General features: G+C 37.6%; 1 protein-coding gene and 2 long non-coding RNA genes across 3 annotated transcripts; 1 reads left to right on the forward strand and 2 right to left on the reverse strand.

Annotated features, from left to right (window-relative positions):
* Positions 1-5,182: 5,182 nt before the first annotated feature.
* On the reverse strand, positions 5,183-7,600 carry six2a (SIX homeobox 2a). The gene is made up of 2 exons (XM_056265520.1): positions 6,955-7,600; positions 5,183-5,541 (listed from the first exon to the last, which is right to left on the reverse strand). Exons 1-2 carry the CDS (start codon positions 7,512-7,514, stop codon positions 5,232-5,234), a joined length of 870 nt encoding a protein of 289 aa, XP_056121495.1. The 5' UTR covers positions 7,515-7,600; the 3' UTR covers positions 5,183-5,231.
* A 993-nt stretch (positions 7,601-8,593) lies between these two features.
* Positions 8,594-42,769, forward strand: LOC130099720 (uncharacterized). Its single transcript, XR_008808441.1, has 3 exons — positions 8,594-8,697; positions 35,717-35,793; positions 42,088-42,769. It is a non-coding gene; the product is annotated as an uncharacterized LOC130099720 (long non-coding RNA).
* On the reverse strand, positions 27,501-35,775 carry LOC130099721 (uncharacterized). Its single transcript, XR_008808442.1, has 5 exons — positions 35,668-35,775; positions 31,951-32,036; positions 28,951-29,019; positions 27,661-27,730; positions 27,501-27,569 (listed from the first exon to the last, which is right to left on the reverse strand). It is a non-coding gene; the product is annotated as an uncharacterized LOC130099721 (long non-coding RNA).
* Positions 42,770-60,948: the final 18,179 nt, after the last annotated feature.

The raw sequence follows: 60,948 nt of genomic DNA on the forward strand, positions 1-60,948 counted from the left end.
AGCAGCCATATTTCAATAGCCTGATATTATAAGTCTTCTTATAAATATGAAATTAGCTCAAATGGATCCTAAAGTTAAGTTTGTGTAGCCTCTTTTCTAGTCTGAAAACAGACTCTATTCTCCCCAAAGGTTTTAGACTGCTCGTATTCAGACAAGGCTTGTGTTGGTCAGTCAGTCCCTCTCCGGATGCTTAACACTTATTTGAGTGAATGGAAATAACCATATTATCTCCCCCTTTCCCTCACAATGTTTGCTTGGCACTTTGTGGTTGTAGAAGAATCCCTTTTATATATATGTTTTACTTGTATATTCACTCTTCTGTTTTATGTGTGTCATTATATTCTCACATATTCTCAACAGTCTTTTCGTTTTTATTATAGCAATTACTCGTTTTGCTGTAACCTAACCCTAAAACAACTAGCCTATGTTTCAGTCCCTCTCTACAACTACTCATTCGTTCACTAGATGGCGTCAATGACTATTGGGTGCACTACACTACACTAAGAGTTGTATGCACAATTGAAGAGTTTCATTCATGCTCTCACACAGTCGTTATTATTTTTTATGTTGTTTAGGTTGTAGCAAAGCAACCAACCAGCACACACAAAAACACACACACACACCATAACTTCCTAAATTTCAGGTTTTATCATTCTGGTTTATTCCCCACAACGTATGCCTATAGGGAACAAGCCTACCCGGACCACACACACGCGCGCGTTTACTACATCTAAATGCGGACATAGACCTCTATGGTTTTTTATAGCTAGCTAAATATAAAAGTAATAGATTCTATACAGTAGCTCTAGCTTAGGCTAATAACCGTAACCGTTCTGCAGTTTTACAAATTTCTTTACTTTATTTCTTTTTTATATCGTTTTTACAAATGATGACGTTCCCAAAAGGATGTTTTGTCAGATTTAGCTCAATTCTGGGTACATTTGTCCCCCCCCAATTTATGGTTAAGTATTACACACATAGGCCTACATCTTTCTAATGCGTCGCAAGGCCACCTTGTGTCTTTTAGCATAGCCTACATTGATTCTGGAACAACCTCGGCTTAAACCTTCTCTTCAGTTGTTGCGACCAGGGCTGGGGAATGAATGCGTGCAATTTCTACGTTAGAAGCTCAGTTCACCTTTTAGCTCTACTATATTTCTATGCGTCATGTGGAGTAGGCTACAATGAGGTATGCAGCACGAGTTTAGTTAAAATTGTGTTCAGCCTCCTAAGTTTTAAAAGTAGGCTACTTAACGAACACATTCCTCGTGGATAAAAGTAACAGTGTCCCAAACTATAGTGAAGATGTTTCATAGCCCATGTCTTATGTGTGAAAATATATCTAGCTACACTGTAAAAAAAAAAACGTTAAATTTACAGGAAAACCCCATAGCAGCTGTGGTTACCAGAGTTTTCCTGTTAAAAATACGGTAGCAACGTTTTAGGTTTTACAGACTTTTAACTGTTTATAATTTTACAGCAATAAACTGTATTTCATTATCTGATATAATGTTAATTTACTGACCTTTTGAAGTATTAATATCTGTTTTTTTCCATTGTAATACACTGACAGCCAACAATCACAGTAGTGATGACAGTCAAATGGTCAACCAAAGCTCATCATAAGCAGCTCTTCCACAAGAAATTTAATACTAATATATAGAAGCTGCACAGTCTCATTCACACAAACATTAAACACCATCATGGTAAAATGTTGAAATTTAAAAAATGCAATAAGCATTAATTTAAAAACATTAAATGTAACATAAAACCCTGATGTACATAACTGATTAAAAAAAACTAAGAAAATTATGAAGAAACAGTTATTTAAAATACATCAAATGTGAAGTGTCATGGAGGGAATTGTGGGAATGTCAATTTACATTTTTTCACTGTAAATTATACAATGACTTGTTCTTTTTCACTTCCAAAAACTGTAAATTTAACGGTATTTTACAGTAAAATTACATTAAATGTACCATTATATATATCACAGTTATTTACCGTATATAGTAAGGAAACTTTCTGTTAACCAATTAACAGTTTTTCACTGTAGCATTTTTACAGTCTTTTACCGTTAAAATCACGATCATTTTTTACAGTGTACTCTTCGTGCACAAGGCAATACGCCCTGGTTGCGACCTGATTTGTCATTGAAGAAACCTTGTCAACCAGGAATGTGTCAGTGAAGATAGCCTATATTAAAAGGAAAAAAAGTATTTTGCCATTAGAGGAACTCCTTCTCTCGAACATTTTATAAAGGGATACATAACGCCGAGTAGACAGGCCTATGTATTTCCGATTAATATTCTAGGATTGCATATGGAATTTAATAATGTGTCAACTCTTAGTTAGACTCTCTGTAAACATCAAACAATAGGCCCATTCGCTTTTATTTAAATTAGCAGTCTGACATAAGTAGTTTAATTACTAGGCTATGCATAAAGTTCCATTAAAGTAACATTACAGTAAGGTGACTATTTTTTTTTTAAATGTATTTTTTATTAGGCTATGTGTTTTTTTTTCAGGGATGTTATTACAAACATCATAGGCTATTTGCAATGCGATTTGAATCTGGATTAGAGCTAGCCTATAAAAATATAAATCCCGTAGAACAACATAAAGGATAATCCAGTTCTGGTATTGCACCTGAAGGCCAAAATAAAAAATTTTTTGGCCGAATCATATTAACTGATAATATAAACAAATAGGCCTAGGCCTAGTATACATGTCGGTGTAGTGAAATCTACCGAATTGTAGGCTAATTGCTTAATTGTCTTCTTGAGTCAATTCTAAACAATGTAATTTTTAATATTAATAAAATGAAGAAAAAAAAACTTTTTTTAAGCTGTCTAAAATAAAAATAGATTTAAAGGTTAAAAACGACGAAGGAAAGTAGTTTGTCAGTCGACATTTAAAGCCAGTTATAGGCTATGTGACCAATACGCATTAATTATTGTGCCTGTGGTTTAGTGTAACATTTTCTTTTTTATTCATCTATGGCTATCCTATTTGAATTTTCCATGAGACCGAACTATTTTGACAGAACAAGCTAAAATAAAAAATGCAGCTCTGTGGAAAGTCAAAGTTAAAACTGTTGCCTTTAGGAGCAATTTTTTTTTTTTAAAGAAGAAAAAAAGAAAGAAAGAGATAAGAGCGATGAGAGAGGTGGTGAAGGAGACTGGTGATGGAATGCAACTAACGCAAAATTGCACGACTGTTAAACGTCATCTCCTCATAAACATGTTTTCCAGCATTAACTCAGCGTATAAGATTGCATTTATAGCGTATTAGCCTCACTACTGAGAAAGCTTTTCTTTACATCTTATGCCCGAATTTTTTACGACCTGTCCGCCTCTCCCAAAGCCTGCATAGACAACATACTGTAGCCTAAATGTAGCATTACAGGCACTTGTTGATTTCTAAAAAGGACTAGGACAATATTAGCCTATAGGCTATGCTACTTTAGCTATTCTATGGGGATACAAACCTTGTTTTTTGAGAATGCTATAATGCAACAAACGTGGTGTCTCCTAGGTTCATGGGGCTGCTCAAAATAATTACTACCATCTTGTTTGAAAGAAAGAAATAGCCTACTTTGCGTGTGAACAGAGTTGAAAACTAATGTGATCCCGTGGACACTAACGTATTAATTAATACCACATCAAAACCTGTAAAGATGTAGATTTATGAGAGTAAAATACAAGCTTTTACATATATGCATTTGGATCCTTTTATCCAAAGCGACTTACACCCTAACCCTGTGGGAAATAAAGAATGCAGCAAGCGATAGCCCATGAAACATCACATCAGCTCCTTTTTGGATGAGTGTGAACAGATTTGTCTATAACTGTTTGGCTATATATTAGACCTCAGAAGAACTGGTTAGAGTGTTAATATCATGATTGATATTACATCTACTAAATGTTGAGCAGTTCGTGTTATGGCATTGTTAATAAAAGAAGTTTCCTGAATCCAAGCTTTTGCAAAACATTTTGATGGCGTGAAAGTACGTCGATAAAAGTCATTAAACTGTATTTAGATTCACATTCAATTGAATGACTATTTCACGATATCACTTTCACAAACTGCAACTTATTCTTTCACTGTCTAAATCATATTATTAATAATAATAAAAACAATAAAATATATAATCTATCTATCTATATCTAAAAATATCTAAATAATAACTTTTTTACAGTGTAGGAATACAATTATCATAAAAAGAAGGAACATTCGGTGTAATTTGTGCAGCATTGGACTATTTATGTATTTGTAACATGGATAGCTACTATGGAGTACAGTGAAATAAGATCTGAATATCAGATTAGCTAGAAACACACTGAAGTTTCTGAACATTGAAAAAGTATTTAAAAATAATAATAATTCAGGCTGCGCTTGTATTTGTAGTCTGTCGAAAATTGGGCATAACAAACTAAGCATAAAGGATATAGGCCTATATCAAAGTTTGAAGTAATCTGTCAGTGCAGTGGTCAAATCCTTTGTCTTTATATTTTTTACCATCATCGCATTAACTGTTATAACGTCGAAAAACTATAACTTCCAAAAGATTAATCAAGAACACAATTTAAAACTATTTTTTTACTTTCGATACCACCACGTGACCAAATGCATGTCTTATAAACAGATCAAATCTGGACACCTGTCCAACAAACCATTGCACAGCATGTAGGCTAAAACAAAACCATTCAAACATTTGCTTTGCTCGGTGAATGAAACTATATGATGAGTTTGGAGTTTATTGTTTATTGATCCCAAAGGTTACATGCAGTCGCTTTCCAAAAGTAAAATACAAATAAAAACGAAGAGATGCCCCATAGTCGTTGGTATTAAAGCATTGCATTAAACGAAATCCCATTCAAATGAAACGATGAATGGCCTTTAAAACATTTTTAAAATGTAAACAAACGGAATATGCGACTGAGGATTCCTGGGTCAATTGCAATCTAAATTAATAACGATATCAAATAATGTTGATATCAACAATTAAGACGTTTTATCATGTTTATTAACAATAGATCATGGCATTACATTCTAGAAAAATACCTCTATCAAGGCCCTCCATATCAGCTTTGCAAGTAGGTCAGTCGACAAACATCCATAACTCTCTTTGTCCATCGCTTGTCTCTTTTGTTTTTGTTTTATACGTGTCTTGAGATGTTTACGCTAAACGTTCACGTACAAGCGTCCTTTTGAAAGGGTCCACATGTTTAAGAGCCAAGGTCGACCAAGTTTGATGACATAGGGTTCAGTATAGTGTCGTGTAATGAATGGTGGTGGTGATGCACGGAATCAGCACTAGGCACTGGGATGGCGCTGGGACCAGGTGGAGGTGCGAGGCCGTGGAGGGACTGAAGTCCGGAGTTTGACGTGAGGAGCAAGGCCGGGCTTGACGAGGTGTGATCTGGAGTACCAGACGGCGTTTTATCGTCGTCCGAGCTTCCTAAAATAGTCTTATTTCCATTCATGGAAGACGTTAATGGGTTGTGACTGTTTGTGTTCGAGTTCTCATTATTCTCCCTGTGAAAATGAAAGTGAAGAGTTAGGGTTAGAGCTTTAGTATTCAAAACTATACACTGTAAAAAAAATAATATGATCAATAAGTTATGAAACATGTGTTTTTTTTTTTTTTACATTGCTTTAATTCATCAAAATAAGTTAAGCAATGTTCAACTTTTTTATAAGTTATACAAGATTCAGCTAATTTTTCAAGTCAATTTAATGTAATTTAAGTTGAAATTACTTAAACATCCAAGTTAATTTTACTTAAATTAAGGCAGTAACTTTCCTTTTCTTTTACAGTGTATGAGGCTATAATTAACATTTATGTCTTTGACATTGCAGGAGCAACTAACAAACAAACAAACAAATATGAACATATGTGGTTAACATCGGTTTCTTCTTATAATAATAATAATAATAATAAATGTCATAGGCTAATTCATAAATTCGTTTAATTCTAAAACAACAATTAATATTAGTAAAAGTTGAAGACAGTTGGTTCTGTAGGTGTGAAATATTAGTGTAAATACTGTGTTAGGAAAAAGCATATTAAAATCAATAAAATAAAATAAAAGGACATTTTTAAAAAGTAGGCTATGTGCCCATGAATTAGGCTAGCCATAATATACCCCTTGACACAAATATAGGGCATAAACGATTTGTGTACATGTATGTGTCTTTATCAATCATTTGTTCTAATTCGTGTCGATATTAATAATTTACAATAAAAAACGTTCAAGCATATTAGCGAGCTAATGCAGGACAGGCCCTAATCATTTATTAATATGGGTAGGAAATAAATCGTCTAGGTTAAGAACCGTGCCCGCTACTGATTTTCAACCACAACTTGTCAAGTAAAGATTCTTTCATAAATTATTAATTAAGGATAAAGAATCGGGAAACGTACGAGATATTTTTAATGGTTTACACTGTGGTTTCAACTTGACTACCTCGCCTACGGGTGAAACAAGACACCCGTTAAGAAGGAGATTGCAACTGCACACATTCTAAACAAGAATCTACGTACAGATAAATCTCACAATCTGAAGAACATTCCAATTAATTAAAAATGGACGATTTCCCCTGAAGTTAATTACACCATAATACACACATTACGGTTTTTGTGCAATTTTTTAGAAAATGATATAGCCTAAAAATGTCGTTTAAGAAAAGTAAGCCTATATTGTCAAAAATAGTAGGCTATTGCTTAATAACTATATAAAGTGACATTAGAACTAGAGAACAAATGACATTTGACTGTGTGGCTATCAAAGGGAATTTTCTTTTATACAAGTTTCTTATATTATAGCTCACCTCTGGCTTAATTTCACGGCATGAATGAATGCATTCCACGTAAAGAATGCTTTCTAATTACGTTTAAACACATAGTAATAATAAACAGTTATTTAGCTGCAGACTATAGACCCGTACCTTTCTTTAGCCTCCGCTGCTCGGTCGCGTTGACGTCTGTTTTTAAACCAGTTACTGACTTGTGTTGTTGTTAGCCCCGTTGCCTCTGCTAGTTCCCTCTTCTCCCGCGGGGAAGGGTAGGGGTTATGAGTGTACCATTCCCGCAGCACACTCCTGCTCTTTTCTTTAAAGCAGTAACTTGTCTCCTCGCCGTCCCAGATGGAGCGAGGGAGCGGAAACTTTCTTCGGACGCGGTATTTCCCAACAGCCCCAAGAGGGCGGCCCCGGAGCTTCTCAGCCTCGACATAATGCGCTTTGAGCCACAGCTGCTGCAATTTCGGATGGTTGTGCGGAGAGAACTGGTGGCTCTCGAGAATCTTATAAAGCTCTCTGAAATTTCCCCTATGAAAAGCGACCACAGCTTTCGCTTTGAGCACACTCTCGTTCTTGTGGAGATGTTCGCAAGCCGGCAGAGACCACAAAAAGCGCCCGAGACGTTCAATGTTTCCACCCTGCTGAAGGACCTCGCAGACGCACGCCACTTGCTCTTGCGTAAAGCCGAATGTTGGAAGCATAGACATGGTTTGTCACGAATAAACGTCCACTTTTTCTGCTTATGTCTATTTTACCGATGACAGCGACAGTTCTTCAACAGATTTAAAGTAAAAATTTTAGGACGACTTCTCGAGTAGACGAAATCAAATCCCACTCCTGGCGAAGAGAGGCACAAAACTTTAGATCCGTTCAAGCAAGCATAATACACCGTATATCCATCTAAAGCACACGAAAGAAAGTTGTTCCTCCTGCGCGAGTCTCTCGCCACCTCTTCTATGTCGTTTCAGCATAACGCACTCCCGAAGAAAGACCTCGCTCTCTTGTTTTAATAATATTATTCTAAGCTGGCAAGAAAAGCGATTATGTGAACTGTGATTGGTTGGTTATCTGACCCGGGGATGATGAGGATAAGACAATAGTTTTAGTCAAATTATTTGCCATGGTTACGCTGTCATTCAAGGTAACCTGATATGCTTTGAGGTGGCTCCTTGGGCTGGCTGACAGATTATTCCCTTCATTTAGAGCCCGCCCACCGACATCGAAATATAGCCTCGACTTTCTCTGTATATTACTTTTTTTTTACCCGGGGGTTTGACAGACACTTCTAGCAACCAAAGAGCGCTGATCTGTGAGGTAGTGAGGTAGCAGCAGTTGAGATGAGAGTGCCAGAGCAGGATTGCGCTCCAGACGCTCTCCAAACCAAGGACCCGGAGTCCATAAGTGGGAGTCCATAAGTGAGTGACCATACGCAGAAAATCCACCCTGCCTATGCAAACCTTTCACTTTGTAACTGCATGGTCGATCACACCAAAACTATTTCAACGTTTGGGGAACTCTCAAAAATCATTCACAGGGTCTCTCTAACTCTTTTGCAGTATCATTACTGCAATCAAATAAAGAAAATCACAATATGACACAATATTTTTGCAAGAACGTCCAGCCTACATTTATCCATTTAGTTTATCTTTCTGTTCAATTCAGTATAGCTTAATCGGACTAGTTGTCCTGTGTTATGCATTATTTAGCAGTTGTTGAAGATAAAAAGGGGGGTATGTTTCTCCATGTGCACACGCGTGGATGCCAGGCATTATGGACTAGAGTGGAACAGTGTTGGAGGGCGTTTTTAAGTATAGAGCGGTTTTCAAGGATACACATTAGAATGAACAACGATCATAGGGATAGGAAACACTGCGAGGGACGATTGTGCGGGTAAGACAATTTAGATTTATTAAAAATGCTGTTGACGAAAGTTAATCGAAGTAGATGTTCATGTACATTATATGCATATTTATTATGAACCAAGGCTATAGAGCATTGTTTTTCTTAAAACATATTTAGCGAAAGTGTTACAGCTCCGAGAGGGAGAGGCGCATATTTTAATGATGCCTGTTACGCACACCATTATTGGCATATCATCTGTCCATGTCTGTTGACTGAACTTTAACTCACCGTGTACCGTGGCATAGAAACAAAGTTCTGCTTTCATCAGGAACACTCTGATTTCAACTCAATGATTCTTGAGGCCACAAGAAAGTTAAGCAAAATCATATATTACATGAAATAAAAAAGCTGACACTGTTGAGACATGCCAGTCTTGTTATAAGAGAGAGAAAATTGCTTCGTTTAAGGTCTACTGTGTTTGCAGTTTTATACTGCACTGGTGCAGTGAAGGCCTGTGATGTGGCTTGTGAGTGAAAAAGACTTCAGAACTTATTCAAAACACGTCAAAGCATGTAACATTCTATCGTGGAAAGATTACAATGCTAAAATTCCCATCCACCCTTTTAACTGGCAATTTTGCGTAATACAGTCGCAAGCTACACTGGTTCTAAATATCCATAGGCTAACTGCACGTTAGATGCAAGTTCTGACGAATAAATGATAAACAAGTAATCAATGTTTGTGACGCATTTTGAAGACATTCTTGTGATCTGATAAATCAAGAAAACTAGAATCTTTTGAATTCAATAGTTGATATTTTGTTAACAACAACAATTATTATTGTTATTATTACACAAAATATAAAATATAGAATTAGACATATAATTAACATAAACGACAACAATCCTACAGATTACAGGTAAAATGTTTAATGTTGAATGTAATTAGTGTAAATGACTGTGATAAGTAAATAAAAAAATAAATAAAAGCAAAGCTATTAATGCCAACCTCGGAGACAGCCACTGCCCTTGGAAATTGATATGAATGTATCATTGTTGCACTTTGCTGTGAGGAAACATTTCTTATGTTACTTTGATATCCTTACCTGATCTATGTGGATCATTCCCTGGACACTGAAACTATTACCAATATATATGGTTGATGACAGCGAATTTAAGACTATTGAACCAATTGATACTGATTTACATAAAATGATAATCTATAAAATACACTTTAACACCCAAGGCTATAGTGAGCTTATCCAGTGATATACACAAATTGAGGTATTTTACCAATCCTTTCCATTTGTGACATTTGTGGTTAAACTAAAACAGTACAGTGAAGCAATGGAAAACACACATTGAAAGGATTTTGGATGCTTTCTGTGTGTGTGTGTGTGGGGGGGGGGGTGTCACTGACAGGCCAAATCAAGGTACTCGTCTCGCCTTGACACTGTTTGTAAACGGCTTGTTTCCACGGATCATTTTGATCAGAACTTCGAAGGACCTGCGCTGCTCGTCTGCACGGTGATTATTACAATGCTGATGAATGGGGATCGCGTTTCGTCTAATAGCCGCCCCCTGTTTTGACAACCTCCCACAGCTAACCGGAGAGCGCGCAGCCGCGACCTCCACTAATTGGACTGATTATTGCAAGATGTTTTTTCCTCTCTGGAAAGCGCAGGGTGGCGGCAGTGCGCGGCTGCTCCGTGGCTTGCACCACAAGACCTGATGAGTAACATTCTTTCAGACATGTCATGTTAAGCGGGAATAGAAAGAATTAAACCCAGACGTGTGGTGTCAATGTGCGGTTCGGTGGAAGAAAAACAAGACACCCATCGTAATTAAATATTGAAATAACGTTTCAGCGCGGATAGATAAATTGCATTTAATAATAGCCTAATAATAATTAAAAAAAGTGTGCACAATGCAATAAATCATGAGATAGGAAGCCCTGTAACACTTTCCAATGTACTTCTAAACACACAAAGACTACAAAACGAGAGAATAGGCCTATTTGATATAGGGAGTGACTAAAACAAGTGCACACACAATGTCTGTTATGTTTTCAGAATTGTACTTGTTTTATATCTCTGATCCATTTTTTTGCTGTTTGTAAAGAAAAATATTTTCTATGTTTATCCTTTTAAATTATAATGCTTAAGGTTGTGTGTATGGAACATAATCATTTTAAACTTGCATTTGATGACCACATGCATTAATGCACAAAAAAACGATTGTGTAACTAGTTAAGACCTATCAGTACAGCACATTTTACTAATTAGTAATTTTCAGATTTAAAGATTTCGAAAATAGATAAATATTAGTATTTTATTATATCAAGGTTTGAGACATATAGCCCAAAACATAAATCGAAACATAAATGTATTACAACACACACCTCCTATTAAACATATTAAAACTCACACAATGAATGTACATTTGATTCGGTTGGTAACGAAATTTATTATATGATCTAGATAATTTTCTATTGTAGGCCGATGAGATCCTTACGATGATGTTGCCATATGCAACAAGTGCGTTTCTTCAAATGCGGGCTTGGACGCGTAACGGATTATTGGTGATGTATGCAACACATTTGACCATTTTTGGCTGTTCCTGTACACTTAACTAGCTTTTGTCTTGACTTGAAACTATTAGAAATGTGTCTGGTTTATTGGTGCACAACTTATTGTGACTGTGTTCTCCCAGGAGACTGTGTCGTGCGCGCGTCTTCTGAACGGTGGCATTGGTTGTCTCTCTGATTACTCTGAAACGCCAGTTGCGCCAGTCTCTCAACTCAAGAATGCAGAGATACAAATGTAAGATTAGCTCAAAATAATATCAAGCTTAATTCGTTATGAAAATAGCAGAAATGATACATGATGAAATAATGAGCACGGCAGCGGAGAAAAGTTTTTAATCATAATAAAATCCTCTGAATGTAAATTATAATTACTGGAGCATAGAAGTGAAATAAATGGCAAGGCAGATAATCTTTAGATGAGACAAAAACAACAAAAAGTCAAAACAGGTCAATTCAATGCTGGCATTTCTCTTGATATTGTAGGACAGTATTTAAGAAAGAATTGAAAAGAAAAAAGGACCCTTTAGTCAATAATTTGACATTTATAGTTTTATAAAGATGAATGAATAGAAAAGTATTTGAGGTATCTCACTGCTTGGGCTGTGTGTGTGCAAAAACATACGTTTTCTGAAGCTTTTTTTTAAAAAACATTGTGGTATGAAGTATGGTAATATTTAATACATCATAGGCTACCTGATATCAGTAATAATATTGCTGTTATGAAGTGTTAGAAGTGTGTATCGGTAACAGAGGTCCCTAAGGACTATGCTTACTGTAACATTACTGTGATTATAAAACAATCAGAAAGTTGTGCAGATACATTCTGCGATTTACAATGGATTACATGACTGAATTTATATATAAAAAACCCAGCTGAATGCATATAAAAGTAAGTTGTCTCATGAAGTGAAGAGGTAAGACAGAAGGTGACATACATTAATGTTGTACTGGATGGTGTGATCCTTATATCTTATGTGCAGGTGTATCATGTTTTTTCTAATGTAAGCTATTTTTCCAAATGCATTTATTTCGATTATAGCTTGTGCTTGATGAAATTACCCAGACATGGCATTTTAAAAGTATATATACATTTTCTGTAACTATAGATAAAAATAATTTAAGATAATTTAAGATAAAAACAGCTGTATTTGTAGAATTACTCTCAGGCGGCAATATGAAATCACATATTGTAAAGATCGCATGGCAATTGTTTGCATTTTGGTTAGATGTGTGTACAAACGTTTACATATTGTTGGCTCTCGGTACATGACTACGATTTAACAGACTTTCAGGTTAAGGAAACGCCTGTAAAATGAAAATCTTTGTCTCTGATAGAACATTTACAATGTGATTGAGGTTATTTGCATTTCACTACTGCCTCACTATTGCACAGTAGCAAGAATAATCACAGATTCAGCATATACACCATTTAAAGGAATGTTCATAATTGGTATAGTTATTTTTAACTTATACATCTCTGTCTTGGAAAATGTGATATAACAAATTACTGGAAAATATATTTAATCAAATGGTAAACTAATAGTGTAATCAGTAAGATGTATTAAACTGAGTTTTAACAGAACTGGCCCTTTGAAAAGTGGCTGTTGGTTGATGCTGAGAGAGGAGGCTTTTTCCAGGGATTGTTTTTCTTCAGTTTGAATATAACTGCTTTTGAAGAGTATGAACATATGTTCATATTACTTGCCTCAGTTTTCCATGTTTCACACTTCTCCAGGTCAGCATTAGTTTCTATCAACACCAAGGTCACTGAAAGAAAGGTCTGATGGCTGCTGTTTTGCACTTGTAGACAATAGGGGATATGCAAGTATTTCATGCATTTCTTGTGTGTTATGGCATTAACCTTGTATCACTTACTACTACCTGGTTGTTAATTAATATAAGAAATATAAATGAAAATATAAGAGAGACAAGAGCACAATAAAGCGCTCCGAGGCAATAAAGTAAATGAGACTATAATAATGACAAACTTACTTTTAAACATTCTTAATGTGCGTCTTTTATTTTCCATGACTTCAACGAGAAAAACAAAACAAGTTAGTTATCTCTCAGAAAATAATTTAGGGTTAAAAAAATTAAATATAACACTATTTGTTTATCAAAGCCACCTCTGAATATAGAACTAAATAAACTGTTGAAATACTCTATGCTTTTAAAAATATATGCCAATGTTAAAGTAAAGTGTGTCAGAATAAGCACACTTAGTTAAATCAATTCAATATCTCTGATTACATTGCATGAAAGACAACTTAATCTAATCTAATGAAAAATGTCTGATATTTTTAAACACATCATAACATTATATGCAACAACATGTATGCATGTTTTTATTCCTAAAAAAATATTAAATAGAACACACCTACTATTTTACACCTACTAAATATACAGTATATATTTTAAAAAGGATACATCCAGCCTGTCTAAATATACAAAACATACAAGCCTACTTTAGTGTTTGCATTTGCTTATAATAATATCAATCAGGTGTAGTTTTCACAAGTATGTCTTTTGGCTGTAGGTGTGTGTGTGGTCCTAGTAAACCTTACGTTCCGGGTTGTGTTATGTGAAATGTCCCCACAATACCAGGCATTTTTGACCTTGTGGGGAAATATTTTTTGGTCCCCTTGAGGAAAACCGCTTATAAAACTTACAGAATTATGTTTTCTGAAAATGTAAAAATGCAGAAAGTTCTATGTGAGGGTTGTGTTTAGGGGCAGGGTTATGGGAAACAATATACAGTTTGTACAGAATAAAAATCATTATGTCTATGGTAAATCCCCATAAAACATGGAAACCGTATGAGTGTGTGTGTATGTGTGCTGGAGAAGCGTCTCCTTGGGGACAGTGGAATTAATGTCAACTGATTACTATTTGCAACATTACCATCAGTCCAGGCCACCCACAGACTCATGCACATACATATTAAATACACAGAGCTGATGGATGGCTATATGTGTCCATTCCAAAGGAGAAAGTCATTCCGTAATGTTTCAGTCACGTACAGTTATAATTTTCCCCAAACTAGACCTAACTTGAACCTTGCCTGTAATCATAGATGTGATTACAACTTTACAAACTATTTTCTTGTGCAAAGGTTTTATCTTTATCAAAGGTTTTATTTATTTTTTTCATTTTAAATTTGAATTGTTTTTAATCTGAAAATGTAAAATCTTAAAACTGTATTTCACAAAACTGTATAGACATAAACTAAATACATAGCCTTAGTCTTTTACAGTCTTTTTAATCTCCATAATAAAGCAAAACTGGTACACGATAGACACAATGACTTGTTGGATTGTTTATATTGTTAATGTGATAAATATTACCATGGTTTATATGGTAACTGTTAATTTAATCTGTGTGCTAAAATTAAGACATTTGTTAGTGGTTGGTACACAGACTGCAACTATACTGCCCTCTTTGTTAGTTACTTTTTGCAAGCACAACCTGGAAAAAGATTTCACTGATGATTTCTATTTTGTTTTGTATTTGAGATCAAATTTAGAATAAATGTACATTTCAGACCAAGCACACTACACAACTGTGTTCCATGACAAAAATGCGCGGATAAATGTCAAACGTTGGTGACAGATTTCATAAAATGCCTGTTTTCCTCCATTTTGATCAGATGGCAACTTAATCCAACCAATTAAAACTGTTAATATCATAAAGAGGAAGCAGCTACATCGTTCATTGTACAATGCAGTCATGCATTACTAAGCACAGTAGCACAAATACTGTGCAGGACAGCAACAACTTTGTCATCATAATTCATGAGTGTATAAGTGGCAGCTTAAGCAGACGTTTGGACAAGTGTCCTCAGCAGTTACGCATTAAAGAGGACTTTACACCCACAGGTCAGGGCAGATAAAAGGCTTGATGGTTGTAAGATGGTGTCTTCAAGAAAGAAGTCTCTGTATATGCTATAGATGATTAAGAGAGAGTGAACAGCTGGCCTTACACATAATATTCTTCATTATAATTTATTTTAATGGTCCCTGTGTTCCCAACATTCTGTTGACAATAAGTAACTTTGCTACTATATGTCAACTAACTCAGCAGATATAAAGCACAGTCTACTCTAACTCTTTATTGTGATGATCCTCCAACAGACGTTCTACTGACTTTAAGTAACTTTGCAACATGTAAACTTATTCTAACCCTACCCTACTCTAATGAGAGTTAGTAGACATGTAGGTGTGTTACTTATAGTCAACAGAATGTGTCAAAGGGACCATCAAAATAAAGTGAAACCATTTTGATAATTTAACATAATTGTAATAATTTTGTGATCCTCCACTAAAGAAAGGCATTTGAGAAAGTTGTGAAAAAGAGCAACAAATGTCTAATTTGATTATGACATACCAAATTAATTTCAAGATTTAATAATGCCTGTACAATTTATCTCAAGTAAAATGATTTATTTTATCTATATAATTTATCTCCCACACATAAAAATCCTCACTGTGTGAAAAAAATCATAAATGATTAATTAAAGGGATAATTCACCCACAAAAAAAAAAAAAAAAAAAAAATCTGTCATCATTTACTCACCCTCAAGTTGTTCCAAACCTGTATTTAAACCTGTATGTAAAACCGGTATTTAAAATGTATTCAAACCTGTATGCCTATGTAAACTTTCTTTCTTTTACTGAACACAAAATATGAAATTTTGTAGAATGTTGGTAACCAAACAGTCGCTGAAAAAATACTATGGAAGTCAATGGGTCCCATGCATCAACAAAACATTTTTCTGTTTTTATGTTCAGCAGAAGAAAAAAATTCATACAAGTTTGGAACAACTTGAGGGTGGGTAAATTATGACGTTTTTCATTTTGGGGTGAACTAGGCCTTCAAGATGTAGCCTGTGGAGTTATTTATGTTCTTGTATGAAGCTATGACCGAGTATCAACTACAAGCATATAAAAAAAAAAAATGAAAGGAGAGCATTTGGATATTTATTGTTGCCCAGCATGCTTATGGCTTCCTGCAGACCCCTGCCTGAGCCTCACCTGAGGGAGAGGGGAACGGGGGTCATGATTCTGGTCTGCCGAACAGCCGTGGCCCACGCTGATATACGCCAAAGCCATATTTACATCAACTACAGTAATATTATCAATAAAAGCAGAAAGAAAGGCACCTTGCAGTAACTCAGTTCAGACAAGTGTCTAAGCAGCTGTTCAGAGGCTTCCTGGCATCTGGGGAAGGTTTGGTCTGCACTAGAGGAGATGTACAGTTACAGCACAGAGTTCAGAAGCCTAGGCTAAAGGGGTAGTTCACCCAAAAATATACATTCGGTCATCCTTTACGCACTCTCATGTCATTCAAAAACTGTACTTCAGTGACTTTCTTGTTTCTGTAGAACATAAAATTGGTCTATACAATGAAACTCAGTGGGGTCCAGTGTTGTTTTAAACCTCATTGACTTTTATTGTATGGACAAAAACAGTTAAAATGTTCCTTAAAATATCTGATTTTATTTTCCAAGGATGCACTGAACAACACAAGGGTGAGTAAATGATGAACGAATTTTCATTTTTGAGTGATCTATCCCTTTAACGGTATATGGCTTTTACACTTGTGTGGATACTAAATACAAAACATCAATATTGTCCTCTAGAGACACTATGGCTTTGATTGCAGTGCCTGTAGTAAGTTACACCTCACAGAACTGTTGAGTCGGCAGATTACAAGCTATAACCAATACTGGTATCGACATGTCTGTATTTGTTGCGATAACCTCACAGTCACGATGAGGTTGACCTCTAATGTGATACGAATAGATCAAATGGATGCCCAATGCTTCCTGATTAGGTTCTGAGAGGAACTTTAATATTCAAAGAGGGAAGTGAGTGGTACTGGGTAAATTTTAGGGCCTCTAATGGCCAATAAAGCTGGATGTTCCTCTCCCACCACTGCAGTAAAACACAAAGGTGAAATTATTGAGAGTTAGTACATTCTTGCGTCTTTTAGAGGGTCAAAGGGGTTCAGAGTCAACATGCCTATAGAACACGTCTTCATCTTAACCCTTGACAAAAATCACTTTTCGAAGAAAAAAGAACAAAAAAGTATGCAGACAGAGTGCAGGCCTGCACATTAAAACAATATATATACACCCAGCCGTGTATGTGGGACTGTGGCTTTCCCAGCTGACCTCTCGGTTACAGGCCAGATGCTTTCTGCATTCGTCCTGTTCTCCAGTTCCATCCTGATATTTCCTCTCCCCGTGTTTGAATAATAATCCTTAAGCAACCAGAAAATTAGCATTCGCTTTCCATCAAATGTCTTCCACAGTTTCCTTTATAAAAATGCACAGTCTAACTTTAGCAACACTTCAACAGTATGAGAGTGGGAGGGGGGCGTTGGGTTCATTAACGTTCCTCTGAGCGAGAGGGGTAACTGTCCTTCTAATGGTTTCCTTGGATGCCATATGTCCTTCACGTCAGCTAAGATTCTACAGTTACAGTTCAGGTTAGTGTGAAAGACAGACAAGTTGTATAATAGGAGGCCTTCGGGCTTTTTAAGCAGATCTCACCAGCTTGCATTACCATCAATAAATTCAACCCTGCAATAGTGCTGACATAAATTAGGGGCCTTGTTCTCCTGTAACTGTACTTCCAAAGGTGTCATTGGTCAGAGGCGCATTAGCAACCTTCTGCACAGCCTTGCAGTTCCGCAATTAAACAGCCACTTCTTCAACAAATGCCTCCTCTTCTTGGGTCACTGATAGCGAAAGGCCCTTAAACTTTATATTCCCTGATGGAGCGGAAAAGCAAACACAACATTGGAGTTTGACGCTTTGGCAAACTCATTAATGCTCGGTTCTTTTCAAGGGGCGTAAGAGTGTTTATTGCAGTCGTGGGCATTTGTAGCATCAAGGGTGTTATTTGCGTGGCCTGGTGCTGTTTTCGTGAGCTTGTAAATGCCTATAGATACAAGGGTACTAATTGGTGCTTTATATAAAACAACATTAATATGCCTTACATTTATTTTCCTTGAGATTACATCTTCAAAATACCAATTTGATTGCAGCAAGATAGGACTATCAATTATGTAAATAAAAAAAAAAAATCCTGAACTGCTTACAGTGTCAGTACCATCAATTAAACAATACATTTTTAGACTCAAGAACTGAGCCATTATCAAAAAAAATAATACAGAATCAAATTGTTAAATTACAGCCAAAAAAGTCAAACGGCAAACAATCAAATAGCATTTTTAATTTAAACAACAATAATGCACATTTATTATTATTGTTGTTGTTTTTAAATAAAGAATTGAGCAGTAAATAGTGTTTTCTTTGAAGTGTCCTTTCTGGAAATAAGCACTTAAAGTGCTTTTGGATCAGCAGATTTGTAGTTTTTGTCCGGTCTAATCTAGTCGCTAATTCAATCATTCAGGACTGCTTGGAACAGGAAAGGAAGACATTGACTTAGTTGAGAAAAGCGTAAATGGAGGGTTATGTATGTCAATACTAATTTAATGAAGACAGGCCTTCACCTGTTTTTCACCTTTTAAATTCGCCACAGCTTTCAATGCTGCATTTATTAAAGACAGGATCTATTTTGTTTCCTTGATTTGCACATTTTAAAAAGACAACATTTTGCAAGACTCTCTGCATACAGAAGGGCTTGTTCTGTCAGGGCTTGTTCTGTGAGCTGCGAAAGGCCTCGGTGCAGGTTAGACAGAGTGAGAACCAGCCTTTGAGTGAGGCATCCAAGAGAAATAAAAAAAACACCCGCTCCTCATGCTTTCGGTCAAACGTAGGTTCAGTGGAGAGGAGGCTGGCACCTTGCCCAGCAAAAAGCTCGAGCGACTCGCTCCGTCAGGTTATCAGAGGCGACCGCCACACCAAACAAGCCAGCACCGGGCACAGGAAGTACCAGATGGTGGAGGGTGGGAAGGCGAGTAACACAGAGCCGATCGCAGAAAAGGTCAGGAAGTGAATGAAGGAACAGGAAATGACACAGGATCTTCTTTTCGAGCATCTGTATTTTTTTCACTGGCTGCAACCGAAGCTTTGCGGCCTTTTCCGTTGAGTGGCAGGCAAGCGGAGGAAAGCTGACATTGTTGAAGTATGAGTTTCACCGTTTGTGTTTTTTGCAAAACACTAAGTCAGATCAGTCTCTCCTGATTGGCAAGAGGGGCTTGTCCTGCAGTCGACCTGACGGCAGAATAGGGGGGGTTTATTGGTGAGTCAAGTTCAATTTATGAAAGCTGTTCAACTCATTCCGAAAACATGTATTGGGATGAAGTTATACACTCTATGACCCATAATACTCAATATTGCAACTTACAACTTTCACACGTAAAAGATGATGCAAATTTGTCACAAAACGATTATTTTACTTAGAAAGCATCTAATATAGGAACAGACAAGCAGTACGAATGCCATTGCAATGTACATTTCATATGAACTGAGCAGAGGGAAAAGTGAGAGAGAGCTAAAGCGATGTTCTGTGTCTGGTCTTGATCCTGGCCTAAAGGAGTTCCTCCTCCTGCCCTCTCTCTGAGAAGGCTAAAGAGCTCAGAGCTGTTGTGACATCTCATTGATTGATAGGTAAAATGAGACCCATCCTGTAATAAAAGCAAAGTCCATGCAACAAAAGGCAGGATTTTAAAATCCTAAGTCAATACAGAACATTGATCCCACTAGAGGGACAGCAAAGGAAGAAGAGGATAAACCCTGGAAAAGAAAAAAAAAATCTGTCATGAAAGAAAGAATGAAGTATTACGTGAAAAGTCGGTTTATGGGAGTTGGTCATCTGGATAATAGACGGGGCACGGCAGAATCACGCTGACCAGATATTCTATAACCGTTGGACTATAAAATCCAGGTCTGGAATCAATCTGCGATTTATAGCCGCCCTGTTTCTGCTCTCTGTTGTTTTATCAGTGAAAGGATGATACATTTTTGAGCTCTACCTGCTCACATTCACTTTACCAGAGTGCTGAAATGCTACAGCGGTAATAAATAGCAGTCGTAGCTTTAGGGCCTGTCATCAGCATTCAGTCCGGTCTCTAGGAGTTCACTGGATCAAAAATAGTTTTGACCACCACAAAGACATTAAACAAGTTGGATTTTACCCATTCATCCATCCATCCATCCATCGATCTTTTACACAACGTACATATCTACTTCACATACACAGGAACTGCTGGCTATTATTTTCACATTCTTTCTCCGACTGTCTCGGCCTGTGAATTAAGAATTACGTCTCGACGACTCAGTTAAACAAGTATGGCAACACCTAGAATCTATGTAACAGCAACCTGTGATCACTGAAGCAGACCTGCTCCTGGTTGTGGTTTTTAACCGCAGAATCACAAAAGCACACACAAGCACACACACACAGATGTCTCATTGTTCCTTAGTCGCTCGTGCGGTTTGCTTAATTAAAGCTGAACTGTGGGAATGTCCACACAATGCTGAGAAAAAGCACTCTTCTCCCTTCTACTCGGCTGGTCTCTGTCTTTTATCAACCTGTTCAGAAAATCAAGCCTCTCCCCTCTCTAGTCTTTAATAGCACTTAACAAATAAATTGGAGATGAAGACCAGAACATATATCACGTTTTCAGAAACACAGCCTGATGTCCTCACGACTTTTTACCATATAAACTAAGTTAGCACTTTCATTTATTCTACTAACTATAAGTAATTTTGCAACTACATGCCCATTAGCAGTCATTAGAGTATTAGTAGACTAATAAGTAATAAGACTGTAAGTAACTTTACAAGTAGCCTACATGTCAACTTATTCTACTAACCCTAACTGTAACCTAACAGTCTAATAGTCGAATGAGAGTTAGTTGACATGCAAATTAATGAGTTAGTTGACATAGTTGCGAAGTTACTTAACTGTATAGTTAGTAGAATGTCTAAAGAGGACTGTTGAAATAAACTGTAACCCATACAACAAAAGTAAATGACAAAAGTAAAATAGAATATGAATTATGGCTCACAGTATTCAGCTCATCTCGATGTTCGAATGATGAAAACATTTTTCCACTCTCAATCTCTTTTTGGTCCCCCTCTATCTCTTTTTACCATTGCTGCTCTAGTTCATTCAACACAAGGGTCAACCTACAGCTTGTCTGGCGGTAAATGTTATCTTATCAGCTCATGTTCAGTTTGAGTGACCAACTCAGTGGGTGGACTGAAGTATTTGTAAAGTGATCAGAGCAACAGAGTTCTAGTTCACAGAGATAACAGGCCATCTGCTGCTCATCCAATGTCATCTAACACTTTGACACTACCGGTTTCATCCACAACAAAGAACAGCTTAACAAGGTATCAAACATGCTTGGCTCAGACAGGTGTGATGAGTCCACGTGTAGCACGCATCAGTAAATATTAGTTAGTTTTTCTCAACTGATAGGGACATTTCTCAAAAAAAATAAAAAAATAATGCAACTGTAAACCTTATTACCAACAGAATCCTTTTCAATATAGACTTATAACGGAACCAAATACTGGAGCGAACAACTGCCAGATTTGAGAAAAGAGATCTGTGTCTGGCTTGAAGTGTTAATTAATCACATTGCCCAAAACCTTTTACTACAATTAATCAACATAAATTACAGTAGGATGCCGGTAACAAATACATCAATTGAACACAATATTAATATTGTTCTGGGACAATGAAGAATCAATTGAGGAAATTTATTTTTACTACTGGAAAAGAAAACTGGATGTGAATAAGCACATCAAAACATCCTGAATGCACTGTAGTGTGTTTCACGCTGAATGAAAATTGTAAAAATAAACAACAAAAACAAAATTCTGTAATAATATTTTCATCACATGCAATGTTCTACTATAGACAGCAGCAACTATCTGGCTAGACAGCAGAAGTAGCCTATGCCTTATGAACTCCAGGAAAGCTCCACTCTTCTCAAAAGGCACCTCCACTGGCTGGAGAAGATTTTCCTGCTCATATGGATATTTGTCATATATCTTCAACGTTCCAAAGCAAAGTACATGTTCAACTACAGTAACTCAGATCTCAGCAGAGAACATTCTCATTGGCCTTTATCTTCCTCCTCTAATTTATAGTACTTGTACTCTTCATGTAATTTGAACATCGTTATGCAAACCCAATTAACTAAATGTGGCTATTTTGATACATCCAGAGGTTCTGAATGGAGTGTGAACAATTTTGAAATACTAGTCTTCACATGGTGTTAACTGTGCGCAGGTTGTGAACACATTATGATGGTTTCTGAATGGGACTTTTTACATGCATATATGGAATGCTGATTTTTAAAAAAGTTTTTGGGGGGAAAAGGTTTAACAGATTTGCAACTTGATTGAAACAAAAAGAGAGTTTTAGTGTATGCAAATGAAGTCGGCATGAAATGAAAATTAGCCAAATTGATTTTCTAATTGCATGTAATTGATCACATTCTGAACAATTCATTCATGCATTCAGACTTCTCTGTGGTGATGTGTGCCAAACATTTTTCAATCATTTAGTCCTCTCAAACACATCGACTGCAAGCTCACATTCAGATCAGCCTTCAACCAATCAACAACAGATGGATAAAACCAAGACTCCTCCCTTCATTTTTTCTTTTCCGATAATCTGTTTCACTTGGATGTACGTCACAATATGGGGGAAAAATATATGTCGCTACTTCTGTTACATCGTGACTGCAATCTTACTAATGTTCACTTAAATAAATGCATAAATCTGAAAATTGAAAAATTCTCAGTGCACAGGTCTTAAGTCACAGACATTATTTCACATTGCCTGTCTAATGTCTGTCTCTTCATAGCAGCTTGACCTGCTGGCCAGCATCTGTTCAAGCCCTGTGAGGCTGGTGCTACCGAAACACTTATTAAAGTGGACATTAACAAGGCGGTGTACCAGCCAAACTCCTTGTAACTTGGACGAGCAAGGTGTCGAGATCATTAATTTTAACAAGGAGAGCCGATAATAATCTCATTGGAGCTCTTATTTTACTGACATCGCTCGCTTGGGCTAGCCCATATGACTGGGATACAAGGATAAATCCCTCAGCTTATCAAGGCAACACAGCTTGTACTCATTACGTATGAGTATTAGTTTAAGCTCTATTACAGAATGCAGAATCCCAAACTCCTGAAAGTGGCTGTCATTGGAATTTTAATTGACTAACATGAAGGAGGTTGTAATTTTTCCCCAACCCATCTATCTCCCCCCTCACCCCTCACCTTCCTCGTATCTCCCCTTTTGCTTCTATGGAACGATAAAATCGTCTGGATTTAAGTTATGGTAAGTTTTTGAAGTGCTACAGGCGCCTGTAAATTTGGCGGGCACCTTTGGGAGCCACTGCAGCGGAGCTGGCTGTGCCACTATTTCATAGCCTGGATGATTCATGGCTCTCCGTGTCGTTCCCACAGAGGCCCTGTAAATCTAAACTCATGCTGCCGTCATTGGGGAACAGGGGGCTGGCGAGCAGAGGCCCAAGGGCCACTTCACATGGACTAACGCTTTCAGTCATTTCCCTGCTCTTTACATTTCATCAAGGTGATCCAACCCCAACCAGACAGACTTCAGGCTTTGGTGGACTGTGACCCTAGAGCTGTCACACCGACTTCGCCCACGCACACGTCTGGCCTCAGTTCTCCCTGGCTTGCGGCAGCTGTCCTACACGCTCGTAAAAATCATATTCCTATTAAGTTATAAAAAGGTTTTGCAACAAATGCACCATTTCATAGGCTTGAAAGAGAGGGAAATGTCAGTGGGAGAGTAAAACTGAGTTATTGCTTCCAGTTTCCAACAACTGATAGAATATAAGAAAAGAAGAATAAGAAGAAAGACAATATAGGAGGATAAGACAAGAAAGCCCAGGAGGGGTGCGCGCGGTCTTTGTCCGTTTCTTACACAAGCTCCTGGACTCCTTGTTGTAGACACCTGTGCGCGTCTAATGTTTCAGCGAGTCTCTGAAAAACAAACGCACAGCTCCGATCTCTTAATCCGCGTGGCTTCGTGGAGCATGGTCACATGATACGGCTGGGCCGATGATGATGGTGGGCCACGGTGGTAGGGGTGCATGGGGGGGCGAGCTTAATCTTTTTTAATTCAAATCAAGGAGGTCCCTGGTGGGACACAGGGATGATACCCTATCCGCTGCAATCAGGCTGACCTCCACTTCGAGCGCGCTCTAAATGATTAATGGAGCTGCCTTCCCACTGGTTTCCACGGCAACCGGTAACCGGATAGCCCACAGGAATTCGGCTGCCCGCCCAAGTGAGCGCCAAGGGAGGACGCAGAGCGGGAGAGTGAGAGAGAGAAAGAGCAAGGGGAAAAAGAGAAATGAAGCAGTGGTGCAGTTTGTATAAGGGAAATGGATGGGGGTCGAGAAGGATAGTCCCAGATCCAGAAGAGAGAGAAAGCAGAGACTTCCGTGAAGATGTGGGGTGAAAGCATAACTTGTGAGAGAGAATGATGAATTTGGCGGTAACGCTAGTTGTTCACTATTCTAATGATCAGGCAATTGATTTAAAAGATCGCCATTCAAAGCGGCAACAACATCGGTCATCCACCATTATAATAAATACATTAATATGCACAGATATATCCAAGCTACAGTGGGTTTTTGCATTGTCAAGCTACTACTTGTCTTTAAGAGCAAGCAAACACAACACTGAGGCCTGAGGTATGTACGTACAACGGTACAAATCCCCATTGCTAGTAGTTATTTTGAACAGACAGTAGTGCAAATTTACAGTTTCACCTAGCAGTATTTAGTCTCCCCTGAGGTAGTTGGTAGAGTACAGTACGAGAACTTGTGTAAGGATTAGCTTTCTTTGCATGTGAGAGTTCATTAACATGCGGTGACAATGGTAAATACACAAAGTTCAATATTACACTTTCTCAAGAAATCACGGAAAGATGAGTGAGGAGAAGAAAAAGTGCCATCTATGGGTGCTTCTCATTTCTTATTTGTGCATCCTCGTTTCCTTTCCTCCCTTCCTTTCCTCGCGTCTCAGCTCCACCCCCTGTAGGACGCGAGGGAAGGCTGCAAGGAAAAAAAATGAGGACGGAGGAATTGAATGAAAGCTTTTTTATAGATTGGAATACTTGATCACTCGAACGTCACTTCACTGCGTCATCAGCAGTGCTCAAAGGATCTGCCCTTATGTTGTTAAAGTTTGTTTATTTAAGAAATTAATAATAAATAATAATAAAGCAAGATACCTTGTTGAAATATGTGAGTTGTGTGGTTTATGTAAACGACAAAAGTAAAGTATAAATTCAAATGATTGTGACAGATGTGAAGGGGGAGGAGAATTGATACGTGCGTCATGTTTAGTCGATAAAACTCTTCCGCAAAGGGTACACCTGTGTATCCTCACTCATAGCTCCTCTGGAAGCCTCCTCACTCCTCGATCCTCGCCTCCTCGCGGTGCAATTAGAGAATTGAGATGTCCTTCAAGATGGCTGAGCTCGATCGGTTTCCGGGTCATAGGATGGAGGATGGAGGAGCGAGGAGACGAGGAGGGATATTGAGAAGCACCCTGTATCTGAGTCTACTTCACCTTTCCATGAGGAGACAGCGAATGAAGCGGCACCTGAAGCTCCCCATTTCCAGGACAAGCATATTTCATCACTGGACAGTCTAAATGATTTTGTCTCATTATAACAGCGGAAACAACTTAAAATTTATTATGGTCATACAGATAAACATCATTCGAAACTGTAAAGGGTCTATTTTTTTTTTTTTTGTATACTCACAATAAAAATGAAACATTGTGCTTTTGTAAAAAAAAAAAAAAACAGAATGCCGCTTTCTGCCGTCATGGTTTCCTTTCTGTGGAGTTTGTGGAGTGTGTCACAAAAATGAATCAAAACTCAGCGTATAGGCTATTAGCAAGCTCTTGCTTGCCATCTGAACCTGTTGTGGTGGTTAGCAAACAGTGTTGCATTACTGGCACCCCCTTCTGGATTGGAGTGTGGATCCCCTGTGACTGACTGTACTCGTCGTCTGACTGTATCCACCGAACCATGACGTCCGTACCGTGACGGTTCAGGACAAATACATGTACTCTTACACCCCTAATATCTGTAATCTATACAGTACTTAAGTGCAAATCTAACGTTTAAAATGCATGTACATGTACACATACGTAGCATGTAGCTAACATTACAACTATTGACACAGCACCATGCTTAAAATACTGCCACTGTTACCTCAATGTCTGGCCATCCGACATTACACGTGGGCTTTGCAACTTTTAAAATAGCCCATTGTCCGTCCACCCAGAAGGTGATTGATGAAGGAATCAATGTTAACTTGATGGGACCTCTTGTGCTTAAGTGGCCTTAACTGGGTAAGAGGCTTCATGGGGATTGGTATCGATAGAATCTCAAGGTCTAAATTGATCTGTCCATCAGGTTCACAGCCAGATAGTGTCCCTGAGTAGATAGAAGACAACAATGATGGAACTTTACAAATCATGATATTGAATATGGTGGCAGAGGGCAGAATATCAGACAATTACGAACTATTTAACTTAATGCCTTAATAGGTAATGCGCAATTTAATGTCTGAAAGAAGGGTCGGCTACACATCAAGATAAACATTCTGATCTTATTGACCTTGTAACACAACACACATCCACTGAGCTCTCTCTTGGTCTCATCTTTTCTGTATGTGTGTGTTTGTGTGTGTATGTTTAGGAGTATTTGGTGTCAGGCCTATTGTTGTGGTCGATGGTAAAATCAGCTGCTAAGCTTTCACAGGAAACCACACAGACAGTAAGCGCTCCATACTGCCCAGTCTGTGTATTGAAATACCATCTCTGAGAGTGTGTTGTGGGGGTGTGTGTATGAGTGTGTATATTGGAAGACATTCACAGTATCACGAAAGGTATCTGTGTACATGGTGTTGCTTCTCCCGCAACATCCTGTCACTCATCGATACGGCCACAGTTTTGGATTGAATTTCTCCAAAGTTTTTGCCGCTGATGATGACACACACAGCTTTCCAAAACATATTTAAAATCCACAATATTTGCATCTACTCAGAATGGGTGTTAATCAGCAAGCTCCGTTTTATATTATATTATATCTCATTTAGGTTAGCTGGAAAATGTCATTTTGCAGCACTCCGCAAATTTTTTATGAAAAGGGTATTTTTAAGTTTTGCACGCGTGTCCCGTGTCTGTGTGTGTGTGTGTGTGTGTTGTATGCAGTGCTGACAGACTGATGCAGAGGGGGTATCACTGACAGACTGACAGGCCAGTAAACCCAATCTGACCTGTTCCTCCTTGCTCTGCTGTGGCCTCCGTCTCCCAGTCTCCCTCAGACTCCAGTTTCCTCTATTTCCTGCACAATCTCACAAGCCTTTATAGAGCTGCTGCTAGTCACTCACACAGGCAGCTTTAACCCATAGAGAGTATGGCAGTATTGACCTCACGCAGGTTCAGCTCTGTAGTCTTTGAGAACACAAGATGAATGTACTGGTCACAGTCTCTCATCAGTCTATACTGTGGGAATAATGACAGCTCATTAGACTGATGTGTTTACATGTCTTTTTCAACAGCACACTACAAATAGCTATTACTGAAAAATGTATAAAAAAAATATAAATATTTTAAAATATTTTTTATATATATTTAAATATTAATATATATAATTTAAATATTAAAAATAAAGTATATTACAAATGTAAGTGCAATACATAAAAAAACTTACACAAAAAGTTGATTAGTTACCAAAAAAAGTTAGATACAATTAGACTTATTCTTTGCTGTTACTATTATTATAAAATACTATTACTATTATTTAAAAAAATACTATTAATAAATCATCAAGCTATGAAACTACACATATGAAAGTATAGGCATTGTGCAATGACCAAAACATTTTAACTCTGCAAAGAAGCCAACCTTTGCCTTGCACACTCAATTTTATGAGGTGTAACCTGATATACTTAAAAATATATATTTTATATAAATTATTAATAATTGATAATAATAATAACAATGCAATTTATTTAAAATTATTTTATTATTAAACATTTATTATATATAAATGATATAAATGATATATATAAAAAGTCAGGTGTGTCCAGACTTTTGAATGGTATAGTATATGTTCATTTTCTTTTTATGGTTTTGGCATTTTTTTTGTGTTCTTTTGATAAAATATATACAACTGAACAACAACAGACTTTTGTCATTGGCAACATGGGGATTTACCTACAACTCGACACATGCAGGAAAATAACTGTATTTTTCTTTATGAATTAGCAGAATTCATTTTACTCTCTGTTCTGAAGTCCTGCCTGCACCATTTTGTTGAAATTATGGATAATGATCATGACCTGTCTCCGCAAGGCACAGTGTTTACTTTCATAAACAAGTTTATAAGATGAATTGAGGAATTCAAACTGTGTACACCAATGGGAGCAGAAATGTTTAGTCACAGTGGAACATCTGACACATGTGACTATACCGAAGGACTGAGGGCTGCTGGGTAAGAGACCGGACAAGCTTGTGTGGGTGGCTGGAAATACACCAATGGCAAACAGCAAACAACTAGAATCCATGAGCTGATGACAAAGTCTGACCTGAAATCCTCGCTCACTTGTGTCTTATAGCTATGTACATGTGTTATGGATGTCTGTAGACAAAACTTCATGAAACTTTTACAAACCACAGGAATTTGTGTATGAGGCAGATGTATTTTAAGACTTTTTCTGTACCTCAAGAGATGCTGTAACCAGTTGCTCCGGAAATCGTGTATAATCCCTTCATGGATGTCCAGGTTTGGGCTTAACAGGAAATATAAATATAAACAAATATGAAAACTTGTATATTGAGGTCACAAATCAGTTACTCTGTGTATTAGAAGAACATCCAGTAGTTCTCATCAGTCAACAGGCATATAAGAGTCAATGTGAGCAGTGTGAAAGGGGTTCAACAGTAGGTTTGCCTCCTTTGTCAGAGACCGAATGGGCCAGTCTAACTATGTTTCATGATTAATGAGAGAGGGAAATGGGGTCATGTTGTATTAAGAAAATGTGTGTTTAAACCCCAAACCGGCAAAGAGCTCTAGACTAATGCATCAGTTATCGACTGGACACCTGAGAGCGAGAGGCTGTTACACCAGTCCCTACGGCCTGCAGGCCCATCCATCCACACACAGCTCCCTTTCCCTTTCTGTCTCAGTCACCCTCTCACTTTCTTCCTATCGTCTTTTTTAAAAGCTTTTTTCAACTCTCACTTTCTTGCAATCTCTCTCTCCATCCAACATTTCCCTATTGTCCCTACTTTCTCTGCTCCTTTACACAATAGGCTCTGTGTCAGTGTGATTGCATGTTTATAGGGAAGCCATGACGGTTAACACTCAATCCTCTCTGAATCCCCTCCTCAGTGGATAGCAACTTGATCCTGATGACTTGTTGGGGATACAACGGCACGGCCTCGGGTCCCAACAGCCAAGATTACAGTTACACTTCTCTCTGCGTTTATTTTATTCTCCAATGCTATAGCAAATAACATGTGCAGATATTTTTGAAGTAAGGCTAGATTATTATAGAGTATTTTTGGTTAACATCCTGACCTGGGGCTTTTACAATTACATGTTTTTGTGCTTTTTAAGAGAGCAAGTTTGAAAACAAACATCACATAAATTTGTTTCAGATCTGTTTTTGGTTTTCTCAAGTGAACCATCATTTTGATGCAGAGAGTTCACGTTGCAAAGTTTAGTTGTAAACCAAATATGGAGGGTAGATAGCGACTAAACAAACAATGACTGATTCAGAGGAGCTTCTCATCCTCAGTGGAGGCCCAAACAAACGAAAGCATCACTGTCCTGTGCCGAGATACCCAACAGGCAGTGGAAAAACAAATAATAGAGAACCATAACATGAAAGTCGGTGCAATGGGTTGCTCCGAAATGAAAACCTGACATTTACAAAGACAGATTTCATCTGTCTTTTGATCAATATGACAATTACCATAATTTGGTTATGAAGAGTGCAAATTTCTGGTTTTGATATATAGTTTCCCTCCTCAACGGAAAATTCTGCTGTATGGAACAATCAGTATATTTATGCCATAATTAAGTCTGACTAGGACTTCATCAAAAAAGATGATGATGATGATGATAACTTGCAAAGGGAGTTTGAAAATCAGATTGTTTGTCTTAACTTTATCATTATTTCCTGTTTCTCATAAACAAAATGTTAAAAACTGTTGACCATAGGATGACTAGACCTGCTGGACTAGACTACATAAAACCATACTGTCATATTTTAAGGTCTTGTTTTGATTTGTTTTGTTTTTTCACAGCAAGGGAGCAGAAAGCAAAAGCCATTGTATGACATTATACATATACATTAAACCCAGGGTTTTTCAGATAGATAGATGATAGATAGATAGATGATAGATAGATGATAGATAGATGATAGATAAATGATAGATAAATGATAGATAGATAGATATATAGATAGATAGATAGATAGATAGATAGATAGATAGATAGATAGATAGATAGATAGATAGATATGTAAGTATAAGTAAAGTATAACATTTATACATTTATTAATCCCTCAGATAGGAACACAGGCTGAAGAACTGCTCTGAGGTGAGTCAACACTGAAGTATACAGTATCATATTGATTTGCTCATAGCTGTCTTGCTCTTAGACAGATGATCCTGTTTTATTGGATCATTTCCTCAAACTCTACATTAGGAGGCAGACAGGATCAAAAGCAAACACCAAGAAAGGTCACTCTAATGATTTCTTGTTTATTTATTTATTTTCATTAAAAAAGGGAACACAAAAAAGTAATGTTTAGCAATTAGACAAAACTATAACTTCTCATTATTCAGACCTTAGCTTTGTTGTAATTTTTTAAGTTTGTCTGTGCTGTATTATGACACAAACTACAAAACCCTCAAAATAAAGTCTAAGGCACATTATAGATCATTTAAAGAATCTCAGATAGAAGTACACATAGTGTGTGTGTGTACTTTTTGGGTTAAGTACCACTACCATTTGGGGTCAGTAACATTTATGATTCAGCAAAGGTTTAGTTAACCCAAAACTGAAAATTCTGTCATCAATTACTCACCCGTATGTCGTTCCAAACCAGTAAGACCTTTGTTCATCTTCGGAACACAGATTAAGATATTTTTAATGAAATCGGAGAGGTTTCATAGATCCAACGCAACTTACACATTCAAGGCCCAGAACGGTAGAAAATGCATCGTTAAAGTATTCCATGTGACTCCAGTGGTTTAACCTCAATTTTATGAAGCGACGCAAATGCTTTGTTTGCGAACACAATGTTTTTTGCACAAATAATGCACTCGCGTCGCTTCATAAAATTGAGGTTAAACCACTGGAGTCACATGGAATACTTTAACGATGCAATTCCTACCGTTCTGGGCCTGAATGTGTAAGTTGTGTTGGATCTCTGGAGGGACAGAAAGCTCTGGGATTTCATTAAAAAGATCTTCATTTGTGTTCCTAAGATGAACGAAGGTCTTGCGGATGTGGAACGACATGAGGGTGAGTAAATGATAGAACTTTTTAGAATGATAGAACTAACCCATTAGATAAATAAAAAAAAAGTATCAGTTTTCACAAAAAAATATTAAACTTTTTTTAATGGTATTTTGAGTGTATACATAAATATTTGTTTATGGAACAAGAAAAATGTTTGTTCACACTCTACATACTGCAATACACTTACTTTGGTTGAATGGCTCAGAAACCCATACACACACACTTCCCTCGCTGCCTATGGATCAGAGGTCAAGTGATTCATCACAACGTTTCCTGCAAAGAAAGTCACATAAAGGAGTCCTCTCAGGATTACGCTGGGCTGAAGATGTCTGCTTTGTTTATAACTGTTAAACCACAACATTACATTAAACTCTCTGTTTCCTGGATGTGTGAACTTATTGGCTATTCCATTTGAGTTATTCTGCTTTGGCCACCATGTTTTTTCTTCTTCTGTGCACTGGGTGCACAGGTCCTGCTGGTTACATTAACCGATGTTTGGACATCTGCTGGGGCTTGGCTCAAAGAGTGGGCCTGTCAACGTGGGCTTTAGAAAATCGAGAAATTGCACAAACACTGGGCTGTGCGGTAATAAAAACAAGCTCCCGCTTTCTGCATTAGTCTTACATTAGCCCGACTATCCGGCCTTTGTTGATGCATCGATGCTGTTAAAGATATCTTTGGTCAGATGCAGTGAAATTTTAAATGCCCTTTAGATGGAGCTGAGCAATGTGACTTTTTTCACTTCAACTTATTTTCTTGTCAAGCAGTGAAATTGTGGCCTGTGTTCTAATAAAATGAAGTTTGTATATATTTTATACAAAAGACGCTTAGCCTTACAGCTCTTAATAAAATGCATAAAAGCAAGGAGTGAAGTAGAAAAAATAATAAAGAGTGATGGGGCAATCTTAGCTGCTCTCAGTAGGGGAGTGCTATGGTAGGGCCCCGTTTATTTACTTTAAGATTCTGCTGAAAAGATACAGACTCATGTTTTGTCACATGTAAAATACGAGCCGCTTAACAATATTGTGAAATAGCATAAACAGCGAAATGACCCTTGGAGTAATAACCATCACTTATCATTGTGATGGCAGGCTGATGTTTTCTGATAAGATGTATTTTCTCCGTTTGAGGTCTTAATTTCAACCCTGCTTCATGCTAGACTTAAAGGAAAAGCTAAATTAGCAAACTAAATGGATAATTGCTTTAGAGGGAGATATGAATAAAGAGGAAGAAATCTGAGCCTTTGGGGGGTTTTATTGCTTCCCATGTCTTTCATGCGCTCTCAGCTTTTCCTCACCAACAATGGCAACCATTGATGCTTTAGAGTGATCTTTGGTCAACAGCGACATTTTTTTAACCAATTAGAAACAGGTTATTAACAGACTTTTGCAGACAGATCATTTGCAGCAATGTTTTGTTTAAAATTAAATATACAATTGAGATGGTTTGTATCTGGTAATAAAAACTTAGTAGAACCTTAATATCTTGATAAATTCACATTGCTTGGCAGGAATCACTAGTGAATAAATTTAGCAAGCATAAAAGTTGATATACTTTATAGCTAGATTTTAATTTACTGCTTTCTGTGATTTTTGATAGCTTCATTTTCTGCCTCATGTTAAATGCTTTATTTTGTCCAATAATTCATATTTTGACCTTTAAATACCAAAAACATACTAGCAAAATTATATCTTACGTCTTTACATAATAGGAAATAATCTGATATGACAGCAACACTGCAGAATTAAGAGGTTGCTTTGCTAAACAATAGATAATTAAACACCAGTATCTGACTTTATCATACTGTATGATTTATTGTGAGTTTCATCATCTAAATAATAATGAATGCCCTTCATCATGCCGGTTAAGCTGTTCCTCCAACCCAAAACAAACCTTATTGTCATTTATTCACCCTGCTGTTGGTTCAAATTACTTTCTTTCTGTGTGAAACATAAAATAATATATATATTTTTTAAAAACAGTCTCAGTGTTTTTTCATGTTGTTTGTTTGCTCTACATTCTTCAAAATATCTTCTTATGTGTTCTGCATAAGATATAAAGTCAAACAGATTTGGAACAGTATTAGAGTAAATTATGACAGAATTTTTCATTTGAGTGTGGACTATATCCTTTTAAGTCTTTAAGATTTAATTAGGATGTAATTGTACAAAAATGCTACAAAAAGCATAAACATCAGCATATTATAGTAAAAATGTTTATCTTAGAAATAGCTATCAAGAACTTTGGCGAAACTATAGTGGCAAACCTACACTATTTAATGACCAGTTCATTTTTTAAGATTCAAATTGGCACAGTTTTCCCATCTACATGCATTATGTCCCGTGAGCCTGATTCTGTTCGCTTACTCTCAGGCTAAGTAATTCAGAAGTTATACAAAGAGAAAGAAATGTGAAATGCAACAGCAGTGACAGGTAGAATAGAGTGTTGGTCTGCTGTGATTCTTTAGAGAAACGTTTACACGCTTAATTTAGTTTCATCAAAATATTGTTTGCATGTCTCTGTGGAACTGACAGCGGCAGTGTGCCGTTATTTGAGCCTGATCATTTGTCAGTGCCGTTGTGACAAGGGCACCACAAGACTCCACAGAAGGACATGGGCTACTGAGACCCAACTTTATATATCATCGGGTGTGAGACGTATCCGTCAGCATTTAAAGTGCCACAGATTTACTTCAGTGGTGCTCAATAAGTCTAGAAAAAAAAAAATCCGGTCAACAAGAGGGAAGAAAAGACTTTAGCTCAATCCAACACAGTGGATATTGGTCAACTAGCGCAGATTTTGAAGTTTAAGTTCATTGCAAAGAGATAATCTCACCCAATACTCCTGGAATCAGACACTATGTGCACTGACCCAGGGCGGAATTTCCCCAGGTTCCTCGATGAGGCCTCTAAAGCCCAGTGACAGTTTGTTGTTACCATATTGTGTAACCTAAAACCTCAAAGAGAGGTTTGTCACTCGCTCACCTTCCCCAGTTGTAAGCCGATAAGGACAGTAATTGACAGCTACACGGCTGGAGTGAATGACTTGAGCTCCCTCAGGCCAAGCATAGACTTGAACAGCTTCCCGACAGACACACGTTAACGTTTTCTTTTACACAAAAAAGACCTAAAAGTCTGTCATTGTTTTCTTACCCCCTCACATGGGAGAATATAATGTTTTGTACATTTACATTGGATGGCTAAATCATCACATTAAACCTGCCAGCATCTGAATTTTCCATACACTAGTAGTTCCAAACAGTACACTCGTCTTTCAGCAGTACCAAAGTATGAATATGCATTCAGATGCCCAGCTTCAACAGTCGAATATGAGAGCAACAGCGTAGCAGGTTCCCACTGCTAAAGGGGCTATACCTTGCAAACGCAGCACCTTTCTGCGCACAGCTCGATCAGATCCAGATGGTGTGGGTTATGACCTCCACGGGGCCAGGCTAGTTGATCTACTGTCACTCAGTCTCTCAGTGTTTGTGTGTGTGTATGTGTAAAAGAGAAGATGAGGATGATGTATGTCAGTGTAAAAGGAATCCACAGACTATAATTGCCACTCTCCTGATATTTGCCTTAATGACAGATCTGTCAGCTAATAATCATCGAGTTAATATGATACTGTAATGCCTGTCTGTGGTTTAGCGACATACATACAAGACAGTTTTGCTGTGTGTGATCACTGCAACACTTCGTACAGTTTGGGAAGATGCTAAATAAGAATAATATTGTTAGTCGCCTGGTAGCATTTCTGAATGTGAATCACAGGCAGCTTATGGTGACAAGCTGCCGCTGATGAATTATGTGTAAATGTAAAGTAGGTACAGAAAAACTGAGATGCACAGAGTGGGATGTATTTTAGGTAAGAAGGGAAAAGAGGCTGTGGTGAAGGCTTGTACCATTTCTCTCATTTTCTCCTTCCTCTCTCCTCTGCTTCTTTCTTGTTAGGTGATCGGGTTTCTCCTCTGGGCCATCAGCTGAATAGGTGGGGCTTGATCAATGGCAGGAAACTGAAGGATCAAATGGTAATATATCAGAATAAGACTGAGCCAAAGTCTGCACTCTCACACACACACACACACGTTGCGTTTTCATGTTTTATGGAGACTTTCCATAGACAGTGATTTTTATACTGTACAAACTGTATATTCTATCCCCTTAGACTAACCCTACCCGTCACAGACCCATACCCATTTTACATTTTCAAAAAAACATCACTTTAGCCTATATGATTCATAAGCTGTTTTCCTCACAGGGACCAAAAAATGTCCCCTAAAGGACAAGGATTTCGGATATTGCCATCTTTGTGCACACATTTTGTCCCTATAATATAGGATTTACCAAGCCACAAGCGCACACACACACACACACACATAGAGGATAGAGGCCAAACCTAGAGGCCAATGTGACCACAGAAACAGTAACCTGCACACTGACACAAGAGAGACAGTAGCCTTCATCCATCCTGTACATGACCATGGATACCACAAGCATCTCTCTCTCTCTCTCTCTCTCTCTCTCTCTCTCTCTCTCTCTCTCTCTCTCTCTCTCTCTCTCTCTCTCTCTCTCTCTCTCTCTCTCTCTCTCTCTCTCTCTCTCTCTCTCTCTCTCTCTCTCTCTCTCTCTCTCTCTCTCTCACTCTCACACACACACCCCCTCTACACCTGCTCACAAACACCTTTAGTTACAAACCATTGCCGCCTGCAGCAATGCAAATTATCATCATGAATTGTGTTTTTGATAATATTGTTTAATTGTATTGTATGCAATGAGTGTTTATATGTATTCATTCGTTTTAATTATTTCTCAAAGCTACCCTGAGGATGTGTGTGATGCCTGCAGGGAATTTGCATAAAATTCAAATAAGAAATATTTGTAACTCTGTACCACAGCAATAAAACCAGATTATATCGGTCTCAGCAAAGGACTTAATGCATGACTAATTATCTCCTGGTTTACTCTAATTTAGAGGTTTAGTGATTTGAGGATGATTAATTAAATCAAACTTTTGCACACACACATACACACCTCAAAATTAATAATTGTGTTATTCCAATCTTTTCAATGTAGCCTAATTATATATTTTTGCTGGTTTTGTTTCAATTTATTTTAAAGAATCAGGCATATTATTTTATATTATAAGCAAATACTTTCTTGCTCTGTGTCATAGTCTGTTTGGTCATGAAAAAAAAAATTAAGTTCCAGCTAATGCTGCAGTTGTGGAGTCATTAATCAAATGATTTGACAACAATCATTAAAGCTGCGCTCTGGAAAGCGTCTGACTGAATGAGTGAGTTTAGCAGGTTTTAGATATTAACAGCCGATCCTCAAATAAAGTGGATTTCTTATATTTGCTACATCGATTTCGCCTAGTTTATCTTTCAAGAATCGTGAATTAGGCTACACGTGCAATGTTTAGGCTAGCGTGGATCCTTATTTCGGTATAAGCGGATGTTAAATTGTAAAATAAGCTAAAGCTAAACGCATTACTCTCAGTGATTGTTTTCATCAGGACAGTTAAAGCGGGCCATTTAGAGATAACTTAAGATAAAGCGTTTATACTCTACCTGTGAGCGGTGTGATAGCATACGAAGCCCATTTGTGTTCAGTCTCTGCAATATCTATTGGGCAGATGCTACTGCGATGCAACCGTACACCGGCTTTTAGCCCAAGTGGACACATTATGCCCTCAGTTTAGCGTGCTGTCGGAGGAGCTTCAACTAGTGATTGAGTGTAAACGGCGCCCGCAATCCCGTTGACTGTCCATAAATCAGAAACGACCATTTAAAATGCCCACATTTAAACCTGAGAGATCTGATAGATAGAAAATGTTTCTAAAATTACGTTCAACCTACGTAAACAAAAATGCAATAATAATAGTAACAATAGCCTTTAAAAAAATAGGCTAAATGTCGAATAGCCTAATAATTATATAGACATTATAATTAGCTATTATTTAAAATGATTGTTATTTAATTATTATTAGCCTACTAGGCCTATTATTAAACAATTTGCTTTTTTACCTTTTTTTTTTTCAGAGCATTTACCAGATTAAAACCATTTATTTTCAGTGTTTGTTTGTTGTCCTTTAAAGTGTGCATTGTATTCCCAAATGCGCCTATTTTCATCACCAAAAAATCGTAATAAACACTGCTGCGTTTCGTTTCTTATTGCGTCTGACAGCTTCAGTAAATTAGCTTTATTAATGTGCGTGTGTCAGACGACCGACGGTTTAACTTGAGCTTCCGAGAAGCGGATCTGTAGTACAGATATAATTGTTTGTTTAACTTGTCTCTGATGCATGGAGCCATATCAGCGTTCACTAATTAGGCTACAGTCCAGGTTTTGATTTGTGGCAATCAGGATTAGTTTCATCTCTTAAATCCAGGATCAAAATGAGCTAGTTCCGCCTTTTCCTGTGCTACAGCACCGTGTGTCAGGCCTGTGTGCTGCGCATTTCCTCCATTGAGGGCCGATTACTCCCCATATTGAATACGGAGTGGATCAGTCTGTTGGGATTACAGTCGGACACCCACATGGCCGGAGGGATTGTGTCTGTATTTATTTCATGCGGACTCGTTGCAGAGGTTTTATTTGCAGGGACATATACCACACGCAGATGCAGTTGCGAAAAATGTAGTAGGCTAGAATATTGTGGATTTTTTTCCCCGAACAAGATTAAGTTAGGCCTATATAAAACTCTCAATGCTGCATGCATGGAATATCTTATCAACAACTAATTATTAGCCCATTTTGCATGGAGAGCGGGGTTTAAGGGTGATGTTTCAATGTTTGGTGCTCTGTTTTTATGCGTCAAATTTGAAATGTAATTTTCCTATAGGCTATGCTTGTAACAAATTAAACTATAGGCCTATTTTAGAAATATACAGCTTATTTCTAAACTGTGTAAATTGGCATCAAGTAGCCTACTTAGAGTGCTGTGTTACAACCTACCGCACTGGGTTGTTAACACGAATTGGAAATGATAGACAAATACATTTGGTGCTTTCATTTATTGTGGTAATCACTAGTACTTTTTATGTCCTCCCCATCCCCATAAAGTAAATAAGTAAAATACAGGGAGTTCACCCAAAAATGACACTTCTGTCATGATTTACAACTTGTATAGTTTTCTTTCTTTTGTGGAACATAAAATATGTCTTTTCTTGACCTTAAAGTTAAAAAGTCAAAGGGGGTCTAATGCTGTTTTGGACATCACTGACTTTCATTGGACAAAAACAGCTGAATCGTTCTTCAAAATATCTTCTTTTGTGTTCCATATAGTAGAAAGACAGTCATTCAGGTTTGGAACAACACGAGGGTGAGTAAATGATACAAACTGAATTTTTGGTTCAACTATCCAAAATCAGCAAAAATGCAATAATAAAATACATGCAAATACATAAACAGGCTAACAACTCTAAAATATAGGCCTACTAACAGCCAATGTGTGTGTGTTTGTGTATCAGTCACTCTCACAGCTCTGTCAAATGTAGTTTATGCACAAACACATTTTGTGCAATCTCAGTGTGTCCAGTAAATTTACATAATGTTATAAACCCTCTCCGTCTGCTCAGCCACGATATTTCTAGTTTTTTTAACATTTAAATATAAAGGATGAGGTTATAATTGAACATCCATTAATAGGTCAAATCAAACTATAAGCAAGATATATATTTTTTGTACCTTGTTACGACACTCCCCGTTCTGCTCTAAATCTGTTACTGTAGATCTGTAAAACCAAAACGGTGTTTGGATATTTTCATATATAAAAATTCTGTCCCAATAAGAGAAGTGAAAATAAAACAAAACATTGGCTTGTGCAAATTAGTGTGAAGCACCTTGTACAAAGCACGTTCAGTGAGTTTATGATTATGATGATGATGATGGTAATGATGATGATGATTATGATGATTGGTTAATTGCAGTAGACTGTGCCTGTTGAAGGTGGCTGGATTTCTGTAAGGTCCACGTATCCCAGGCTGCAGCGAGAGTGGGCCGCAGCCGCGGGTGTAAGGCGTGTAATATATTTAACTACGGTAAAGTAGTGTTTTGAGAATTGGTAATTGTTCACATCCGTCTCTGGTCACGGGGACACTGTCCAGATCTCACCGTACACACACGTGTGGGGTTTCTGAGGTGCATGCTTACAGCTCTGCATGGCACACAGCCAAACGCGTCTCTCCAGCTTGTTTCCTGACATAAAATGTTGACTGCCTGATAAGAAAAACAGAAGCACAGAATAATAACGCAATCAAGACCCGGCTGATAGCTCAGTTATACTTTTAAGCAACCTCAGTGCTTTCATGTTCACAGCCGTCTCACCTTCTCCGGCCCAAGGCCCGAAGATTGGACCCAACTTCACACTAGCGCTCTTTGCATAAAAGAACCTGTCTACAGTCATAATATTTACTTTGATAATGTTTTCACGACATGGCAACTCTGAAGCGGGGATATATGAACTGTCTAAATATGACAGTCCATGCGATTTGGAATGTGCACTGAATAAGGCTCCTTTTACCCTCTCTCTAGAATTTGCTCTGAATAAACAAGAGACTCGGGTCAGGTCCTCCGATGTGTGATCTACTTTGTAGGCCGGTGGTTAAGCGTGACATGCTTGGCCCTTAAAATATACCCTTTTTGTTAGAGGGGAACGGACAGAAAAATATACAGAATTCTCTGTAATTATGTATAAAGGTTTATTTTACTTTGAAGAAATCGCAGCCGATGGCGGAGGACTGGATGTGCGCGGCCGTACGGGCTTCATGTTGTCTGGAGTAATCTAGCCTCGCGACTGGTTTGAATTTGCTGCCTCGCGACAGCAAAATTGTCGTAATCACAAAGTAAACAGATACTTCCTCTCCTATCAGAGCGAGTCGACAAAGTTAGTGAATGAGGGAACTTTCACTGTTAATTGTTGTTTTCCTTCGTACCCTGATTCAAAAACACAAGCATAATTATTTGTAAGTGCTACTTTGATTTTGTAATTTAGTTTGAAAGGGGCTTAAGGTGTTTCAGCAAATTATTCACTTAGGTTTAGTTGTTCTTGCATCTCTTCTTGGAAAGCAAGACTACGTCAAGATAATATATTCTGATGCTACAGGGCTGCTACTAGGTTGTTGAATTGTGGACCAAATCAGAAAACTAGGCTACACTTAAAAAAATGATTGTTGGTTTAACTTAAAGTTACCTGGTTGCTTTAAAAGTTTGAGTTCATTGAAATTAAAAATTCAAGTTAATATAACAAATGAGATTGGTTTAATAAATAGAAATTCAAAATATTCCACTTTAATGCACCATATTTACACTCACGCAGTTGAATGCAAACACAGACAAACACTTTCTCATCCCTTCTTTCCCCCATGCATGAACAGTGCATAAATATTATTTCTAAACAAAATAGATAAACATTGTAACTTTTCAACAACCACCCCCACCCCCCCCCCCCCTAATAAAAATATTAGATGACTCTTGTAAAACCAGTCTAAGCAAGCAGTTTATGCAACCAGCCACTGCTAGTGCATTCTCACAATGAATAAATAAATGAATAATAAAACAAAAAAAAACAAATGCATAACTTTCAGCGATCTACAGCGCATTTCTCATTGTGATCAAACTTCTTAAAAATCTAAAAGTCAGCTCAAAAACTTCAGTGACTGAACTATTATAAAAAACAAGTCTCAGCATCTGCAAAAACATGGTATAATCAGTTTGCTTCATTGTGAACATTGTCATCATGCAGCTGCGCATTGAAAATATATAAATAAATAAATGTGATATGATGAATGTCTGTCATAACTGAGCCACAAAACTTCATCATTCCCTGCAGCAGCACTGGAGATACTACACTTGTTGATACACATAGGACAAGGTCCGCTTTTATCATTTACAGTCGTGTACATACAGAAATTGCTCACATCATTTCAGAGTTATTAATTCCACCATATTTCACATTCCTAAATCCAACTGTTTTTTTTGCAACTAGAAACGGAAATATATGATTTAAACCATTAACAAGTACCTCAATGCGCACAGGCTGAAATCAGAGGCCTGTCATTATAATCACTATTTCCCCTAGTGCGCTGCCTGGCCAAGGAACCAGAGTCAGCCATATGAAATGGGCTTTATTTATATAACTTTGGGAAAACGGTAAATGCTTTTGTCAAATGTGTGTAAATAATCAAATCATTTAGCATAAACATATTTGTACAAATTTGAAAATAAAGTTTGCTTATTTTTCCCTGCATCCCCCCACCCCATCCCGTCTTTACATATCTCTTTTTTAATGCCTCTCTCTTTTCCTCTTTCTCTTTTTCCAGTCATAAAATGGTGCCAGGCTGCGACATGAAGGCAGGGGCCATGAAACCGTACCCTCATCATCAGACTGTACAGTAGAGAGACAGAGTCACACTCCCGGTGTAAGCAGGGCATAAAAACACTGCTGCATGATAAGGAGGTGCACAGGGACTTTGAACATTTTATTAGTATCTATAAAAGAGGCACAGGACGAAGGACACAGTGTCTATAAAGCACTAATGGAGGATCAATTAAGATGGTCAAGCTGCAGAAAGAGACTTTTACAGTGTAGGGTTTTAACACTAACCTTGTCCTTTAACACTAACGCTAAAACCACAAGGCTGGGAAATTGAGCAGTTGTAATTCAATTCCAATGCATCACCAATATCTTATGATCTGTAACAGTAAAAAAATATATATATAGTTGATAAGATATTTATAAAATATGGTATATTTGTTTGTATAAGAATATAAAAGCGAGCGGTGAAGGAGAATTCCTACAGAATAAAGATGACACAATATGCTGCTTTTACACACACACACACACACACGGTTGGGTTTCCATGTTTTATGGGGACTTTCCATAGACAATGGTCTTTTATACTGTACAAACTGTATACAGTATTCTATTCCCTAACTGTATACACCCTAACAGAAAACTTTCTGCATTTTTACAATGCAAATAAAAACTGTACATTTACTTTATACCTATGCCATTTTTATCCCTAAAATTATGTTTTGGGAGTTATGCTTTGTGTGTGTACACACACACACACACACACACACACACACACACACACACACACACACACACACACACACACACACACACACACACACACACACACACACACACACACACACACACACACACACACACACAGTTGTGTTCCACTGACATAATGATTTGTATGCCTATACAAACTGTATATTCTATCCTTAAACCTACCCATTAGATAAAACTTGCTGCATTTTTACATTTTCAAAAAACACCACAGTATGATTTATAAGCTGTTTTCCCCCATAATGTTGGGTTTACCTGGAAGACACACACACACACCTAGTGACATCAGCAACTAATGTACTATATTCTGAGTTTATGATATCCACTTATTACAGAGTAGCTTGCATCATATAAGAGTTAGTTTAGATTTAAACATTTACATTTTATTCAATAATAACAATTATTTAACATAAAAGTTATTTAATTTCCATTTTCAAATTAAATAAATTAAAATAATCAATGGAGTGTTTCTAAATGGCCAAAATCGCAGTAGGCTACATTGCTAAATAAACATTCACGTTTTCACTGAAAGATTCATTGCTTATATCACTCTTCTGTGTTTACTGAACAATACTATAACCTTCATGTGTAAGATCTGTATATTCAACCTCTATTTGAGCATATATATGTATATGTCCACTTTGACTTTAAATAATGATTCCATCATTTTAATTTTCCAAACACACACACTTCTGCTCAGATCTAATAAGTCCCGATTTATTCCTGCATCTTCCGTACCTTTCCTCTCTCTCTCTCTTTCTCTCTCTGTCAGGACATAGGGTGACAAATTGAATTACATTTTGAACACACGACTGGCCATCTATCAAAAACAAGTCAAAAATCTTCCTTGTGTATGTTTATGAAAGACATTTCTAAACTCTTACTGACCTGAAATGTTTATATCCAGAGTTTACGTTGTGAACATTTTAAATGTCATCAAAACCACCTTGCTCCAGGGGTATAAATTGATTCCATTTGTTGCCTGCCCAAGCAACTGGCCTCGGCCGCAGGAGCCATACGAGAGGAAAACCGAGAAGCTGGAGAAATCAGTTCTGAGAGGAGACACCGTGGACTTTCAGAGGGCTTTGTAATGAGTGTAAATCAGGGATGGGGTTCAGTGGGAAATCGCATGCCATGCCTCAATCAGCAACATCTCCCAACAACCAGGGAGGCATGTGTCAATCAAACAGATGTGGGTTTGTGGGGAACCAGTAAATCAGTAGTAAGGCTTTTAAGCCATCATTAAAGCAAAACTGAGAGATGCTCTGCTGCACTAATGTTGTATGTTAATATTGTATTGTCAATAATACCATAAGACCAGGGGCATCTTGCACTATTTGTTTTTGTTTGTTGGATGGGACACCAATGACAGTTTTGGCTCACTTAATGCATTAGACAAAATTATGATGGGTAAGAGGGGGGGAAAAAGTCTACATAGAACTTCTGCAGGGTAAAGTGCAAGAATAGTCTGATATCATTGTTGATGTGTATTAGATACAAACAAATAAACAATCCAAATTGCTTTGCCATTTTGTTAAGTCTGACGCTACAAAAGAGGGGACTGATAATGTCAGTATTTAAACAGCAAATTATATGCTTTAATATATACATGTATATAAACAGATTGTATATACAGTCGTCAGTGTGTGTTTGTGTGTGTACAGATTAAGCTATTGTGAGGGTCAAATGTCCTAAATTATTGTGAAATATTATGGTAACCGACTAGTGAACACATAAAAGGCTTATAAATCGACCAAAACATGTTTTTAATTAAATCTAGTGTTTTGCATGTTTCTGTGATGGGTAGGGGTTGGGTTACACGATATATCAGAAAAAATCATTAACCTGATATAAAATCAATTGACGTATACAATGTCCTCACTAATATAGTGATACAAATGTATGTGTGTGTGTGTGCACCTGTGCTTGTTTAATCTACACAGTGAGGACCAAATGTCCCCATAAAACAGTAAAACCTGAATTTTTATTGACATTTTGGAGCCATTTGGTAATGCCCCATGAGGAAAACAGCTTCTAGATAATACTAAATTATGTTTGTTTGTTTTTTTGAAAATGTAAAAATGCAGAAAGTTTTCTGTGATGGGTAGGGTTAGGGGATAGAATATACAGTTTGTACAGTATACAACCATCGTATCTAGGAAAGTCTACATAATGATATAAAAATAAAAATAAAACAATTATTTGTGTGTGTGTTCATGATTATATACATGTTTTAGCCTGAGTGAATTTATGTTACGCTGGATGCAGTCCTACACCAAGACATTGGACCAAAAAATAAATTGACACACACACACACACACACACACACACACACACACACACACACACACACACACACACACACACACACACACACACACACACAAAGACGCACACACACACAGACAGCTACACACACACACACACACACACACACACAAAAGACTTCAATCCCACCAATTGCACTAACTAGGCTACTCTTAAACCAAAGGGTCTTCCAGGACAGTTCTGAAGTTTATACATTTTACCCATATAGCACTAACAAAACTCAGAGCTCACCAGTGAGAGGATATGGCACGTTATCTGCACGTCTAAAACTCTCAATCAAAATGGTGTCAAACAATGTCTACAGGATATCACTGAGAGTTTGTATACTATAAATGGATGAAATACTCTTTCAAATACAGCTGTCTTTTACAGCTGAAGCAGCGTTTGACAGTCTAAATACTTAAATTTAAGCACATGAAAGTGTTTGAGTGTAAATGTGTGCACAATTTTACAACCATGCATTAAATGTGCGTATATATAATTTCTGAACCAGAAGGTGTTTTTTTCAATACACTTACAATGAAAGTGGTGTGTGCGAGTGTTCTGCAACGTCTATGTGTATCCACCCTCCACGCTTAGACAGAAAGCAGATGTCGGGAATGTGTTAAAGGACAGTCTTGTTGATAATCAACCTGCTATTAGTGAGGTATGTGGCAGTGGTGCTGCTGGGCTGTGAAGGATTGCATTACTCAATCTCTCCAGACGACAAGTGGCTGCTTTCCTCTTCGTGGAGCGCAGCACACATACAAATGAGTTCACACTATTTTGGAGCATCTCCCCCTAAACTCTAAATCTCTCTGGAGTGAGTTATAGTCAAGAAATGGCTCTCCATGTCCTCCTGTGGCTCAGGAGGTCCTGTTAACATGGGGTAAAGTAATGCAACCTTATTCGATTTCCACCATACGAGGGGGCGGAAGGAATCTTCATCATTTTTTGACCCACGGATGAGGTAATAGCTTTACTTGGTTTACAAGCTGGACTAGACTGGGGGTCTGAAAACGTGAAAGTTAAAAAGACACGGAAAGTGTTATGATAAAGTGGGATAGGGCGTAAAAGGGATAAGCGAATAATCAAGAGAGGGTGGGAGGAAGTCAATCAATGCTTTCCCTTCGTTTGACTCAGAGCTGTGGCCGAGCTCTTCTGAGACAGCTGCAACATTTCAGGGCTCCAACTCAGCAAATTTCCATCAGCTGCTGCTGCCAGAGACCACAAAACGCTTTCAAACAACGGCTCACTTCAAGAATTCTTGTCTCAGGGAGGAGAAAGACTGAGAGAAAAAAAAAAGATGGCTGGAGAAAAGTATCACAGTGTAGCTGAGTGAGCTCGGTGCATTAGGTTAGATTTATGCGAACTGTGCCCTGGCAGAGGAGTTTGATTGGCCTTCCATGGCGAAATTGCTTGCAGGTTTAGAAGACGATAGAGAATGTGTAAAAGTATGAAACGAAGACGGCGTGTTTCGTGTCCAACCCTTCAGCCTCTTCACCATACATTAACACTTGTCACAGATTCCCATTAGTCAAGTCACCTTTATTTACATTAGGGTCTAAAGCCAGTGGCGAATATTTAATTACCAAACCATTTATTTCATTGTTAGGAAAATAAACCAATGAAACCTCAGAATGCATTAGGCTGGCTGGTGGCCTCTCCTGTTTTCACCTTCTATGTTGATAACACCCAGTACAAATTGGCCCGGTCCACTGAAATAATGCTCCTTTTATACACCACAAGCCGGTCTGCTCTATTAAAACCAGCTGGCCGGCATAAGTCATTCTTTATTTAAGTTCAATTAAGAGAACAACTGATTTAATGAAGGAAGCTATTTATACACAAGGGTAACTCATCCGTGCCGTCCATCGGCTGAGCGCCTCACAGGCCAAGGGGAGACCGGTCTCAATAAACTAGACCATTGACACGGGGTGCTTGTAAAAACAAGTGGGCCCAATCCATTCGTGACCGAACGCAAGCGACTACAGGCCGCCTTTGTCACAGACAGTCTGGCAAAAGGGGGTTTTGGTTTAGAGAGAGGAGAAAACGGGCTTTAAGAAGAGATTGGATTTGCTGTTTGCTGATTAGAGGGAAGTATATGGAAATCATTTGATCTTAAAGGTAGAGTTGGCAATTTCGGAGAGACTGCCAATTGTAAGCTAGCTTTAAAAGCACAAGATCCCACCCTCCCTTCAGAGCGTCTCCAAAGCAACGCCTCCTCTAAAACATGAACGTGCCACAGAGCAGAGTCTGCAAAGTGTCACGAGAGATAGCATTAAATTACCTCATGTCTCAAAGCACATAACAATAATAATAAATGTAAACAACTTAGTTGTACTCTAGTTCATCCTCATCATTATCATCATCATTTAAAAAAGAATACTTATTCCACGAAATAACTATTTTTGAAAGGTGTTATATAAATGAAATAAAATAAATAATAACAGTAATGTACGATGATTATTATAGATTTCATTATTATTATTAATATTAATGATAATAATAAATGGGGTCTTTTTGTATGATGAAAAAAAATAAAAAGCAAAAATACAGAGCACAAGAAACATGTTATGAAAAGAAAAAAAAATGATAGAAAAATAAAATAAACATCTATACTATACTGGATTACGACAGAGACGAAAGCTGTCACAAGGTTTCAAGAAATGACACTTAGAATGGTTCAAGTAAAGCACGAGTGCTGCAGAAACTACCCCTCAAAACTCCTCTAATGTAGCATTTTAAGTGCTGTGTATGCGCGTTCTCTCATTCCCTGCGCATTATAAAAGTGAAGAGCTATGGAGAGTAGTGTTTGAAGTCTGGGCCCAGGCCCCAGCTCAGCAGTAAAGGGACTCCCCCTGCCTTTCTCTGGCCGTATAAATGACAGCTAGTGAAACCAGAGCCGCCGGCCCTTAGTAGAAAAGCCGGACTATCTGCACCGCCCTCTCAGTTAATCAAATCTGCCGTAATTGTCATCTGCGGATTTTTAAAGACACAAAGGGGAAATCGTAACTTGACCCACGCCTCTTGACTCGGGGTTGTCAGAGTTTGTGTATAGTCATGCTCCGTCGTGTGTTTATGTGTGCGGCCGTACGGGCTTCAGGGAAAGGCCACGGCTGTCGACTTCATCTTCATCTCACGCTGCACAACTCTTTAGATCTTCAAAGCCAGAGGAGTACAACAAATCACAGCGTCTTGTGAGTGTAAGCCTATAATAACAGTGACAAGGCATGACACCAGGGAGTAGGGCAGTCGAAACAATGGGGGTACCATATGGGATGTTTTTTGGGAGGAGATGGAACCATTTAAGTAGTAAAAGAACATTTTCAACCCAGAGGTGAGCGACGGGGGAGTAGCTACACAATGTGGAATACGCAGGTCGGCATAATATATATGCCGCCTTATGGAGCGATTATACTCCTGTGTCCACTTACTCAGCACTAAAAGAAAAAAACAAAAATAGCTTTATCGCTTTCGTATCCCACAGATGAACTTCAAACTTCACATTAACATGAACTTATCACCTGACTTCAGCTGTTCTGAGGTAACAGAAATATCAGCGAACTGGCTGAATGTGCTTATTTTGCTAATAAAAAGTGAGCATTTGCAAAGGGTGGGGTTGGTGAGGTTGGTGAGGTGGAAGAGGCCAAAGCAGCTGCAGAGGTGGTGTGCACGTACTGTTGTGGCTGGACTGGGACGGGACAGTGCTGCAGCGTTGATTGACAGGTGCCGAAGACCTGCGTCTGAATATGCACAGCTAGACTCTGATAGCGAGCCTTGACTAATACCATGTCAACGGCAGGGCTCACATTTGAGGGAGGAAAAGGAAAATGTTATGATGTTACCAAGAGAGACGGAACAGAAAAATAACACTCCATTAAGATGAGTTAGTCGCACTCTTTAACGGGAGCTTTTACTGCGGGCTGGAGACAGCTTTATTTGTCCACCTCTAAGAAAAATAGTTTCTCTGGATTTGAAAGCTTTATCCTTCAGGAGTTAAAATTCTAGCACACTTTACAAAGCACATGTTAAATGGTATATTTTACCACCACAAATAAAGATCTGTTACAGTATAATTGCTAAATATACAGACTTGGACCATAAAATTTTGCCTGAGTGAAGGAAGAGTCATTAACAAACTCTTGAGTCGTTACAAAATTTGGGCACCTACCAGAACAATTCACATCACCAGTGGGGTGCATGCCAACTGATACAGCATTCTACTCTGCCTTTAAGCTACTAAGGCACTTGTCTGTTTTCAGATTCATTTAAGTTCTCAAATAAAATAAAACTCAAATAAATGTTTGCAAACTGAAACAGAGACCCACTTACAATTGATTTAGGATAATCCATATGCATTATCCTGTAAGGAAAAATGTCTGTGCATTCATTTACAAAATATCAATCCAAGTGCCATTTATTTTAAAGAAAACACAAAACACTCTTTTCATGCAAAATGTTTCACAAACCCTAAAATCAAAATAATTATTTAGTCAAATGTTGAAATATGTTTATAGTTCATGTCATTAACTATGCCTGTGGTTAATCTGACAAGAGACAGTCTGCGACTCAATACAACCACTAAAAAGCAAACTATGACAAACTGGTAAAAAAGGAAATAGCGGAGATTACAAATAAATAAATAAAATCTGACTAAGAAAAAGTGAATGTGACTGAACTATGTATATAGTTCGGCTTGTCTTAGTAAGTGAGTGTGCATATGTGTACAGTATGTGTATTAGACAGACTGAGTGGCACATTTGATATGGTCAACACAGGTGTCCTGGAGGCCCACAGTTGCTTCGAGTCCCAGAGCTTGAATGAGGATTGACGCGTTTAACTCGACAAATATGAAAGCCATCTATGGAATGATATGAGAGGAGGGCGAGGAAACTTGAAACGGTTAACTCGTTAAAGCTTGAAACCCACTCGTGATTTACACCTGAAAATATAGGTAATAACATCAATAAATCTCCTGCTTTTGGATATAGATTGTGGCAATTAGTTTTAAAAGGAGGCGATTGTTCACAAACTGCAGAGATTCATGCTTTCTCAGCTTTGGAAGCAAAAGTCTGTTTTTGAGTCCAACATGGCATAAATCTACAGTTCAGAACTAGTGTTTAGGGCTCAAATATTTTGTTCACAGCCTTCGTTAGTTTGTTTTATTATTCCGCTTTAATAGATATTTGTTTGGCCCAACACAGCTTCAGGTAATAGTTTCCATTTGAGACAGCAAGAAGCTGCCTGGAGAAAATAAACACAGGTTTTTCTTTCTTCTCATCATATAACCGGGGGAAGACATAAGGGTTTCATCTATCACACATTGGAATGGTGCAATTACACCAATGTTGTCATTTGAAACTGATACGCAAGGGAAGCACACAGAAAGTAAATGCGAACCCCATAGAGAGCACAATGATAACCTGCTATTTCTCATGGCTTTTATTTTATCCTTGCTCTGCAGGTCAGAGATTTGCATGTGTGACTTGTTAGACAAGTGTGTATGTGTGTGTGAGAAAGTGCGAAAGAAACTCTACCATATTACTACACTGGGGAAATATGCACTTTATCACCTCAGTCAGACTCAGTACATTTGATTTTGGTTCCACTCAATTTCAATCGACATAAATTGTGCTATAAAGAAGTGGGGAAATGTAACTCTCGATTTCTCTTTGAGTGATCTCATCGAGTCAGACAGGCCTCTTGATATGAGAAAACCACAAGCACTAGGAGCATATGTGCTCCGTGTAAATGTGTTCACACAGGCCTTGCACATTTAACAAGCAGATTTCTCTCTGATACGGCAGACCCATGTGTTTACTCAAGCCTCTGACCTTCTCGCCATGACACTTTCACTGCTGATATAAATACCATGGCCATGCAAAATCATCATGCCCCACTCAGGTAACCTAACACGCTTCACCCCATCTTCCCCATTGGCCACATCACATCACATGCCTAACGCTCTGGCCAACCGCATCGGAGAACCATTAATGCCGGGGGATATTTTTATACAAGGCTTGTTTGTTGGGAAGGCATCTGCAAAAAACTGGAGAGGTGGGGAATGTTTTGAGGAATTGGGTTCCGCATAGAAACCGGATCACAGCGCCTACGCTAATATGTCCAAAAGGACTGTAATTATGAGGTGATAATGCCTGCTGATCAGGTTGCTTGTTGCCAGTGAGAGGGAAGCCCCCACTATTCCCAGAGCCAGGCTGATGGGTCTTCCAGGACTCAGTGATGCAATAACCTCGCTGACGGGTTGCATGGAATGAGCGGGAACAGCAATGTACTCTTGACCAGATCCCATCATCTACATGATGTTTCAGCATGTTTCTTATAAGCAAAATGTTTGTCAGTGCTGAGGCTGTTACACGCCTTTAGTATCTAATGTCAAAGTCAATCTTCTGACATCAGTGGCATACACTGTTTGTTTTTTTTAAAAGAGAGGGATAAAGAGGTAAGTGAAAAAATAGGTCCACAAAACGTATTGTACTGTTGCAACTGTGACAATCGGGTCGATGACACTCGTTGTTTTTTTTGTCGTCTCTATGAACTGATTCATAAACACATTAAAATGCAATTGTTTGAAGATAATTTATACCTCTTCTATGATGAGCATATTTTACATTTCTGAATTAAAATGAATTTTTTTATTTTTTGGAGGGCATAAAAGTAAAAAAAGTAAAAAAGTTAGGGTAGTCCAAATGTTCTGCATATTATAATTATAAATTATATTATAAAAAAAAAGCCTTATTTAAAAGAATGAAATTATTGAAAAGAAAAGGTCAAGTAGTTAATGACTGTCAGTCAATAAATCTCTTAAACTATCAGAACATTTGGGTCAAAGATTTGGAACAATTAAGATTTTTTTAATGTTCTTGAAAACCTCCCTTAAGTTCACCATGGCTGCATTTATTTGATAAATAATACAATAATAACCGTAATACAGTAAAAACATGAATCATTTGAAATATTATTACAATTATAACAAACGGTTTTCTGTTCATTTGCTGCTCAAGAACCATTCCTTATTATTATTATCAATGTTGAAAAATGATTGCTGCTTAATGTTTTTCTGTAAACCGTGATACACAATTACTCAAAAGGTTTGCATGATTTTTTTTTTAATAATACTTTTATTTGCATTAAATTGAATATTAAATATTAACTATAACGTATACATTTACATGTATTCAAGGACAATATTTCTTCTTATTTGCTGGTTACACCACATGACATTTTACATATTGAAAAAAATAAACTTGAAAATGTTTAACATTTTTCTGTTTTAAAATTTTATAGTGACCCATTTAATTGAATATATCAAGGTAGAGTCAGGTTATTCCGAGACGATGTATTTCTTACCATCAGTATGCATAAATGTTGTACTAAGTACTGCTGTATCTATATCATCAAGCTGTCATAATAGTGATGCTTATCAGGGTTATGTGCTAGCTAAGGTCAGAGACCAACAGAAGTCACAGGGTAGGCTAGATATTGAATAGCTGATATAGCATGTGGAGGTAAGAGGTCAGGTATGGGCCAAAGGTCATGATCAGGGACACCATGAGAGGCATGGCTTTATCAGCTCTGTTACAGAAGGGTAGACAGACGCAGTGCACTGAGAGACGGAGCCTTAATTATTCCTGACATATGTGGTCTGGACCCAGTTGCTCCACACAGCAAGCAATGTAGAACCCTATGGAAATATACCAAGCCTGTTTATTCACCGTCTCACTTTCACACTCATTTCCTTTTCATGTTTTCGGATTATGTTCAGATTTTCCAGCCTGGAATTTCTAATGCAGGGTAAAAATAAAGGAGAAAAAAAGATTTTAGCACTCTTTTCACTACCGCCTTGACAATCCTTAATTTAACAAAGTATGCAGCTGATGCTACTCTAATGCATGTTTTTATGACTCTCTTGATTGTGATAATTAACAGTTATGAAATGTGTGTGTCTGTGTTTTTATTATAAACTATAAATGCTAGGGCTGTGAATCTTTGGGTAGGCAGCGAATCGATTCGATTCACGATTCATAGGTTTTCGATTCGATTCAAGAACGATTTTTGCAAATTCAGAAAGATTCGATTCAATGCGATTCACATTAAAATTCGATGCGATTCGATTAATTCGATTCGATTCTTAATTTTGTATATGCATTCATAGGATTATTTAAATGCTTCCCCCTATGGGTCTTAGTCAGGGTGTGAATTATACAGCTGCCTTCGGGGGTCAGAGAGTGAAAAAAAAAAAAAAAACGACATTTTGTAATTGTTAACGTTAGTCCATGTTAGTTTTTAATGAATCTATTATTATAAAAAATATTTCCAAAGCCTATAAATTAGCATTTGTAAAAATGTAAACCAAGATTTAAAAAGGCTTTAAAAGTATAGTTAGTTCATCATGCAAACTATTTTGTAGGATACACAACCTTAAAGTGTTCCCGGTACATTAAACATCCTCCATTGTGAGACTAAAAATACCATGAACTTTCCCATCCCAACTAAACCTTAACTAACGTTTCCTCATGGAATAGCTACTCGACTGATTGTCCTTGTGATTCTGAAAGAAAACGCGCCGGCTGTCTACTTGTGCTATATTAACGATTACGAATGCAACTTTAATGCGCATCTGATTGATGGATAAACCACGCGCTCTTATTTCAGTGTAATTAATGTTGCAGTTATTTCATCAGTTCAGTTTAACGACATTAAGTTACATTTCATTCATCATTCATGATTAATTGGAAGCGTGTGCATTTTAGACACCTATTATACGTTTTCTCTTTCCATGTAATAAATGCGCACCCTTGAATAAGTGGGGTTTTACTTTAACTGCTCAGGACGGGTATGACCCATTTCCGTAAAACTTCAGTAGCCTATCTTATCTTAAAGAAAATAACGGTGACGTTTCCACGCAACGAACGCGTTGTTTCAAAGCAGTGACCGCGCAATGACAGCTTTATCGATGGCTTGCTTTCTCGATAGAGAGCTGTCATCTGCTCATGTGAACACCAATGGCTGTCCTGAGGAGAGCTCAAACATGGACTGCTCAAAAATCTGTAGATGAGAGCTATATGAGACGGAGCGCGAGCGAAATCCAGTGAAAGATGGTAAGAGTGCAGCGAGTGTGTGAGAGCTGTGAGGACGCGAAATGACGCCGCACAACGCCTCATTAATTCGCGCATGTAGTCATTTAATGTTTATATGTTTTAAAGCACTGAATCGATATAGAATCGCAAATTATTCGATTCTTAGCCTTTTAAATCGAATATTGACCGAAATAAACGATTCACGATTCGAAATACATGTTTCAAGATCGATGCATATGCATCGTCAGGATTTGTAATCGATGCATCGAGAAAACGAATGAATCGTTACACCCCTAATAAATGCTGTGACTAGTTTCCCTGATTGGTTCAGAGCAGCAGGAGCAAATAAAAGTCTGATCGTATCTTTGTAAGCAAATATCCACACTTATGGGATATACACATATTGGGGTGACCGGGGCTAGTTGTCACAAAAGTTGTCCAAAGGGCTGTATCTCAGAAACTATGGTTTTGAGGCAAAAGTGTTTCTCTATGAATGGCTTTGTATGTTGGATTCAAACATCTTTAAACCCTTCTTAAGCTAGATTTTTTCTGAATTATGTTCTCAGAACTAAAATTCCAGTATCATCAGAGACTTGTTATATCTGTTGTGTATTCAAGTGAACACAAAAATCACACTGACAGTCTGACATATTCAGACAGAAGTCAATCATTATATAATTACAGAAATTGACGTACCCTGATAAATATAAAAAAGTCATAAAGGTTTGACAGCCTGGGTCTTCACATCATTTCTGATTTACTATTCTTAGAAATAGACTATCTTAAAGCTCCAGTCCGCAACTTTTTTAAGTTAAAAATAATCCAAAATAATTATATTAAAAAAAACTTATTCTGCCAGTGGTCAAAACGATCTGCTTGCCATAGCTAGATTCAAAACAGTTAGCTTGTAATAATGATTTTAATTCCAGTGGTACTGGTGGGTTTCCGCGGGAAATTCGAGCATGTCTTTGCGTCATGACGTCACACCCGTACACATAAAGAAGGAGTTTCGGCTAGCCGGCTATACTGCGCGTGACGAGATGTTTAGATGTATAGGCTTTTCTCGCAGCACTTTACATAATTAAACTTATGGCATCCAGAAAGATCCAAACAACAATCATCAGTGTCAACTGGAGATTCAGCAGTTATAAAACCCAAAAGACTTCGTACTTCGGATTTAAGGTGGCTAGAGAAAGAGAAAGAAACCGTCTCATGCGAACACAAGGATTTAAACATCGGCGGGGATTCTGAAAAGTGCGTGAGCTCCGTGTTTTGAAGGGGTTCAAAACGGAAGAAGAGACGGCTTTTTTCTGCTGAACAAGTAAGACATTTCAATAGTTCAATCGTGTAACAGTACGTTTTCTTAATTCACACAGTTATGGAGTTTCCTTTGTTGTGCCTTTCTCGTTTTGCTATTATGGAGAATATGAATTCTGAACTACGCAGGTAGCTGCTAACCATAAAACACATTAAATTTAACATTAGTCACGCAATGCTGATGTTGTTAACATGAACAATTTGAGAACAAAGTAGGCTATAATTTGCACGGTTGCTGTAAATCGCGTTGATTAAATCTAACGAAGCTTATCATGTCGAATGCTTTTCCCCCCTTAGTTGGTCAGAACAAAAATGGATTTTACTTACTTGTTCAGAAGACATTTTCTTATGAAAATTCTTATGTTGGTCAAACTTTCAAAAAGTGAATCTGTGATTCTGTATGACAGTATCCACACAGCGCGGTGACTGACAGCAGCACTCGCCTCAAAGCACTGTGTTCATCCGCGCTGTTTCATGACGATTTACAACCCACGTAAAGATGATAATTCCGCGAATCACTGCAGTTACAGATTTCGAACAGAGAGATGGCGACAAAGAGGAAAAGATACGGACTGCAGCTTTAAGTATATGAATTTTCTCTCTTTTCCAATTATTTTCAAACAATGCCATCCAAATTAAACCAGAATAAAGTATAATTATGCTAATATTCAGTGTTGTAGTATTCAGTGTTACAGTATATATAGTGTTAATTCCATGGGTGAAATGCAGTAAGAAATACTTCCCTGATTTTTTTGATATTGGTTTTTCCAACTAAATTACTTTAGTTAGGCAAATCAAACAGACGAATATCATGTTAGACAGGTTCTTATTGGTTTGATTGAGGATTGATTGATGAAATGATAGCAGGCTGCTCCCAATGGCTTTCCAGGGAAAAAACAAATATTGCTTGCACAGGAGTACTTCCAGCTAAAAAAGTAATAAAAAAAATGGCACTCACTGTTTATTGATAGCTAATGGCTTCTCAGCAACTTGGTCTATTTGTTTTCACAGTAAGAAAATATGCATGTTGTTTATAGCTGTGGTTTAAAATAGAAACATTACTCATGACTGCATTGGACATAGTGGTTTGTGACCTAACACCCTTCTTCTACTGCACTAAAGAAATGCCCAGGGGAAAGGGTTTAAAAAAAATCTTTACCTTCATTATAAAGGAGAAGGAGGGGAAAACAGGAGATTATGGAGCAAATTACATCAGGTATCTTCTTTATCACACCCACTTTCCGTTTCACACACACACACACACACACACAAATGAAACTGGGGCGATCAAACAGACCATATAACACCCCCAAGTACGGGGCCGCCTGTGGTCCTGTCAAGGGCCAGCAGCTGGGGGACAGAGGAGAAGGCAGAGGGGGGGTGTCTGACCCAGGGTCCAGGTTCTGAGTACTTTTGCAGACAGGTTGGCTCCAGTAGCAATGAGTCATGGCCGTCTGTCTATTGCCTGCAAGCTGGCCAAAAGGGTCTTATATTTTATCATGATGCTAACCACTGCTTCATTCACTTATAGAGTACTGCAATTTAGCCTATCCAAATCTATGAGAGTCCTCGCACGGCCACTGTGTATGGAATGGGGTGTACTGGATATAAACACAGCAGACTGGAGTCAAATGCACAGAAATCAATCTCCTTTTGACACGCTCCCTTTAAATGTGCTCAGATTTAAAGAATACTCTGGGTCAAATGAACATTCATCAAACGGAGAACATTCCTCAAAGGAAAAAAAAAAAGGTCAAACAAGATATGTAACAGATGAGATTTGTAATGACAAAAAAATGTCATTTAAGATGATGAAGATTTTATAATTGGCAATTTTGGAAAAATGTTGCCATGGTTGCCAACACATTTGTATCTACTTAAAATATTACATGCAAAAAACACTGGTATAACGACTTGTTTGATATACACATATGAATCCATTTCAATTTAGAGTAGCCAAAGAAAAATTATATTAAATATAAGATCACACTATTAAATATTATCAAATGTTAATATAAGGTGTGATTATTTATTTATTTTGATTGACAGCACTGATATATAATGTGTGTGTGTGTGTGTGTATAGTGATAAACATGCACTGTATCTGGATATTCATTCTAATCTCTACTGACATAAACACATCTATATTGTACAAGTCACTTCATTCAGAAACACTTCAGCATGGCACTTATCAATAAAAAATCCCTTCACAAATAACAAACCCTCCCTTTCCACTGAAGCAAGTATGAAAGCACGATATCCCCAGGAGTGGACAAACTGAAGAGTTGTGAATGATACATGAAATTAAATTGAACCATGACAAAGTCATGACTAGAGAGCACCCCAGGGTTTAAGTTCTGAGGAAGCATGTCTTGAATTCTGGGTTAGGTTGGACCACGAGGCTCTAGTTGACCAAACACACATTTACTATTAACTTTAAGTGAAATTCCCTGTCAAAATTGACAAAATGTGTGTCTCCATTCTGCAACCAGATACTAGGCAGATGGACATTCTCCAGAGGAGGGAGATTTTACAGATGAGGCTGCGAGCCCTGAACTCTTTCATTGTCTCTTTCCACCGTCTGCACTTGCACAGACCTTCTACAATTGTTCTGGGAGAAAAAAGTGAAAGCCGGATCAGATCGCCTTACTTTTTCAGGAAAAAGGGTGAAAAAACACGCAACCAAATACCCTTCGGAACTCAGTGTGAAACAGAAATGGACGAAGGCAGTGAGACAGATAGAGCTGATGAGAAAGGGTTAACAAAGATGTCATGTTGAGCAGTTTAACCTCAGGCAAGGTAACAAATAGAGCTCTCAATTGTGTCTTAATTTGTGTCTCACCACAGACCTTCCCTGCTAACGTCTGGTTGCTATTATCATAATCTATAGCAACATCCACTTTAAGCTTAACGCTGAAGACCTTGAGCTGATGTAATTTCAGTGTAGCACAGAATTAGGGTCAATGATATGATGCTCATTTTTTTTTGTCTGATCTATTTAAGTCCAAGTCAAACATCCAATAACTTGAATACACCTCTTCTATAGACCTCCTGCCCCAGAGAAACAAGCGCTCAGCCATTTGTAGGATTTTTTGTTTGAACTTCCATTTTTGTGGCAGCTCTGTATATTACGATGGCATCGAAGAGTCGAAGAGTAATTAGCATGTGAAGTGGATTTACTTATTGTAGAGTTAACAAGTGCTACTAAATCGATTAATCGTGATTAATTGCATAACATAAAAGTTTTTGTTTATATAATATGTGTATATTATATTTATTATATCTATATGTGTGTGTACACACCCATCCCATGTATGCATATATAAATATATATGTGTATATTTATATTTATACACACACACACACACATATATAGATGCGATTAATCGATCTGACAGCACTAATGTATGTAAATTTGAAAGTTAAATTAATTTGTTACAAATATTATGAGTTAAGACAGGCTATATTAATGATCTCTTATATTTAAGGTGTAGATAAAATATTACTTTTTATTTGATGGTTACACCACATGACATTAAATTGCAACTTTTTAAAATTGGTATAAAGTGAAAAAAACTAATACAAAGAGAACTGGCACATGTCATTTAAACTAAAAATTTCTTTATTATGGACATTCTTACACATCACTGACCCATTATTCTGTGGGGGGAAAAAACATAAAATTACCATTATTTATATTATAAACAAAATAATAGAAATCAAGAAATTGCAACTGTTCACACTATATAAATTAGAATATTCTATGAAAGCAATGAAACAGCCTTGGTAAACACGCAGATAGACACGATCATGTCCACAGCTGACTGTCAGGTTAAACCTGCTATGTCAAGAAACACTAGATAAAGGACAAGTTCGGTATTTTACACTTAAAGCCCTGTTTTAAGATCGTTTCTGATTAAATAGAACGGTTAAGATTGAAATTTGGACACATGCTGCTGGCCCGAGAATTTTCGGTTTCTGTGGTTGCACCCCCCCACCTCCACAATGGTTGCATAGGTGCACTGGAACAATCCTTCATAAAACGCATTAAACTTTAGTTTACAAAGACGTGAAACTCACCGAGTGGTCTGGGGTGTTCACTGATATGCTCACACAAAAATCGCTGCTTTTTGTAGTTTTCTGTCGTTTTTGTCCCAAGTCAAGTCAATGGAGTTGGACAAAAACTACGATAAAACCTGTTTGGAAAGCATCTTTTGCAGCGATTTTTGTGTGAGCTTATCAGTGAACACCCCAGACCACTCGGTCAGTTTCACGTCTTTGTAAACTAAAGTTTAATGCGTTTTATGAAGGATTGTTCCAGTGCACCTATGCTACCATTGTGGAGGTGGGGGGGTGCAACCACAGAAACCGAAAATTCTCGGGCCAGCAGCATTTGTCCAAATTTCAATCTTAACCGCTCTATTTCATCAGAAACGATCTTAAAACAGGGCTTTAAGTTTAAAATACCGAACTTGTCCTTTAAAAAAAACTGTGAGAAATGAGAAAAAATATTCACATTAGTACATTCACATAGAATTTCATTGTGTTATTTGTGCAAACATTATTAAAGTAGCGATCTGCCTGGTATTGATAATGATTTCAATTACACAAACAGTTGTTATTGTCTGTGTAAAGACTAAAAGTCATATTGTTTCCTTGTGTGCTGGCTGATCGTTGGGGAATTTTTGGTAAATTGAGAGCTCACAGACACAAACAGGACCTTATTGGGTGGATCAGGTATGTATGGGAAAACGATACAAAGCGAGTCACTTGCCCTCTAGATAAGGAGGTACAAGTTTCCAGTTTGCGCTAGCGGCGTATCCTGTTACTAATACTGCATTGGTTTTGTTCCTCTGCAGGGATGTCACATCCCTGAGGGAAACATCAACTTCCACATCTCGCTTCTCTCTCTCTCACTCCACACAAACACTCACAGCTCACACACATGGAAATATCAACCAATACCTCTCACACTCTCTCTTTACATCCCCTGATCCATCACACAAACATAAAAAAACGTCAATACTAAAGAATTCATCATAATACCAAAATGAAATTTAATTTAATTAAATTAGTTGTTTTTTTAAATAAAGACACAAACAGAAAACAATAATATGTTCATTTAGGTATACTATAGGTCTAGGGGCCTACATTATTTGTCCTAACTCGTTCTCACGAGAACTGTCATTCTGACTGTCTGGCACAACTGAGGTTTATACTATAGGCTAGGCCTTATGTTTCGTCTTGTGTTTTATTAAAATGAATTATAATTGATATCTTAAAATGATGTGTTCGTGTTCTTTTCCTGCATGGGCACACCGGGAGGAACTGCTGCACACTTGCATGAATGTACAGGAGTGCAACAGCCGAGGCTA

The sequence above is a fragment of the Rhinichthys klamathensis genome, unplaced genomic scaffold (assembly GCF_029890125.1).
Source record: "Rhinichthys klamathensis goyatoka isolate OS25496 unplaced genomic scaffold, OSU_Roscu_1.1 h1tg000235l_1, whole genome shotgun sequence".
NCBI classification, from domain to species: domain Eukaryota; kingdom Metazoa; phylum Chordata; class Actinopteri; order Cypriniformes; family Leuciscidae; genus Rhinichthys; species Rhinichthys klamathensis.

What these genes read in the sequence shown, in the direction of transcription:
- six2a (XM_056265520.1), bottom strand. Translation starts at nt 7,514, where the DNA reads ATGTCTATGCTTCCAACATTCGGCTTTACGCAAGAGCAAGTGGCGTGC. An exon ending in GCAGCGGAGGCTAAAGAAAG is followed by an intron (nt 5,542 to 6,954) that starts GTACGGGTCTAT and finishes TCATTTTCACAG; the next exon opens with GGAGAATAATGAGAACTCGA.